Consider the following 60,948-nt stretch of genomic DNA (forward strand, 5'->3'; position numbering starts at 1 on the left):
GCCCAAAAAACTATCTTTAAACATTAAACATTAATCAATCTTTATTTCATCGAATAAGATATATTTGCTGTTTTTATCTTATAGCCTGAAGTGCCCTTTATGGTACACAATAATGGGTGTGAAAGTGTCATCCAGTAATAAATCAAATCTCAGCCTTGTGCTGAGAGCATTTTGCTGCATTGTAGACTCCACAGACTGGGAGTCAATTATCACCAAGGGAACAACAACAGCAAGATCCCATTTAATGGTGCACTCTTCTGTCCATCTTTCCTTCTCAGTCTTCTTATTAGGAAAGCAGAGAGGGTGTGAACCTGAACAGAAGAGTGTACTTTCTGATTCTGGCTTTAAAGCATTCATTTGATGGAGGCTTTATTTTCTGTCATTCCGTACAGTTTTACCGCTAGTCCAGAAACTCAACTTGCATGGTGCTGCTAGTGTGTGTGTGTGTGTGTGTGTGTGTGTGTGTGTGTGTGTGTGTGTGTGTGTGTGTGTGTGTGTGTGTGTGTGTGTGTGTGTGTGTGTGTGTGTTTGTATGTGACTGATTATGTATTAGAAAATAGAAAAGCATTATTTGGGGCATATTTTTTGGTTAGAAATAGTACTAGATTTCATGTGGCTAGAACACAAATTGAATTGTTTTGATGTTTCAGAAATAGGGTTAGGTCTCATATGCTTGGTACAAAAATATATTACCCACTACTAGCACACAAGTCACCAAGAACTCCTAGTTAATTTCCCATGGACTAGGCAGGTTATGCTCATTCAAATACTGCATAAATGAAATGGCAGAGATATTTTTTCTAAAGCTATTTTACCGTACAGGTGAAACACTTTTTTTTGTAATATTTGGTAGAAAATACTCTAGATGCTCAAAACCAGAATAAATAGAAAAACCCACAAAATGTTATGGCCAATCAGACTAAGGACTCATGACTACCAACCAGTCAATTATTTCTCAGCAAGTTCTGGATCTAGCACTAGTTTTCAGGTGTTCTACTGAGCCATATGTTAAGTTTCAAAGCAGCTAGCTTCAATTAACATCCACCAAAAGTGTAACTGACGTCAGCAGAGTTGGCCATTTAAGTCAGCAACTTAAGGCCAAAAGTTCCATCAATATTTATGTTGGGAAAGGTGAGTATATTCAGAGATGGGTTGATTTTCTGGGTTCATCATTTAGATCGTCTGTAGCTCAGACCTCCATGGTTTCCAGTTTTCGTCTCCTCTAATTTTTCATGAGGAAAAAATGGTTTGTGAACTTTTAAAAACTGATACCAATAATTAATTAATGAATGTAATTTTTATGTATTTAATATTGGCCTCGGGGCATGGTGGCTTAATGGTTAGCATGTTTGCCTCGCACCCCCAGGGATGGGGGTTCGATTGCCCTGCATGTCTTGGGTGTACATGTTCTCCCAGTGCTTCGGGGGTTTCCTTCGGTTTCCTTCCCCAGTCCAAAGACATGCATTGTAGGCTGATTGGCATCTCTAAATTATCTGTATTGTGTAGGTGTGTGTGTGTGTGTGAGTGTGTGCAATTGTGTCCTGCAATGGGTTGACACCCCATCCAGGGTCCCCCTACGCCTTGTGCCCCAAGTCCCTTGGGATAGGCTCCAGGCTCCCTGTGACCCTGTGTAGGATAGGTGGTACAGAAAAATGATGGAATATTGGCCTCAAAAAGCATTCCATCATTCATTTTTTATGTATTCAGAAGAAGACATCTTTATTTGTCACACATACATCACAACACAGTGAAATTCTTTTTTTTCTTTTTTTTTTTGGCATATTTCAGTCTGTAAGGAAGTTGGGGTCAGAGCACTGAGTCAGCCATGATATGACAGCCTTGGAGCAGAAGGGGCAAAGAGCCTTGCTCAAGGGCCCAAAAATGGCAGTTTGGCAGTACTAGGGCTTGAATCCCTGACCTAATGATGAGTAACCCAGAGCCTTAACCATTGAGCCATCACGTCCCACAGACCAAAGCATGGACTACATATAGTGTAAGAATATATAGTGCAAGCTAAATGGGTGAGAGACAACTCTGTTTTCACCAAGCTTTGTCCTGAATGGTTAACTCTCACAGAGTTTCTGAAAACTGCTTAAGTGTATAATTATAAATGATGTTTCAATACCAATTTCAGTTTTAAATTATAACTACACCCATGTAACTCAGCTCTGAATATGGACCTATACATTGAAGTACAAATGGTATATCGGTTCTCATTTGCACAGGGAAGGGACTCAACGTGAGCGTTTATCGATCCTTTTAGCCATTTATCTTCTGTTTTAGCAAATCAACAAAATCATTGAATCTATGCTGAAAATAAAGTTATAAATAACAGTGCTAACCCAATAAGCAATATCAATTTTCAAGCTTATTCCACTTGCAAATTGCTTGATAATGATGTGAACCTATTTTCATGTGGGCTCGAATCTGTGTGAGTTTTGGACACTGAAATAAGGTGTAATTTTGTTATTATATAAGTTCAAAAAACAATCAAAGCCTCAGCTTTTCTAAAACACCTTGTCCTTTTTTGGCCTGGCTAATGATCTTTTCATAGAATGCAAAATATTGGGACTTTAATTAAAGTGTATGTCTCAGTGAAATGTCCTGCACTCATGCATGCCCCCCCCCCCCTCCCCACTCATATTTGTTAATGATTTATAGCATCAAAAATCATATTTTAGTTGACATCCAGGTGCAATGGGCTACTAACTCTCATAATGAGATCAGTGGAGAAACTAATTAGTGTTTCTATCACTGAAAATGCATTTAATGAAGTTTCCATGTATTCCAATTTTTCAAGGTTGAGAATTGCCAGCATCATTAGTGCTCAAAGTGGTTTTATCGTTGTGGCAAAAATGGCTAAAAGTTGACTGTCATGTTCAGATTATGAATTCATTTGTCAAAACAGTGTAACGAAAATACTCATCAATTTTGTAGAATGCATATAGTATGCAGTAAGTTGTAGCATTGCAGTACTTCTGTGAGCCAGTGCTAATTTCCATACCAATGAGCCTCTGTAGTCACATTAATTTCATTTCAAAGTGACACAGAATGACCTTCAAAAAGCCTGTAGCTAAGCCTGTTTTACACTGAGAGATTTCAGAAGTCTTTTAAGATTAGTACTTGTCACACTGTATGAGATCCCTATAAAATATTGGCCAAATTCTACAGTGATAGAGTGATAGCGTGCTCTCTATATCAGCTTGTACAATAAAGATACTCTAACGATAGACCTGTGATTAAGGAAAATCACTATGTCCTACTTATGTAATCGGTCAGTGTGTCATCGGTAGGCTCATGCAGAAAACAGGCTCTCATAAACACAATGCAAACAATTTTTTCTACAACCATATTTGTAGCTGTCTTGTGAGTTTAATGGTATTTTCCTTTTGGTGGTTTTTAGATGAGTGTCATAGTACTAGCAGAACTTTGTCGTTGGCTGTCTTTGGTCGCTGTGGCATTAAATCAGTTGCCAGTGAGCGCATCACATTATGTGTTCAACTCAGTTCCAAAGCATGATTTTATGCTGTGCGATTTTTGTCTGCAAATGCCAAATTGTATGATGTAGAAACGTCTTTTCACATTGTGCGCAGGTTTAAAAACCGTAATATTAAACATCAAGGCAAAACACCACACAACCCACGTGTTGTAAGTAAAAATGTGTTTATTTTGCGTTGACACCTGTGTTTGTTTGCTAAAACACCGTTAAAGGAAAAATTCACTCTGAACAACTTGCATAATTAATGTTTATTAGCATGTGATCCTCAATGGTGTCGGATTTTGAGCTTCATTTTTTGTTTTTTCACTTATGTTCATCGACATATTGGTCTACTTTACCCACAATGCCATTTGAATACCTGCTGATATTGATGCAGTAGAATTTAGCCCTCGATATATATCTGCCGCTACACTTTATCCAAAGCTTCAACTTTCATACTAACACCAGCGTCATTTCATTAATCACTAATTAGCTGCATTGCATTCTGTAATTTTGAGTCCAGGGTTTGCTGTCTCCAGTACTTCTGTTAGATTTTACATTAATATGATGTTGAATGTTCTTTTGGAGCTAACAGCAAATTCTGAGTGTTATCCCTTATGTCTGAGATCACTTCAATTGTTTCGTGTAATAAACGTCATTACAACTGCGCCAGCAATAGTACCGTCCTCATATGTGCTGAATATATCACAAATATTTCTACATAAATATATTTAATGTATTTCAGGGTGGAGTTTTCCTTTAATGAACTTTAATGGTGTGCTAATGTGACTGCATGCTGCTTTGTCCCGTTTCTCTACCTGCCCCCTCTATAAAAGAGGCCATTACACCGCTCTCACATCCTGTTCTATTCCTGTAATATATTCAATTATTTTCAGCACTTTGTGCAAAAGTAAACAGTCTGCTTTTGCCTTTTAATATTTTAGACTACAACTACTAGAGTCAGGTCTGTGTTAAAAATGTTCTAGACTACTAGAGTCAGTCTCTTACAAGTGTTCTAGAAGTACATGTGAGGTCTGTGTTACAAGTATTCTAGAACTACTAGAGTCAGTTTGTGTTTCAAGTGTTCTAGAACTACTAGAGTCAGGTCTGAGTTACAATTGTTCAAGACTACTAGAGTCAGTCTGTTACAAGTGTTCTAGAAGTACTTGAGTCAGGTCTGTGTTACAAGTGTTCTAGAACTACTAGAGTCAGTTTGTGTTTCAAGTGTTCTAGAACTACTAGAGTCAGTTTGTGTTACAAATGTTCTAGAACATTTTGAGTCAGGTTTGTGTTACAAATGTTCTAGAACTACTCTAGTCTGGTCTGTGTTACAAATGATCTAGAGCTAATAGAGTCGGTCTGTGTTACAAGGGATCTAGAACTACTAGACTCGGTCTGTGTTACAAATGTTCTAGAACTACTAGAGTTGGTCTGTGTTACAAATGTTCTAGAACTACTAGAGTCTGTCTGTGTTACAAATGATCTAGAACTACTCAAGTCAGGTCTGTGTTACAAGTGTTCTAATACTACTAGAGTCAGTCTGTGTTGCAAATGATCAAGAGCTGCACGAATCAGGTCTGTGTTGCAAATGATCGAGAACTACTCGAGTCAGGTCTGTGTTGCAAATGATCTAGAACTACTAGAGTCGGTCTGTGTTACAAATGTTCTAGAACTACTCGAGTCAGGTCTGTGTTACAAGTGTTCTAGAACTACTCGAGTCGGTCTGTGTTACAAATGATCTAGAACTACTAGAGTCAGTCTGTGTTACAAATGTTCATTAACTACTAGAGTCAGTCTGTGTTACAAATGTTCTAGAGCTACTAGAGTCAGTCTGTGTTACAAATGATCTAGAACTACCATAGTTAGTCTGTGTTACAAATGTTCTAGCACTACTAGAGTCAGTCTGTGTTACAAATGATCTAGAACTACCATAGTTAGTCTGTGTTACAAGTGTTCTAATACTACTAGAGTCAGTTTGTGTTTCAAGTGTTCTAATACTACTAGAGTCTGTTTGTGTTACAAGTGTTCTAGAACTACTAGAGTCAGTCTGTGTTACAAATGATCTAGAACTACTAGAGTCGGTCTGTGTTACAAATGTTCTAGAACTACACGAATCAGGTCTGTTACAAGTGTTCTAGAACTACTAGAGTCGGTCTGTGTTCTAAAGTCAACTGTTGTTTATTTTATTAAATGTATAATATCTATTATACATTATGAGATTTAAAATCTATCTATCTGTTATTTATAAATTTGTAATAACTAAACATCATTTTCGTACCATTGTGAAAGAACTATTCAGAGAATTTCATCTTCATTTTAACACTGCTGGTCAATTAGGTTGTACCGATCTGGCAACCTTGGTCATAGCACATACATTAGAACGTTCCAAAGAACCGAAAGAAATTCAAAACATTAATCACAACTTTGTGACTGCAAATTTCCCAAATGCGCTACAATTGTCCAGTAATGCAGCTCGGCCAGTGCAGTGCATCACCTACTACAGACACAGTCTAACTTTTCCAACCTTTCATAGGATGCCAATACTTTTGTCCTAAATCAGTGGCAATTACTTTCTTTCAAGTCATCAGTTGAGTTTCACATTAGCAGGTCTCCTTATACGTACATTTACACAAATTCATTTACGTTTACATTTACATTTATTCATTTTGCAGACGCTTTTATCCAAAGCGACTTACAAATGAGGAGCTAGTATTAATATTTGTACAAACGAACTGGATTTTCATGAATAATACATTCCTCGCTAAAAATTCCTTCATATCCAGCTTTATAAATGAGGTGAAATATCAGGCATACCGTGAGCACATTTTGTCCATCACTGTTCTAGAAGTTGGTCAGAGTTCTACAGCTACTACATAACGATTTGCCTGAGCAGAAAAGTTGAAATATCATCAGGATTAACAAGGTCTTCCTACACTGTGAAACTGATGTCACACTGTGCCTCAGGGAAGCACCATTTGTCAGGGAGATTTTCATCTATCACACCTCATGCAGCTTTTCTTGACAGCTAGCCTGTGAGCCCAATAATCAGTTTGTTAAACTTTGACAATGAGCTGTGACACAATTAACTCAAAGCAATTGTAAACGCTTGCCTTGTTTATTAAAAAAAATGATCTATAAAGTTCACTGGACTCTTTTTTTTGTGAGAACATTACAAAATGATTGTTGTGAATAATCAATGACTCAACAATGTTTTCATCTTTCACATGTACTGTGTGTTTCCATGTTTCCTGTTAAAGTGCTCTAATTAAAGGTCTAACTAAAATGACGGAGGTCAGAGTAGGTCAGTGCTGCAGGAGCTGGGTTGGAAGCCTGGTGAACGTGGCAGCAGTCATTCATGATGAACACCTAAGTGCTCCCACCATTCACCGACTGTCCTCTCATGAGTCATGTTCGGAGGTGTGTAAATGCTTCTGAGGAGTTTCCAAGGACACTGAGAGAGAAAAAAAAATTCTTTCCAGTGTTCACCGGAAATCCGGTCTAATATTTGATTAGTAAGAGTTCTAGTATTGAGGGACAATTTGATAACATTATATTAATGCAGATGCTGGTATACACTCACTGGGCACTTTAAAAAAAAAAAAACTACATACGAATACCAGGTAGGACCCCGCTTTCCTTTGCTCGCAGAACAGCCTCAGTTTTGCTGTCAGACATGATGCATCACACAGTATTTGCTGCAGATTTGTCAGCTGCACACTCATGCAGCGAACCTCTATTTGTACCACATCCCAAAGGTTTTCCAACCTTCAACTGTCCAGTTATGGTGATCCATGTGTAGCCTCAGATTCTTGTTCTTGCCTCACAGGAATGGAACTGCTGTTGCAGCCCATGAGAATTCAGTTTTGTGATGTTTTTCTGCTCACCACAGTTGTAAAGAGTGGTTATTTGAGCTACCATATCCTTCAGCTCAAAATGGCCTGGCCATTATCCTATGATCTCTCTCATCACCAAGGTATTTCCGCCTGCAGAATCACCACTCACTGGATTTTTTTGTTTTTTCATCATTTGTCTGGTACCGTCAACCATGAAATAGTCACTGAGATCACATTTTCCCCATTCTAATTTTTTACCTGAACATGAACTGATGCACTTAAAATGTATTTGCATGGTTTTATGCATTGTGCTGCCGCCACATGATTGGTGGATAATTGCATGAATGTACCGCTGTATTAATTATGTGGAAGGCTGCATTGATCTGTAAATACAGTAAATGATCCATCCATTTTCCATACCACTTATCCTACAAAGAGTGGCAGGGTGCATGGAGCCTATCCCAGGGAATTCAGGGTACAACGCAGGGGACACCCTGGACGGGGTGCCAACCCATCACAGGGTACAATCACACACACTTTCACACACTATGGACAAGTTGGAAATGCCAATCAGCCTAAAACATGTCTTTGGTCTGGGGAGAAAGCCATAGTACCCAGATGAAACCCCAAAACAAGGGGAGAACGTGCGAACTCTGCACACACAGGGTAGAAGTGGAATTCAAACACCCAATCCTAGAGGGGCGAGGTGAACGTGCTAACCATTAAACCACCATGCCCCCACAGTAAATTATTAAAATGAATTGGTTGATTCATATTGGGCCATTGAGAATATTCGTTATCTCTCAGAAGCTCAGCTTTGTGCTTGTATTGTCTTCACTTTGTGTAAAAAAGCATCTGCCAAAGAATAAAAGTACCTGCATTTCATTTACATCTCTCTCAGTATATAAATAATTTTATGTTATTCTCCTAGTTGATTAAGACATGATGCATCAAGTTAACAAAAGGAATACAAAACGTGAAACATTTAAGAAGATTTCTAAAGACAGTCGCATTAATTCCCCAATTATCTCAGAGCTTCTAATGATACAGACACATAATTGGGTGCAGTGATTTAATTTTGTTGTGATTATTTTTTCATGTTTGTCATTTATGCAAAGCAATTAGCCTTGGGACATCACTCGGTCTCTGTATGTCCTGTCTTTTGAAATCCACAGTGTAGCAATAGCTGAATTTTCTGAATTTGACTTTTTTTTTACAGCAACATTCAGCATCATGTTAATGCAAAATCCAACATAGTGGAGACTCGGGTCAGCTAGTTACTATCTACAAGATGAGGAGCATGATGAAGTTGACGACGGTGGTATTAGCATAAAAGTTGAAGCAGCAGAAGCTGGTCTGGTCTGTGCAGAGTGTGCAGATGAAGACGTGAGAAAGCTGAACAGACTAAATCACTCTCTTTAGTGTAGACATGAAGAGAGAGCTGAATCCCAGTGCAAAACTATCAGCAGGTAGTCAAACAGCATTGTGGGAAATGTAGGAAACTGTTAATCAAATTTGTCAATGAAAGCATAAACTAAAGTTTAAAGGTTTAAACAAAAACAAAAAAATTAACTGAAACCAAAAACTTCGTTATGGAATAAATCTTAGACACCACTGATGATCACATGATAGATCATTAAGTTGTTCAGGGTGGAATTTCCCTTTAAGAGAAATATTGTAAAAAATAAATAAATAAATAAATAAATAAATAAATAAATAAATAAATAAATATTATTATTATTGTTGTTGTTGTTGTTGTTGTTGTTGTTATTATTATTAACACAATATTTAAGTGGTATTATGTGGCTATATGCACAAAAAAAAAAGAAGAAGAGGGCAAAATTATTACCTCGAGCCACAGTGTTTGTTTACAAACACAATTCCCTCTGCAACTGCTTTTTTTGTAGCAAATTGTTGTCTCTTTATGGAGTCTTCACAGTTTAAGAGGCATACTTATCCGTAAGGAGCTGGGTTTTTGTCCGGGACTTTCAGGGATGCCAGCGGGTTTATTGATCACGAGCTCTTTTTCGCAAAAGATGCATGGTGTAATCTTGGGCTTTGCCAGTGAATGTTTGATAGGGCTGATTCAGAAATATGATCAAAAACATTAACGCTGCTTGTTCAGAAGCAGAAGAGGCATCCAAAAAAACATATCATTTTATTCTTTAATCATCACATCCCATACACTGCTAGTCAAATGCTTTTATGTTTTTGTAACAGTTTAATCACTATTAATGCCACAGAAAAAAAAAACATGAAGGAACTGAAATTCCAATTAAATAAGGAAAAATATTATGTTACTTGTTATATTACTTACTTATTATATTACTTGAATTTGTGTAATTAAGGATTTGTGACCTTAGTATTGTATACTAAGGCTCTATGTGGATTAATAACAAATGGGAGTTAGAACCTTATACTATAAGATCAGTATATATGGTATACAAACATTGCTCACAAACATTTCTCAGTTCACTTACCCAGTGTATGAAGTGGTACAGTATTCAATGGTATACAGTGCCGCCAATTTTACAGCACGTAGGACATTTGATTGTGTGATTTAACCCTTTCCTGCATAGTCTCCACATGTATAGACAGTCAATATAAAGTTCTTTTTTCTATTTTCGTTTTCAGAAAATATAAATTAGCATAAACCTCTGTCGTTCTCAATTCTTACTAAAGTTCTACATAATGTTTTTTTTTTTAAATAACAAAAGATTAAAAGTCAAATGTTTTGTCTGCTTGTTTGTTTTGTAAATTAGTTTGGGATTTATTTATTTTATTTTATTTTTACCTCCACGAGTCATTCAACAGACCTAAACTGTGAAAATTTTGTGTGGTCAGAAATGATATTTTCTAAAAATGTTTGTCTTCAACCTAATTGTTAAAAAAAAAAAAACTTTGGACGTTGTAAGATTTAATGTTTTATTATTATTTCAGGCATCCATCAATATTCTGTACTGCTTATCCTACACAGGGTTGCAGGGAGTCTGGAACCTATCCAAGGGGACTTGGGGCACAAGGCGGAGGACACCCTGGACGGGGTACAAACCTATCGCAGTATTTCAGGCATATTGTTTTTATAACTTATATAAGTACAATGGACATGCAGTGATGACAACATAACTAATAATGCTACAATGCACTGGTGGAGCAGAACACTGCAGCATCTTATCCAATTAGTATCTGCAGCTCATTTTCCCCTAAGCCATTACACTCCATTACATTACAGCTGACCAGTTTCTCATGCGTGCTGCAATTTGCGCTTGAAAGTGGGCCTTTTGCAACATTGCAATCTTGTCCATTACTACATTTGTTCCACACTGTAGCTGCCTTGACATTTTTGCCTTGCTTGTTTGAATGAACTGACTAGTTTGATGCACCTTTAAGCAGAAGTAAGTGTATTTCTGAGATTCTCTGTACTGCAATACTGGACTTTGAAAGCTTTGAGCAAAAGTGTCTTGTGAATGAACAAATGGATATGAAAACGTCGTGTTGAGTGGAATTCACACGTAATGGAGGCACAGACGGAAGCAAGTGCAGGTATGGCAGTTTAATAAAACTGCAAGTCCAAAAGATCATGCAGAAATCAATAAACATGGACAGGCAGAGGTCAGGCGATCCGGCAAGACACAGAGACATGGTCATAAACGTGAACAAAGTAAATAAACAAACACAGTATCAAGGCTTGGTAACGACAGAGACAAAAGGCAACTGAGTGTATATTTCGCAAGGCAACTGTGAACAGTCTCTATAAAGGAGTGGTGTGAGTGGAAGTGTAATTGGTAGCAGGTGTGTCTAATGGGAACTCTGGAGCTGGAGAATGTGTCTGTGTGTGTGTGTGTGTGTGTGTGTGTGTGTGTGTGTGTGTGTGTGTGTGTGTGTGTGTGTGTGTGTGTGTGTGTGTTTGGGAGTTGTAGTCGTTTTCGGCCATGTTTGTAGTGTGTGGTGCATTCTGAAATGGAGTCGCTGGTTTGCGACTCCATTTCAGAATGACACACGTCTTTCTCCTTTTCCATCTGTCTGATTGGACTTCCTCATGTCTGGCAGCATATATAGTAAACAGACATATGAAATATGGAACATGGTAGAAAGATACTGCATATGAATCACTGTACACATACATAGACAGATTTACATATACAGTCCCCTCTGAAAGTACTGGAACAGCAATTATTTAGTTTTTGCTATACACTGAAGACATTTGGGTTTGAGATCAAAAGATGAATGAGCAATTTTTCGGTGAGCAAAAGTGTTGGAATAGATAGTGTTAAAGTACCACAGCTTCTTAATGCTGTTTTGGGGGTTTCTCCCTTCAGTTGCCTCTTCAGGAGGTGAAATGGATTGACTTGACCAGTCTAAAAACTTCGACGTTTTCCCCCAATGAATCCTTGGTTGTGTTAGCAGTGTGTTTTGGGTCATTGTCTTGCTGCATAGTAAAGTTCCTCCTAATTAGATCAGATGCATTTCTCTGTAAACTGGCAGACAAAATCTTCCTGTAAACTTCTGAATTCGTTCTGCTGCTACCATCATGAGTTCCATCATCAGTAAAGATTAGTGAGCCTGTACCAGAAGCAGCAATGCAAGCCCAAGCCATGACACTATCTCCACCATGTTTGACTGATGAGCTCATATGTTTAGGATCATAAGCATCATAGACCCTTTCTTTCTCCAGATTTTGGCATTTCCATCTTGGTTGCATCTCTGTATTTATTTGTGAATCTGTGAAATCTGGCCTTCCTTTTCCTACTGCTCATGAGTGGCTTTCATCTTGTAGTATGGCCTATATTTCTGCTCTTGAAATATTCTTCAAACGGTGGATTGTGATAACTTTCCCCCTGACCTGTGGAAGCTTTTGGTGATGTCACTGATGTTGTTTTCCCTCGCTGACCTGTTCAGTGTCTGGTTATTAGTACACCAGTGGTTTCTTTCTTTTTTAGGATGTTCCAAATTGGCAACGCCCAATCCTTGTGCAATGGCTCTGATCAAGCTTTCCTGTTTACTTAGGATCAAAATGGCTTGCTTTTCACCTATAGACAGCTCTCTGGTCTTCATGTTGGTTTATCCTTTTTAACAACAAATGCAGACCCAAACCAACAAAACCCAGGGCTACAATGGAAAAAAAAGAGAAAAAATGAAGGAAAAAACCTTCCACTTTAGGTCACGCCCACTTCGGGGTTGAAATCTGGATACAGATACAGATACTAATATTTGGAGCTCTAAACAGATTCAATTACAGATGCAATATGTTGCTCAAGCAGATTATTTGGGTGGTGCATCTCCGCACAGTGTCTCTGCTGCACTGAGAATGTACTCCACCCAAAAAATATCTGGTGGTCCTTTTTGCATTGATGCATGGCGTAGACGGAGAAGGATAAATTGTGCATAGCAACAAATGGACCACTGTCACTGTCAGAGATTTGAAATAATGCCTAATAAAGATGCACAAAATACCCAGTACTTTGCAGCAAGTCTAGTATATGTTTCACACACACACACACACACATACACAGCCCTCCGCACACATCCAAAGCGCTGAAGAAAATGGGCTTCCTGACAGTCCAAATATGGGCAAAGGCAAAGGATGAGGTGTGCATAGATGAGTCAGCACAGCTCTCCCCACACACTCACACCTTATATCTGGCTGAGTGTGTGTTTGTGTGTGAGTGTGTGTTTATGTGTGCTGTAGCCTCACAGGGAACAAGAGAATACAGGCAGAGATGAATAGACTGTCATAAAACATAGACAGACAAGAGGTTAAATGGTTGACACTGCCGATGATCCGCTAAAGCAACAGGTGGACTTGGTCAATATGCAGGTCACACACACACACACACACACACACACACACACACACACACATGCACATAAAGAGGAATCAGTCATGGGAACTTGGAAGTATTATGAATGCAGAACACGATGCACATCAAGTGCAGCTGTCTGCTCAGGTCTAGTGTGTGTGTGAGAGAGAGAGAGAGAGAGAGAGAGAGAGAGAGAGAGAGAGAGAGAGAGTGCTTTAGCATGCATGTCTTGCAAAGCGGAAACAAATTCCATTAAAGGCACATTGTGTGTGTATGTGTCTGTCTATTATATGTGTGTCAGTTTTAATACACTGCAAAAGCAATGCAACAGAGAACTCCCTGCAGCCTTTATCGCATGCGCCAAGCTGCGGAACTGAGGGGGCAAAAAGAAAGGGGCTAATTTTATTTTTTATGCACTTGGCCTCCTACTTCTCCCTGATTTTGGGGTAGAAGGACAGGCATTGCAGTGCAAAAGAGATGAATATTCACTGACTCATCTCCAAATTTAGCATCACACACACCAGATAAAAAAATGTCATTTAAAATAAGCTATACAATTACAGCGTCATCACCATAACCTTACTCATAAGAGTCAGAATCATGCAGGCATGGAAAATTGATCAGCGCCTTCTGACCAATCAGAAACAAGAATTCAATAGCACTGGAATGGGAATATATATATATATATATATATATATATATATATATATATATATATATATATATATATATATATATATATATATATATATAATGGATAACATTACCTCTGCTTCCCATTACAGCACTTCCCAATGGGTTTATGATGAGAATTTGCCAACAAAATTTGACCTTTATTTAATTAAAAAAATGATACATAATAAATTTTATCCATTTACGGTTACATTTACAGTTCATGTTGTGGAATGGCTGTGAAAGATGCTGAGCAAGTCAACCCTAACCTTTCCAGTCACTCCCTTGATTACATCCATTTCAGTTTCAGTGAAGTAAACACACTGCAGGTAAGCATGGAACTTAACATCTCCACACATCCTTACATTACATTTTCTCCATTTAAAAACAAAAACAAAAACTAAAAGAACCAAGAGGTTTCCTTCTAGTTACTGAAGTTAACGTTAGGGTTAGATTTAGGTATATCAAAGCATTAATTAGCTGCATTAAAATCATTGTGTCAATAGAAGGTCCTCACAAGAATAGTAGGACTTGTGTGTGTGTGTGTGTGTGTGTGTGTGCGTGCGTGCGTGCGTGCGTGCGTAAACTGTTGCTTATGAGACTGGAAACCTAAGGTTTTATCCACCTACTGTTCCATCACTGATAATAGAAAAATAATTAAGATCAGATGAGATTGCGGTTTAATTAAAAATTACATCATCATTGCACTCTTTGCCAAATGCACAACAGCATAGACAACGAGGGCTACTCACATCAGAAGTGTGCACAATTACGGAGAGTACGCTATACATACAGAGAGAGAGAGAGAGAGAGAGAGAGGGGTCAGTATGAAACTCTCAGCTCTCTCGTTTCATTCATCACAGAGCAAGTAAATAACACTTTTTAATGAAAAGTTGGTTAAAGCTAGTAAGAGCGCTGGAGTTATGCTGGTTGTAGATTTTGCTTATTTACCTTTGGTTCCTTTGGCTCTGTAGTTTCTGTGTAATTTGGTTTATTTATTAATAAATTAATAAATAGAAAATATGGTGGATTGGTTGCAATCATTACATCATTTATGAAATATTAAATGTCCTTAATGAGCTTACCTTCAAAACCCTCCCTGGGTGCTTGGAGTTTGCATGTTCTCCCCATGCTTTGTGGGTTTCTTCCGGATACTCCAGTTTCCTCCCCAGTCAAAAGACATGTGTTGTAGGATGATTGGCTTTTCCAAATTGTCCATAGTGTGTGAATGCGTGTGCAATCATGCCCAGTGTAACAGAACTTGATATTTATTTGGAAATAATGGTTGTTGGAATCAGTTTCATATAACTGTGAATAAATGCCACTAATCAAGCTTGAAAACAACCAGTCATTACAGTTTAAATCAATAATGAGTGCTGCAGGCAGTGTGTTGGCACAGCAGGGAGTGGTGCTGCCTCAGAGCTGCAGGAACTGGGGGTCGATCCTGAGGTCTGGTCTGTGCTGAGTTCCACATGTTCTTCCTTTGTGGGTCTCCAACCTCCTAAAAACACTCTGGTTAGTTTGTTGTCTGTCTGTGTGTGTGTGTGTGTGTGTGTGTGTGTGTGTGTCTGTATGTGAAGTGCCTTGTAATGGACTGGGATCCCATAGAGAGTATATTCCCAACTGGGTTAGGCTACGGATTCACCGAGAGCCTGACTAAGATAAAGTGATTATTGAAGATGAATGAATCAATCAATTAATGCTATGCTCGACTTTTACAACAACAACTGCTTCTTCCACCCAACATTTTCAACTAATAGTGCAACCAGCACTCATATTTCATTTGATATTGGCTCAAAATCAGCTTGAGATAGTTGAAGGTTAATATTTATGTGAAGGAAGTAAAAGAACAGTGTTTACAAACTTCTGCGTGGTATTAATCTGACACTTGGGGAGGATTCTGAGAGCTTTTCAGAGGTTTGTTCACTGGCAGATGGAGAAAGAACCATTTTCTTTCTCTTCCTGTCTCATTTATATTCACGCTCCAACTCAACCCTGATCTTATGAAAACATCTTTTTGAACAAGTGTGAGTAAGATTTTATTCAGTTTAGTACATGCGTTCTTTGAATAGTTAAGAGTTCTTAGTGTCCTAAAATCATTAGTAAGAATTAATGGAACCACAGCCACCCCAATGATGGAGTAAGTAGATTTATTTTTCTAAAGCACATTAAAACAAAGTGCTGTACCTACTATTACAACAAGATTTCCCACTTAAGAGGTCTAAATCTAACCTTTTTCTAAAAGTTCAGGAATTAAGTCATGAGAAAAGGTACGAATGCTAAAAATGACACTAACAAGACACTAAACCTAACCTCTTCTACATTTTTATGTAAACTTCATGTTCATCCAAACTCCCAATACATGGACTGAGTATGCTAAATTGCTTATAGTTGTCATTGAGTGGTGTCCTGCATTGGAACATGGTGCCATCCAGGTGTATTTATAGCTTGCGACCACTGGATCCACCATGACCCTGACCACGATAAAGCGGTGAATGGAGATGAATAAATGAATGAATGATCTATACCTTCACAAAGTGTTCCATTGGCACTAGAATCCACCTCTAATTTAAAAGGCTGACTAAAGTGAGGAGCAGCAAGCACATGAAAGCTGAATGCTGGAAATCAGAAGACCATTGACAATCTTGAGAAGGACAAAGTGGATCAGTAAGAAGAACAGTAGCTTTTACAAAAACTTTGTTAGATCCAGTCATCCCAAGAAACTTGGGCAAATAGCTCACACTTTCTGTTCTGATGGACACACTTGGCCTCGTCCTACTTCTACACCAGTTAGAATAGCTTTTGCAAGTTCACCTTCTAAGAAATGAGTAACAAAACATTTATTCAACCATTGAAACGACCCATGGACTGTGGACAGATGCTCTGGCTGATTCTTTTCACATGAGGGCAATCACATGCCACATATTTTCAAACTGCTGCTCATGCTGTATCACAGGGTAACTGAACACACTCAGTTGAGAGTGCTATCTGCCCTCTTCAAAATTCATGAGCTTACAGACACCCACAATTGACTTGTGTCACACTGATTAAAAGCAGAATGAGAGAATTCCATTCCATGTCCCTCACATTGCCCATAGGGCAAGCACTTATCTGTTGCACCACTTTGGAGTCATTTTGGCCAATTCTGAGCAACACTAACTACATCATCCCAATATACTTTCCAACCCTCATCTCCAAGCAAGACTTAATAAGTCAGACGCAGAAAGACAGGTGGTACAGTTTTCATTCCAGATCACAGCATTGTATATTGTAGGATGTTGTAACAAAGACAAAAGAAATGTCGAAAGAATGATCATAATGGGGCTCCGCAATAACTGTTGAGAACTGTTCTAACCTGCTAATGTATTCGGATGAACCTATGCCATCAACACAGTCTTCAATATGAGGCAGAGGGTAAGAATCAGTTGTGAGTGAGTGATGGAATTTACTTTTCTAAAAATGGACTGTTCTATCAGCCTTGAGAACTAAAAAACTTGAACTCCAGCCACTGAACTAGGAACAGTGAAATTGCTGTCTAGTACATACTGAACCTAATGGATGAATTAATATTATATGAAAACTACATAGTCGGTTTCACTGAGACTTGAGTCAATTGAGCTTGCAAAGACACGCCAGAAAGATGAAGTGAAACTAATCATTACCAGACCTGAATGATCGATGCATTGCCTTCATCTTTGACTGAACAGCTGATAGGAGGTCTTAGCAATATTTCAGTTTGTAGTTCAAGTGCTCTCTGGCCTGACTGACATAAACAAATTGGGACGTTTGTGGGCTGATTCAACTGCCATCAATTTCTCTCATATTTTGCAGCCAGGAACCACTTTAATGATTAAAGAAAAAAAAATCTGTCCCTCTATGCAGATTTATTACATGAACAGAACACACCTATTTAAATATTAGACATTGGACATTACTTAAATAGGTAAGAAACTGCCTAGTTATTGGAGCCCCAGAACTCCAATATTCCTGAAATTTTATTGCACCACTGTAACAAAATTTTCAAATCCTGAACCTCCTGGCTATGCTTCACAGTCCCCACTTTGAGAACTATGGGGTTATACTATTGTCACGTAATGGAGGCTGTGATGGACGCAAGTGCAGGTTAGGTATCTTAATACAATAGTCCAAGGGTACAGGCAGAAATCAATAAACAAAGACAGGTAGAGGTCAGGCGATCAAACAAACAGTCCAAACAAGGCAAGGCAAAGAGACAAGGTCATAAACTTGAACAAGGTTAAAGCCAGAATAAACAAAACACTGTATCAAGGCTTGGTAACGACAGAGACAGAAGGCAACTGAGCACATACTTTGCAAAGAGTGAATGCATAGAAAGTCCTTTTAACCCGTGATTGTGTTGTGAACTGGATGCAGCTGTGTGTGATTAGAATAAAGGTGAGTGTTCTGTGAATTGCTGTGCGTGGTGGCCGTGTTTGTAGGCCGCAGTGCAGGATGAGAAACTAAAACTTCCTCAGCCATAGCTTTTGTTTTGAGAGGGTAAAAACCCAGATCACTGAAGCAAGGAAGAGCAAGGAAGAGCACTGAAGGCAGCTATTAGAGGTTGATTGTAGTGGAGAAACATCCATTTTTTTCCTCTCCATCTTTTTCATCCATCTCTGGTGATGCACACCTTTTGCATCTTTTTTGTGTGAAAGTAGAAAAAATATATGGTTCTGTAGAGAAAAAAAAAGAAACCACATCAATGCTATTTTATAAGTGTTGTTATTTTTGCCATGCTTTCATTGAGAAGTTACACCATAGTAACATAGCAGGCTACTTTAAGCACAATTATTGCAATCAACAGTGTCTTGTTTTGCACTGGACTCTTCTGTGCTAAGCCCTGGTGTCATCCAATACTTTCATTAGAATAGGGTTAAATTCCTCCAATGGACTATTCCAGTTCCTAACAGTTTTGCAATTTCCTCTCATGTTCTCAGTGAACCTTCTTGAACCTTCTTGTTCTAATGGACACACGACACCTTAGTAAAGAAGTTGAGAAAGTATTGCATTTACGAAAAATCTCTATTCCCATCATATACAGTATTTTTTTCAAATACTTGTTCTATATGTTCCTTTCCATTCCCCAAAAGGTTCAAACAAATAAATACACCAAAGAAACAATGTTGCTTCATAAGGTACAGTTATGTAGTAATGTTATATGAAGGTCCACAATTCTTCTGACTTTGTAGTTGTAGGGACCTGATAGCATGTGTAGGAAGTCCAACCAGACATACATTGCAGTAATCTACTCTTGAGACTATGGTACACTAAACAAGTACCTGAGCGGCCTCCTTGGAGAGAAATGACCAAATGAAAAGCCTGCATGCCTGAGTAAGGTTTGCAACATGTGCAGAGATAAGTGACTTACTACAGAGAAGTTTCATGCATTTTATATTTGGAGTGATCTGTGGGGGAACATATGAGTTTGTTGTTTCAAGAGCAAGGCGTGAATGTACATTTCCTGGAATATACAGAATCTCAGTCTTGCTGGGATTCAGCTTTAATTTGTGTACTGCCATCCATGATGAGATGTGTGATGAGATAATGACAAGATACAGTTTTCAACATGGCTGTCTAATGATGGGAGGAAAAGGAGTAGATTAGTTGAGTGTCATCGGCATAATTATGGTATGCGAAGCCATATGACAGAATGGCATCATCGTGGGCAGTGGTGGCTCAACCGGTTTAGGCTCTGGGTTACTGGTCAGAAGGTCGAGGGTTCAAGCCCCAGCACCACCAAGCTGCCACTGCAAGACCCTTAACCCTCTCTGCCGTATCATGGCTGACCCTGCACTCTGACCCCAACTTCCTAACAAGCTGGGATATGCGAAGAACAGAATCCCAGTGTGATGTAATGTATATGTGACAAATAATCTATTCTTCTAAAAATGACTATAGAGGGGAAAAGAGGACTGCAATCTGAGCCTAGGTGGACATCATTGGAAAGTCTTCATGTCACTTGATATGAGTTCCTCCCATGTTGGTTACAAGTCACTTATACACAATAATCATATCAAAACCAAACTATCTGGTATCATTCAGATTCTCTTTGTAGTCTGGCTCCTCTCTAGGTGCCTACTACTCTATCTCTTTCCTATTGTTGTCTGAAAGGATACAACATACAGACAAAATTCAGACAGGGATACAGATGTTTATGCTATATAACTTTATAAAGTCTAATCACAGACTAGAATACTTTGATCGTAGAAAGCTGTAGTCTGTGTTGGGCGGAAGTTTAGGAGCAATAGCAGTGTTTAGCTTGGGCGGCCAAGTGCGAACGCACCCACACAGGCCTGCCTACTGCACTCCGTTCAACCTGGTATTTATAGTCTAGGATTTAGTAATCATGATTACGTGTTTTGGCACTAGTATTCTTGTAAGCTTGTTGGCCCTGTGCTGCCTCCATAAAAAAACAAGGTACGCAGTGCAAGGGAACTCTCCCAGAACTCTCAACAATGCGTAGGCTGGAGAGGATTGGTAGGTTTTATACTCCATGGGCACTCCTCTCCTTTCTCTCTACCACCTTATAACTCTCCCTGTCTCCCTCCCTCCCTCCTCTCTACATCTCAACTAGCTGAGTCACCAGAACCAGACCCACGCTAGTCACCTCCTTGTTAATTCACCTGTCTTTCTCTGCAGGTCTATCACCATTCCTTTGCTTCTATGTCTTTTCTTCTATGGTTTTCAAACCAATTAATTAATATATACTAAATTTCCTTGACCCCAGTTTTCCAGCTATTTAACCAGGTTGGCTCTCTGACTCGTCATTTGCGTAAAGTTTTCCCAGCCTGACCTCAGGATTCTGGTTTTGTCCCTGTGTATCACAGACCAAGGTGTTTGGACAGCACTGAATGCGTCCCTTCATCTCCCTTCTCAACATTTGTCTATGCATCTTCCTCTCTGTGGAGTCAGTCCAACGTGACCCCTGTGATCTGCGCCTCATGCAGGTGTGCTATTTCATGGTAATTGTTGTATCCGGCCAGCTGGCTGGTTGACCTGCTTTTGCCACAGACTCTGTCCCAGATTTTCACATACATCAATTAAATGGTCACCATCAATATGTGCAGATGGTCACACACACCTTCTAAATAAACTGTCAAAAGTCATGCCATCCACCAATGATAAATAGCATGACAAATGTGTACATGGGGCACAAAATGAAAGAAAATCATAAAGGTCACACATTATGTTTTCATTTTTTTTAAAAAACCTCCAATTTGAATCATTCATTTGAATTATTATTTGACCCCTAAACATATTTTAAAAGATTAACTCTTTATATGAAATAATTTACCGAAATGTTTATTCCACAATATTTATTCCAGAAATGTTCCCAGTTTTAAAAGAATCTGTGGAGGTCCTTGTGAAACAAACATCTTTTTTTTCCCTTGTAATGTGTGGTGCTAGCAGCACCCTCTAGAGGCCAGATGTGGTAATGAGCACCTTCAAAAAAGGACAGATAAAACAGTAACTCACACAAACATAACAGGGACGCTGTCAAAACAGAGACAAAACACTGATCCACAGAGACAAAACACTGACCCAATTTGTGCTCCAATCTACTGCTGAAACGTGACCGGTTCAAAAAGTGTCCACCGCATGGACCATTTTTCCCCAAAGTAAACTCTGATTCATATGAAGCTAGGGTCTTGTATATACATATATATACATCAAGTTATCTATTAGCTCAAATTGCACTTTTATACGTTACGGTACATGTTAAAATAAAACACTCTGTGCAATGCGGTCTATCTATCTATCTATCTATCTATCTATCTATCTATCTATCACTGCCAGAAGGTTATTGTATAGGTAAAATATTTATTACATTAAAAAAATAATCAATTGACCATTTATATAGCTTGACTACATCATTCAGGTCTTCTAAATGAAGGTATAAAAGGCATAAATTAGTCAACTTTTTAGTTCATGTTGATGACATTTCTTGGAAAGCATTTGTGATGAAATTACAAGCCTACAGTGGTGCTTAAAAGTGTGTGAACCCTTTAGAAATTTTCTATATATCTGCATAAATATGACCTAAAACATCATCAGATTTTCACTCAAGTCCTAAAAGTAGACAAAGAGATTCCACTTAAACAAATGAGACAAAAATATTATACCTGGTGATTTATTTATTGAGGAAAATGATCCAATATTTCATATCTGTGAGTGGCAAAAGTATATGAACCTCTACAATTAGCAGTTAATATGAAGGTGGAATTAGACTCAGGTGATTTCAATCAATGGGATGACACTCGGGTGCGAGTGAGCGCCCTGTTTTATTTAAAGAACAGGGATCTATCAAAGTCTGATCTTCACAAAACATGTTTGTGGAAGTGTATCATGGCACGAATAAAGGAGATTTTTGAGGACCTCAGAAAAAAAAGTTGTTGATGCTCTTCAGGCTGGAAAAAAAAAGTTATAAAACCATCTCTAAAGAGTTTGGACTCCACCAATCCACAGTCAGACAGATTGTGTACAAATGGAGGAAATTCAACAACATTGTTTCCCTCCCCAGGACTGGAGACCAACAAATATCACTCCAAGAGCAAAACGTGTAATAGTCTACGAAGTCACAAAGGAACCCAGGGTAAACTTCTAAGCAACTAAAGGCTATAAGACTATCCTGTATGTTGTGTGTGTGTGTGTGTGTGTGTGTGTGTCTACTTGATGTGCGTTTGCTAGACAGGCTCTGACATGCTGATGAGGTGATTGTGCTTTGTTGTGCGCTGCTGATGCTCTTATGTCCATGATGCGATTTGGAGTGGAGTGTTGTGGGTGTGCTAGTAATTTACTGAACTGACGCTGACGGCTGTGCATGTGCCTGTGGTTATGGTTATGTGTGTTTGTGTGTGTGTGTGTGTGTGTGTGTGTGTGTGTGTGTGTGTGTGTGTGTGTGTTGTTTGTGTGTGTGTTTGTGTGGGTTTGTTAATATGGTGGAGTGAGCACAAAGTGCCCGCAGCTGTTCTAGTGGCTCTCTTTTTCTAATGTATCACTGACATTTCAATAAGCTTCAGCTTGAAGCTTAAGCTTCAGCATGTGCATGTGTGTGCATGTGTGTGCGCACGCAGGTATGTGTGTGTGTGCGTGTATGTGCAGATGTGAAATATACATTAGCAGTATACAGTAACAATCATGCTGTGATTCTTTAATTACTTGTACAGTACAATACTTAACCATAGAGCAACTCCAACTATATAAATATGGTCTGTAAAGGTCAAATCATGATGATGCCTTCTGGGTCCAGGATTCCAAGAGAGCATAATTATTCCTGCTCTCCCTCTCTCTGTCTCTCTCTCTCTCTGTCTCTCTCTCTCTCTCTAGCTAGCTCATATATTCCTAATAGTGCGCTCTTTCAATCAGGTTCAGCTGCCCATGAGGAATTCAAAAGGAAGTACATGCTAGCTTTCACTCCTGCAGTGATTTTCATACAACATGGGAGACAAGACTAAATGAGGGGAGAAAATTAGGTAAAATAGCGTTGACTGTAAGATTCCAGCCATCTTGGGTCAGCCATTACCATCTGTACTAATTATGAAGCTGACCCGAGCGATTCCAATAGGTCTACCACATACAGAGAAAAATCTAGCCAGATATGGGAGATATCCACAGTCAGTTGGTTCAGTAATGTAAATATGATTGACTTGACCTTTTTAAGGAGGAGTGGCTACCTGTCCCGGTGGTGCATTCTTACAGCAGTCAAGGCCTTTAAGCATTAAATCCAGTAAAACTCCCTCAGTGTGAAGCTCTGGATCTAACATCCTATAGTCTGATTAATTACCACTGTTGATGGAAATATCCCACGTACAATGAACTGATACCAGTGTAGGCATTTCTTCTATATTAAGATCTTCTACCTCATTGTGTGTGTGTGTGTGTGTGTTAGAGTGAGTAAAAGTGGCTTTATTTAGTTCATTGATGATGCAGATAGGGTAATTGCAGTAATTAAGAATTTCCAAGCCCTCTGCCCCCTCTGGGCCTTTCTCAGCTCATCTAGGCTGGACCGTCACTGAGCTAATGATTATTATGTCTGATTATAATGATTCATTCTTTTTTTGCTAGAAGCTTAATTTTGGATGCAGGTGAGGTAGTATTACAGGGTCGTCGGAAATGGAAGATAAAACAGCTACTGAAGTGACTCAATATCAGAAAATATAATAACAGAGAAGGTGGAGCTTAAGAACGCCAAACACGTGGTGAAAGGAAGAGTTGTGTTTACCACCAGCGTGTCCGTTATTTTCTTAGATTAGAAAACTTTGACAGGTATTATCTCACTTATTGAATGCCGGCTTACCATTTAAAGTCTAATAACAATGTAGGCTTTGTATATATTTTGCTTTTTATATCCCTGCCCACACACACACACACACACACACACACACATTAATACACTGAATTCAATTGTTCGATTGTTGCTACTGTCTTGTCTCAGAGGCGTTATTGTCCTTTATTTGTCCTGCATTGTAGCCTGTACTTCCTTGATTTCTGTATCAATCAATGTTTTTATTATTATTATTATTATTATTATTATTGTTCCGTGTCGCAACAGTGAAACATAGCTTACATAACATAAACTGTTATTTCAAGGTTATATTTAAAGATGATTACACACGGGGCATTGTTTATGTCTTATTGACAATTAATAGCATTAAATGTAACTATAAATGGATAAATAGTATGGATTATTATTTCATAAACCAAACAAATCGTAGTTGTTGGTAAATTAGAGTGGTGTAAGAGGAATAAAACACTTCAGGATGTGCGTTTATTGGAAATGAATCTACTTTGGGATGGTAGTAGTAACTGGTAGCCAATCGGTAGCATGACACGTCATGTTTTATTCCTTACATAACAGTCACATGAAAGCCAATCAGACTCGAGTATTTTCGGCGTGAATATTAGTACCACTCTGGCTGTCAATTTATCAAGTTAGTGAGGACACACGTATGCAGAAGGTGGTAAGAAACTGTAAGAGCGTGTAATCTGATCATGAGGAGCACCCATTCCTCTTAATCGCACTAAATAGGTGAGAGAGGAAATGTAATTTCATGCAATGACGCACACTGTGACAAATGAAACGTTCCGCAACAGCATCTCTACATCATTTTTGGCGATGTTCAACTTCTTAGACCTTTTAACATGCTCTATGTTTGCAACAAGTGGTCGTTTCAGGGGAATTTCTTTATGTAAATGAGCGTGGCCATGCATAGAGCACTTTAGAATGGGTGGGATTTATCAGCGTCCATTGCGTACATCTGTGCGTACGCACATGTGATACGTGCCAGTGTCATTGTGAGGTTCTTACGCACAGAATCGGAACTTTTTCTACGCACGCTTGGATAATTGAGCCCGTGGGGTTCCTTCAGCTGCTGATAACATCACCTCTCTGACTCTCAGAGCTCTGCTACGACCAGTCTCTCACGTGTGTACTTGACGAAACTTACTCACACCTGGGTGAGCCTTCCACGTTATTCTTTCCCGTAACTTCTCTTTCCCGTCTTCCATTTGTTCTGCTGAGTGTTTGTAAGGGTGCCATAAAGGGAGGGAATGAATGAGTCAACGGCAGTGAGAAACAAGAGACCTGGAGTCTAACGAGCTTGGAAGCGTAGACCGTTTCTTTCTGGCAGTACCTGTCGTGTAAATTTGTGTATAATAAGCACACACAGGGGCTGTATTGCTTGCTTGTATGTATGTAGCTCAGTTTTTTTGTCTGCCATCTTTGTTAGTGATGTGATTGAGGTCACACTACAATCTTAAAAATAAAGGTTCCAATTAGAATCAAAGGTGGTTTTTCAGCTTGATGCCATGGGAGAACCCTTTTAAGTTGCACAAAGAACTTTTTACTCTCAAATTCTTTAGAGAACCATCTATTTACCGGTCCTTTATAGAACCCAAAAATGGTTCGTCACAGCAGTGCCACAAGGAACCATGTTATCATAAGTTCTAAAAACCTAAACATAAATAAATATATAACTAAATAAAAAAACTTTGTGTTTTAAGGAAGCAAAGTAAAGTTCTTAAGCATGATACCAGGAGAACCTTTTCCAGTTCCACAAAGAACCTTATAGGTTTCATATATTATCAGGTATTGGGGATGATACCTGCTCTGAAGAACCTACAGTGAAGATTAAAAACTTCTTTAGTTTCCAAAGAAACATATAGCTCAACTCAAGAACCCTGTACAATGAAATATGGTTCTTGAAAAGAAAAAGGTTCTGATATACCTCTACTTATATTATCAGCTGTCTAACAGTGATGTGTATGTTTTTATGTCAGTGGTGTAATTGGTCACATGACCACTCACATGACCAGTCCCATTTAGTTCAAAGATTCATCTGAGGAACATGATATGCATTCGAGGACTGTCGCGTCCAGTAATACAAATACTAACATTAAAAGTTATATACTTGTACTTAAGATATAATCTTTAAAGAGTCTGTTACTAAGGGTCTGTTACTATATTACTATTATTGATATTTTAATGAGATTGAATGTGCTACATTATTACGTTATTCACACGAGATGGTTGCATAAAGTTTTAAAGTTATATGAGATCAAAATTAACTGCTTTTATTTCGATCCTGAGCTCAGGTTTCTGTCTGTATTGTGTTTCTGTGCGTGTTCTCTCCTTATAATTTGTGTGGGTTTCCTCCTGTCACCTCCCACTGTACAGAAACATGCAGGTAGGTGGATTGGCGTTGCTAGATTGCCTGTAGGTGTGAACGAGTGTGTGAGCATGTGAAAGGGTGCGCAGATTGTGTCCAGAGTTCTTGGGATAAGCTCCGTATCCATCACAGGATAAATGTCCAGGATAAAGTGCTCACTGAAGATGAATGAATGAATGAATGAATGAATGGACAATGTAAAAGACTTCATTAACTTGCATGTTTTGACTCTTTATTTCCACACCAGTGCTAACCATGAGAAAGTACACACACACACACACACACACACACACACACACATATATATATATATATATATATATATATATATATATATATATATATATATATATATATATATATATATATATATATATATAAGTTCAGTTCGATGAAAACAGTAGCATACACTTAGTGCCACTGGACTGTCTGAGGAGTAAAATTCAGGTGTCATGGGACAGAATTTGTGGGTTTTTATAGCATTTTAGGAACTGATTTGTGCTGCCTATGACATCATCAGCACGTGTGTCCTGCCATCCACAGTCCTGCTGTGTGGTGACTGCAGACATGAAAGTAGATTGTAATTTATACTTGAGTCAGAGATATAGATGGATGGGCCTAACAGACTTTCCTACCTGCACTGTGGCTCCGCTGCTTCCGCCACCGATGAGTAACACCATATGAACATATTAATCATACTTTCTTTGCTTTCCCTTTTCTTCTTTGACATAACCATGGGAGGGAGAGTGAAGGGGTTGGAAGGGAACACGCGCACACACACACACACACACACACACACACACACACACACACAAATGACCACTCAGTAAAGAACTCTGCTTACTGTTTCCTTCATGGCCATCTGCTCTCTTACGTGGTCTGCTGTGTGTGGAGACCCCCACGAGCACCATCAGTCCCTCTCTCACATGACCATAACTCATGACGGAAACCAACAGGGGAAGCCTGTGCTTTTGTAGCTATTGTGTGTGTGTGTGTGTGTGTGTGTGTGTGTGTGTGTGTGTGTGTGTGTGTGTGTGTGTGGTATTTGTAAATATAGCTTGTAGATGACTATGTGGTCATCCCTGGAGCTCGGATATCTTTACGTAAGGTTGACTAACTCTGTGTGGTGAGTCTTTTGGATCTCACGCTTTCTTCTCCTGCCTCTCCTCCAGACAGAAGAGCAGGTGTAAGCCTGGATGGCTCTGAGCTCTGGCACGCCCCCGTTCGGTGCGTCCTCCGTTTGGTGCGCGTTCCCGACACGCACCCAAAGCCGCCCACGGCAACACTGTCTCCCTCACGCTCCGGCTTCGTGTGTGTGTGTGTGTGTGTGTGTGAATCTTCATCATGCTTTCATGAAGTTAATGACCCCCTTAATGACCCCTTTCTTAATCTCATGATTTCATTAATAATAATAATAATAATAATAATAATAATAATAATAATAATAATACATGTTAATTGTCTCCAAAGCCTCTTTACGCATCGCGCATCTGTCGATCCCCAGCACGTGCGCTGTGAACAGTGTGACGTTATCACATCAGGTATATTGTGCTTTTGTTTTAACACACACACACACACACACACACACACACACTGTCCTTGTTTACGCATTTTTTGTGATCAAATGACGGAACTCTTCATATTATCGTGCGCTGTGGCGGTAAATCACGGCGGTCAGCAGGTGATGTAATGCTCCACACTTCTCCGTGATGTCTTCTTTCCGGTCCCCAGCGTTCATGTGTGCGTAGTTACTCTCCGTCTTTCCACTGCTACCTCCCCTCTCAGTCTCTCTCTCTCTCTCTCTCTCTCGCTCTCTCTCAGAGAGCACATACACATACACACACGCGTACACGCACAGCTCCCCCGCTCTCCCTCCTCTCTCCATCCCTCCCTCCCTCCTCATGCTGTCTCATTCACTTCATCCACGCAAAGTCTCCGACTCTCCGCGCGGGGGGGGCGGGGGAGCATATAAGTCCTGGTAGATGAGGCCACGAGGCACACCGAGACTGAACCACTTGCAGTGCATAAAGACCCACAAGCAAGACTCCGAAGCCGGGAGTAAAAGTACCAACAAAGACGACAGGAGCTGTTAGACCGCAGAGGAAGACAAGAGAAAGAGAACGAGAAAGAGACAGAGAAGAAGCAGCGCGCGCTCTTGCATTGCTTTCTGAAAGCTGGGAATAGAAGTCTAACAGGCAAAGAGTTGGTAGTTAAACTCTCTGGAGTTTGGTCAGAGTCGCTTTATTTGCCGTTTATTGCTTTGTGGAAGTGGACTGCACTGAAACTTGGAATCGGTCTGGAAAGAAACAACAACAAAAAAATAAAAAAAATAAAAAAAGAGAAGCATAGCTGCTTCTCCGCCGCTTTTTTTTTTATTTTTTTTCCTTTTTCTTTTCCTGCCCCCAACTTTGCCTTCAACTTCACCTGACAAGGAGAAAGCGGGAGCGGACAAGATTTCTTCGCGGTGAAAAACCTGTGGATGGAGAGACTCTATCGAAGACACGCACACTTTTAAAGGTAGCTATGATTGCTCCACTGCACGTGCATGGTATGTCTTTCTGTGCTGTATTTTCTGTATTTGTATGTGGAAAGAGCACTTTCTGAAAGTTAGCGTTTGCATTGATTTGACATGATCTTCGGATGCATCGCGTCACGGTTGCAAGTTGGTGCGTTCCTACAGTACGCGCTTCCACGTGCGCAGAGCTCGCGCGCTGCCGGTCAATGACACAGAGTCGCTTTCCATGGTGCTGAAACATCGCTTAGTCCCCACTATCTAAAGTTGCACGGCATTTACGAACTCTCGTATAGCGTATTACTTTTGAAGAATGTAGTAACATTTCTGTGCATGAACAGAATGCATTTCTGCATTATTATTATTATTATTATTATTATTATTATTATTATTATTATTATTATTATTATTGTTGTTGTTAAACATTGAGTTGAAATATTCCATCTGAAAATGCGCAAAATAATTGAGAATGCACGCAACTGATGTGCACGTTTTGGTTCAACTTAAAGGCAGTGCGCAACTGTTTGGGGTAAAAAGCAATGCTTCAAACTGATCTTCCTAACAAGGCAGGTGAACAAGAGTGGAATGGATGACTGTAATTTGTTTAAACGTTTTTGGGGTTTTTTTTTTTAATGGAAATGTTATGGATCTGACTGTTCTTCTATCCGAAAGGTACATTTGGAGTTGCTTGAGATTCATTTGCATCTTTTGGCTTGGTTTCTCTGGCTTCGACTCATCACGCCTGAGAGACTCATATTCATGCGCCGATATGCACACTTAGTCAAGATTGTGCTACTCCACATTTTATGTACAAAGATATAGAAGATACAGATATATGAAAGAAGGGGAAAAAAACACAGCACGGATGTAGCCTTCATGAAATCAGTATTCTGACATAACAGTATTTAGTGAATACTAAGAATTAGGATAAGGTGCATTTATAAAATAACCATTATATGACATGTTCTTAAATCTGTAAGCTCTAAAGCTTTTGACTGAGAGTGTTTGAGCATTTGTTCCATACAAAGTGAAGTAAACACAATTGCATCGATGTATATGGTCAAAACTTGCTGACTTCCTGTCCGTCATAGCCTGCATACACAAATACGTCTGTGTGTGCACACTTCCATCTCCATAGCAACCCGACTGATTCAAACAGTCTCTCTCTGTTGAGTATCTCAAACGACTTTTTGTTCGTGTGTGTGTTTGTGTGTGTCTGTGCTGAGTGGACACTGTGGGAACCTGCATGATCAAAGTGTTTGTGCATGCATTTGATAAGAATTCATTAGCCGTTTCCACGTCTATCTAACTAAACCTCAAACACAGTCGCACACACACACACACCTTTCACAGTGAAATACTGCAAGGACATTACTGCCTGTTTCACAGTGTTGCCTGATTCCTATTAAAGTGTTTAGGCAAATGTTTGCAGCTTGTTTGTTTGTGCGTATGTGTGTGTGCACGTGTGCGTATGTGTGTGCATGCATGTGTCTGCACAGTCACGTCGTGCTTCAGTCTAAAACCCTACAGTGTGTGTTATTTTGCTCACACAAGTGCCTGGAGGAAACAGAAAGCTATTTGTGTTAGTAGAAGAAAAAGAGAGACGTCGGACAAAGCATCAATGCCTTCATGTGCCTTCATCTCTCTTAAATCATATATGAAGCCATATATGAAGACATAATTCTTCTCCTGTTCAGCAACAGGAGTGTTGCATATAATAACCAAAACAAAAGTCTAATATTTGTGATTATTCTCTTAAACACTTGCTTTAGGAATTAATGATATTGTGAACATTTAGGAATAAATCATTCAGTCTTGCTTAAATCCAAAGATCAGACATTACAAGTGTTCTGCTAGTTCGAAAAATGTAACACGAGGTCTTGCTGCACGCATGGCAAGAGCTTTGTAGTTTCTATGGAAACGCCTGAATCATCTTCTCCAAGTGAGTCAGAAAAAGCCCTTGGCACCTATGTGTGTGTGTGTGTGTGTGTTAGGACAGCCTCAATACCACAATAGTCCAGCTGCACAGAACAGATCTCCAGACCTGTGACTGGTCTGAAAGTCCACGTGACTGCAGATTAAGTATATAGAAATGCTGGTGCTGAGGTGGTTACATGAACGAGACGCATCCGAGATAATCAGACTTGAGCTGCATAAGTGGCACTCGAACGACGAGCAGATCCGCATAAATTATCTTCCGGCATCGCATCCGTATAGCTCCACTTTCTGTCCATGTTTTTTTTTTTTTCCTGTCATTCTGCCTGTACTTAAATCCAACAAAAAAAAATCTACAGATGAAACAGCTAATTGCAGTCTGCCTTTCAGTATTGCAGCAGGGAGGAGGAGGGAGGGAGGGAGGGAGGGAGGGAGAGGAATTGGGGGATAGAGAGACTTTTAGGGCTCTCAATTTTGTGTGCGAGATTCAATAGATGGTGAGAGCTGGCTGCAAGTGGGCAACATAACCATTAGAACAGTTGGAGCAATTAAATGGAACAGAAAGAGAAATGAGATACTAACACTGTTACACATCTAATACATGGATGGGAAAAAGGTAAGTAGAGATAAAAAAGAAAATTAAAAATTGTGGGGATGAGGAAAATATTAAGCAAAAGTCATCTGAATGACCTGTTGATCAGGTCACACCAAGCACACAACTTTCCCTCCAAGGGGAATTTGACTACGAAGCATGTGCTGTCTTATACTTCTTTCATTCCTCCAACCAGTCTTCTTTCCTCACTCAGTTGGGCACAAATGCATCCCTTTCTGCTCTTTATGCCAGCAAGAAAGCACAAAAGAAAACTTTTGGCAACTTCGAAGAAGCCCTGAGGGAGATCACCCCTCCCATATCTCACGCTTCACTCCTCCTACTTTTGCATAGGAGCGAGGGATGGTTGGGAAGAGAAGATGGTTGACCTTCAGAAAAGATTAGGCTGATCACTTCTGGAGTCTCCATGACAACTAGAGAACCGGAAGAAAGGTGTCACTGATGGCACCTCGACCGTTTTCCTTATAAGTTAATATTATTTCGACGCAGCCATGGAAACAAGTCTTACATTTAGAAACATGTTATTTTCTTCCGATGCTGTTTTGACATCTTTCATCTCTGCCAGATAAAAGTGTGTAGAGCATATTTTGACTGCAAAGTCAGCCTTGCAACTTTTTGTGCACTTGCTACTTGCAAGTACAAGACTGACTCCCTGTTTTCATTTTATTTTAGAGTTGAGGGTGAGAGTTCCTGCTGGTTTTATCAAAACTGCACAAAGCTAGATGTATCCAGGCGACGCCAGCCTAACGTGGACATAAACAGAATCTTAGTGCACGTCAGTTTGACGCAAGCGGCCAGACCATGTGTTGGCGCGTGGGCAGGAGTGCGAGATTGAGAGAAAACAAGGGAAAGGGAGCGCAAGAAAAGCATGCTGTGAAGGCGCTGTAATTAGAGTCACAGTGTAATTGCTGTCTGTTTTTTAGCCATGGTGATTTGAATAAGGCCATGCTGACAATGTGTGCCTGTGTGAACACACACTAATACTAATCATGAGCCTGTGGCTTCCCAGCAGGTTGTATAATTATTGAGTGGCTAATTATATTTCTAAAAATCCCAATAACATAGAGACCTCCAGTCATGAATCCCACTTGATGCTGTTTGTGTGAAAGCCAGTTTGAATTGCATTGTATCAGTGACCTCTAATGTTGGTTTTGTTGTTTGTGTTTTTGTGCTTTTGTGCAGATCTGCTACAGACAGATATGGCCCCCTTATTCTAGTGAAGTTTTTAACCCTCCATCCAAACTAGTGCACAAAAAGAAACAATCAACAAAAAGAAACCCAGAAAATAAAACATCAAGTAAGAAAATCCCTCACACAAGCAGTACAATCGAAGAGAGAGCTAAAAAGGTCTAGATCAACCCAGTGCACCAACCCATCCATCCTCTACAAGAGAGAAGATGGAGTGGAAACCCATCTTGTTCACCGGCCTCTCTCTGGCCTTATGTGTGTTTCTCGACCTGACTTTCGCCACCCCATCTGGACCCGCCTCGGCCACCTGTGCTACACTCGAGCAAAGCCGCTTTTTTGGTGTCTTCTCATCCAAAACAGCACTTCCTGCATCCCCCTGCTCGTGGACCCTGCAGAACCCTGACCCTCGTCGCTACACTGTCTACATGAAGATCACCAAGCCAGCCGAATCCTGCACACCACGCCAGATCAAGACCTTCCAGTTCGACTCATTCCTGGAGACTTCACGCACCTACCTGGGCATGGAAAGCTTTGACGAGGTAGTGCGCCTGTGTGATGCTACATCTGCAGTGGCCTACCTTGAGTCCAGCAAGCAGTTCCTGCAGCTCAGGAAGGTGGTGCCCCGCATTGGGACAGAGCTCCTAGTGGAAGAGGATGGAAATGATGATGAGGGCAGCCAGTTCGGTGCCGAGTTCCTGGTCGTGGGTAAGAGGAACCCTAGCGTGCCTGCCTGTGAGATGCTCTGCAAGTGGCTGGAAGATTGTCTGACAACCAGTTCCCAAGGCAATCCCTGTGGAATCATGGCCACACCATGCCAGTGCTGGGAGCCACCAAAGAGGAGGCCAGGAGGGTGCTACAGGGGTGGAGTCTACATGGACAAATGCACACCCACTATTAGAGAAAACAACAGGGATGCTGAGATCATGAGTAAGTGTCAGTGTGTTTGTGAGTGCCTTATTGGCATAACTGTTTGTTTGTACTCTGTAACTCTGTAAAAAAAAAAAAAAAAAAAAAAACAATTACGCACAGATTCCAGGAACATTGATATGGGTTTTCAATATTGCCACCTGCTGGAGAAAACAACAAATTACACTCAGACACACTTTTGCTTGCATGAAAGTTTTGATTTTAAACACTAATGTTCCCAACTTGTACAAACTGAGAGACCTTCTTGCAGAACACTCTGTGCTCAGGGATCATAAACAGCTAATTTAGCCAGAGCCAGTGTCATACACCCTCCCAACATCTCACCAGGCTTCAAACCTGCTATTGAAGTGGTGTTGAGAGTCATTTAGACCTGACTTGGAGCCAAACAGGTGTGTGTGAGACTGGGGAAAATTGAGGCGTTAGTGAGATGAGGCAAAGAGGCAATGTTCACACAATGCCTCGCCACCAGGGAGGGGAAGGCAATCGATGCATCTCACTTGTGGTTGCCTTAGTAACCCGCCGGTCTCCAGCAATACAGCATGCATACAACGCTGCAGGTGCTAAAACCCTTTCAATCTGTTTTCTCACGCGGCGCGCTGGCATTTTGTACTCAAAGCGTTCTGTTTTGCAATCACCGTCTACAGGAAAGTTTAACTTTAACTATAAGGTCTGTGCTGTTTAGATTTATTGACTCCTCGGCTGAATTCATGATACATTTTGTTTTCGGGGGATAAATGCCAGACCAGCTGCTGAAACCTCGTACCCACTGTGAAAAACTGAATAACTGAAAAACTGAAAAACAGCAGTGTGGCATGTTGCTGTTCATAATGTCATCCACCAGGTGGCAGCCTTGTCAGTCATTTATTTAGACTTCTGTCAAACATTTATAACACTTTCATGCACAGGTTCTTAAACCTGCTCATTAAACTCCCTGTCCTGTACATTTTAAACTTTTCACTGTTCTAACCCACCTGATTTAGCTAATTAACAACACTTCCTGGGATGAAGTGGGTGTATCAAAGCAGGGAAAACACTAAGATGCACAGGACAGGATTGGGACCCTGTGCCTTAATTAGTAAGATTCTTCTTAATGACCTGTTCACCAACTTTCTGAAGAGTGAAAATGTCTTGTCTAATTGCAGAAGGTTGGTCTGGTTGGGCCCGCTGGTCTGAGTGCAGCAACGAGTGTGGAGGCGGTGTCCAGGTGCGCAGCAGAGCATGCCAACCTGAAGATGGCATCTGTGAGGGTGTGGTTGAGGAGGCCAAAGCTTGTAACCCACAACCCTGCATTGGTGAGCATGACTGTCCATTAAAAAATAGACATTTTAAATGGAAAATGGAGTAGTGGCTAATGGAGATTATGTATCTACCTGAGCAGGTAAAATGCGCCAGCGTAGCCAGGCTCTGCGTTCCATCATTGGCCTGAGGAGAGACAATGGAGAGGAGATAACAGTTCCTCAAGCTGGTAACCAGATTGAACCTATATTATCTTACAGCTTTTTAAAGTTGCAGCATCTGTCCAGAACATTGTCTTAATCAACATCTTGGTTGTAGATGGAGTTCAGGATCAGTGGTCCTCATGGAGCTCCTGTTCTGTTAGCTGTGGTGAGGGCTGGCAGAGTCGCACACGCAACTGCATGACATCTGGAAACAGCGTGATGTGTATCGGCCCTTTGAGAGAGAACAGACCCTGCAACAACTCTGTGGTCTGCCCAGGTACACACACATACACATATCCACATGCATGCATTAATATTAGTTCCCTAATAATGAGTACCTTTGGTCCTTATATAATCTGTATATAATGTTAAGATCACTGTTTCTCCCATAATTAAGTGAATGGAGCCTGGGATGAGTGGGCACCATGGAGTCTGTGTTCATCTACCTGTGGTCGCGGCTATCGTGACCGTGTCCGTGTCTGCAAGCCACCCAATAACGGAGGACAACCATGCACTGGTCCCAGAAAACAGACCAAATTCTGCAACATTGCTGTCTGCCCTGGTTAGTAGCTTCAGCACGGTACACGCACCATATAAAAGAAATATTCAAGGAGTAAAAAAGAATGGGATGCTTTTGAATACATTGAAATACATTCTTCTGTAATTCGGTCAGGTTTATAGGATCTCAGGTGTAATTTACAGTTTCAGCACCAGATGGCAATGTAGTCCACCGTCTGTTCATGTATTGCAACATAAAATGGCAGGACACTAGGGTTTTTTTCTTTCTTTCTTTCTTTAATAAAACATGGGTTGGGTGGTTTTAGTCATTTTATTTTAACATGGAACAGGTACTAAGATATTACAGACATAGGAAAGCATATGTGAGGGTTAAGTGATAATAAGTAGTGGGTAATTAAAAAGATTCTTAATGAGGTGATGCTTGGGGAACCGTTGTTGTTCTCTTGAGATTCTGTTAAGCAATACATTCGCTTATGTCTCTCACACACAAGTCTAACAATCCTTGACACAATTAATGCTATGCTACACCTAAGTCTATCTCTAAACTTAACCTCAATCCCAATAACCAAATGTAAACCTTTTAGCTTTTTTAGGGTTTTTTTTTTTCTTTTTCTTTTGTAAAAGAGCAGTTTTCTTTGTGGGGACCAACCAAATGGGCCTACCAAAATATGAAAACATGCCAAAGACACTCTTCACATGGCTCTTAATTTGGATTTTGATGTTGACTATTCCTGTCACCTCTCTGTAGTTGATGGTTCCTGGAACGAATGGTCTGCCTGGACTCCCTGCTCTGCCTCTTGCTCTAATGGAACAATGCAGCGCACACGAGAGTGTAACGGCCCATCATACGGAGGCTCAGACTGCCGTGGAGACTGGCGTGAATCCAGCAACTGCTTCCTTAGAGACTGCCCAGGTATGTCCATACAGTGTAGAAGTGGACATTTTAGGGAGATCCTAGTGATATAATGTCTAATTAACATGAGTAACATATAGAGTAGTTTTTGTCTTACAAAGATGTCTTTGTTTTGACCCCGTAGTGGACGGGAGATGGCTCTCCTGGAGCTCTTGGGGCAGCTGCAGTAAGACATGTGGAGGGGGCAACCAGCAGAGGCAGAGAGTGTGCGAGGGACCATTCTTTGGTGGAGAGCCCTGTATCGGTGACAAAGCTGACCTTAGGCGCTGCAATGAGAAGAGATGCCCAGGTAAAATGGAAAAAAAAACAAGCAAAAAAAAAAAACAAACATGAGCTAATATATAGTAAAAATATATTTGTACTCTCATACTATGCAGTACATGTGTCTTGTTTTTTAATGATAATATTGCAAAACTAAATTGGTCTGAACACTGTACCCTGCAGAACCCCATGAGATCTGTGGTGAGGAGAGCTACGGAAATGCTGTGTGGAAGAGAACTCCAGCTGGTGACACTGTAGCTGTTCCATGCCCCTCTGACGCAACAGGTACTGAGTAGAACTTTGACACCCAAAAATGATATGATTCAAAGTAGATCTACTACTACTACATTTGCCATTGGTCTTCCTTGACCTTCTGAATGTCCCACATGGATCATTAGAACACTGATTTGCTCTTTTCCAGGCTTTGTCCTCCGCCGATGCACCCTGGACGCTATCGGTTTGGCCTTGTGGGGAAACCCCAGCTACATCAAATGCGTCTCCAAAGAATACCAATACATCCAAGCCCTGGTGAGACTCCATATTTCTACAGATAATCATATTTACTGATATAGAAATCAAAAGTGGAACTTTTTTCACCATGCCTGATAGTATATAACTATGATGTCTCCTTCTATCCTCAGACCCAAGAGCAGTTCTCTAAGTCCCAGGCAGGAGTGCAGGTGGATGGCGTGTCTGAAATGCTGTCCAGGCTTAGGATGACCTCAAACGATGCAACAAAGTACAGTGGGGACTTGCTGGCGGTCATGGAAATGCTGAGGAACACTTCACAGATCTTCAGAAGTGCTGGTTACAGTCTTGTCGATGTAGAGGTAAACACCACTTCAGATAACCAAGGCTTGTCTTTAGAAGCGTCAAGAACATTGCTTAATTTGATGCCAAATGTCATTTCTCTTTAATTAGAACTATGTCCAGACAATCAGCAATTTACTGAAAGAGGAACACCATGGGAAATGGCAAGAAGCACAGTTGGTGAGTCTTTGTGTGTGTGTGTGTGTGTGTGTGTGTGTGTGTGTGTGTGTATGTTCCCTGATACTTTTGGCATTCTCATTATTGTTCAGAGTCAATTTTCTTATGTACTGTTAGCGAATATAGAAACTGACTCATTACCAGAATAGCCCTGTGGTGTGGGCTGTAAAAGGTGTTGCACGTGAAGTAGATTCACAGCTCTCCCTCTTAGGCAGCGAGAGCCATTAGTCAACATTAAGAAGCCATTTTGAATGAGTTGTACCTAAGAGAGGAGGCTGATTCACTAGCTTCCCATGCTGGCATCCCATATGGAGTGATTAAGCCTGTGCACCAACAATAAAAAAAAGCCTCCAGACTGTTAGGGTTGTCAATTTAAGTTACACGTTTGATGGAGATCCAATTCGACATGCTTGAGACACTTAGACAAGATCTTTAACGCTGTGCAGATCTAAAGGTTCAGCTCGATGCTTGCACTGTGTCTCAACTGTAGGTCACGTTAAATTAGTTACATGTCAAGGGAACTTTCACTGTTCCCTTATGATTCCCTTATGCAGACTTTACCAGCTACATCTCATCAATATGAACTGAGCTACCATTTGTCAGTTCAGAAGCAAGGTCTGACACAGTATATAGACCTTTTTCAGACTTGTCCAGTCTCTTATGAAACGTCTTGGATTTCCACAGAAATTTTAATGCACTGGACTGGCACAGTGAGTTTAATAGAAAAAGAATCACTCCGCCTACACAGCAATCTGTGTGTTGTCATGGCAGCTCATGAGGGAACAGAAGCAGTATAGGCCACGAAATGAAGGGCACCTCGCGCCTACACACATGCGTACATATGCGTCAGAGAGACGTACAAATTCCCTCACACCCACAAATGAATCAGCCGTGGCACCATTTATGGAACTCAGGAAGTGTTTGCGTTGCTGAGTTATATACATGGATAGCATTATTGAAAAGTTTAAAGGTGCTGCGAGTTGCGAAAAAGATATTTTGCGAGATCTTGTACGGTGATGTGAAAATGATGAATCATCTTCGTTTCCTTCTCATAGATGGGGGTGAACATTAGGGAGCTGTTCAGCTTGATCGAAGACTTCATTGACATCATTGGCAAGCAGATGAGAGATTTCCAAGATATTTATGAGATGACTGAGAACTTTGGTGAGTTGGCAGGGCAAACATGGAGGTTTTGTGACTTTCCTGTTCTATTCAAACGACCTATTTCAATTTTATTGACTATATTCTTGTTGTACCTTGACATGGACCCAAATTTGAGGCTATATTCATGACTCTTTCCTTCTTGTTGTACCTGCAGTGCTGAGCATCCAGAAGCATCCCAAAACTATGACTTCAGATGTGACCTTCCCCATGAAGGGATGGAGAGGCATGATGGAGTGGGTCCGCAATTTGGATGAGAAAATCGTAGTGTCACGCAACGCCCTCAGTCTGGATGTGCCAGGTACAGACACACACACTCTTATCAGCAAGCGCAAGAATTTAAATATATATATATATATATATATATATATATATATATATATATATATATATATATATATATTCCAAAAGTTCTTATTTCTAATGATGCAATTTCTTGCAGATGCTGAAGACCGCACTGGCTTTGTAACTGGCATTGTTCTCTACAGAAATCTGGGCCCTATCCTGTCTGTTCAGAGGTGTGCCATCATACACACACACACACACGCACACACACAATGTCCTTGCGACACTATCTTTGTCCTCTACAGTACCTTAGAGAGGTATAAGAGAACGAACACTCATGTCTAACAGAGTTATCTCTCTCCTCAGTAACAGCACCTTGCTGAACTCCAAGGTTGTCACGGTAACAGTGAAGCCGAACCCCGGTTTCCTGTCCACCCCAGTAGAGATCGAGTTCCCTCACCTGCACAATGTGAGTAACATCATAAAGACTGATCAATCAACTATCTTGAATCTACGGAAAATGTTCTGGACATAACGCCCAAACTCATCTTGCTTTCTTTGCAGGACACTGTCAATGAGACATGCATTGCCTGGGATGAGAGTGAAACGTAAGTGTTAATTATGTAGCTTGTGATCTCTGTGTGTGGGTGGCTTCACATGTGCATGTCTATGAATGAGTGTGAGTCTGCTCTGAGTTTAACAGGCCAGCTGGCCATCATGCTTTCACAGCAGCAAAGGGCATTCGCACTCGTCTGCCCCCAATGCCATGTGTGCAAGTCATCCACACACACACAAACACACACACACACACACACACACACACACACACACACACACACACACACACACACACACACCTCTTTGCTGGTAACTGTACCCAGATGATGAATTTAGGCCAAAAAGAGTCGACTTGGCATAATGATCAGTGGTGATTAAGTGTCTTAGCAGTCACATTTAAGGGTTTCACAGCATTTGGAATCCAACATGCGACCAAAATGAGCCTCGTTTATCAAAACTTGATATGAATGAATTTATCGTTCGCAGGAGCATTCACACAAGACATCTGGTATTCATGAAAGTCCTGTTAGTTCAGAATAATGTTTATATCTTACACGAAGCTCGTTAGTTTGCGTAAAATGATGTATAAGGATTTTCAGATTGTAATCAGAACCTTATTTGTTCAGCATCAAATCCTATAACTGGCGTGAATTACTGCACTTTTATATACGGACTTGTTCAAATCCCTTACCACGCATATAACAAATATAAAACTAGATATTCAATTAGGACAAAGGTAATGGCACCCTAGAAAATGAAGAGAGTTTGTACTATCTGAAGATTTACACCCTTAGGGGGCGCTCTTTCACCATTTAATCGTCGCTTTATCATTTTCCGTTCCGTGAGCTTTGTCTTTTCTGGAGATTTTTTTTTTTGACATCCATAAATGTAAATAAGCTGTGCTTGGTCATTTATGCGTGATCGCTATTTATCAATATACACATAAGTGCAAAGTAAATCAAAACCTTTTCTAAATCTGGAAGGAGTATAGGTTCAGTTTGGCGTACGAAAAATATTTAAACACAGCTGTACTAAAAGATTGATAAACGAGGCCCGATATACAGTGTGTGCTGCATTTCAGTTTCGAGCTGAAATTGGTCTGACTCTAAGTTCCAGTCCATATTATTGTATGGGATATGATCTCATACATGATAAGTTTAAATTGTAGCTGTTCGAGCATACAGATTGAAGCGCCACAGTAGTAAATAGGCCAGATGAAAGTAGAACATGTGGGTTAGCACTGAGCCATTACTCATTCGCTCTCTGGACAGGAAGAGTAGTAATAGAGGTCTGAAAAACACTTCCATAAAAGGCCAGAGATATTGATGGATAAAAGAAAGAAGTTCATCAATGGAGGCTACAAAGATATATATGTTATATCTTTATATATAAACGTTAAATGTGACGAGGGAATGATTTTCGACGCATACTCTTACACTCAAGACTAAGATGTACACATAGAGGAACTCGGTGAAGGAGGAGTTGTAGATCAGCATATAGAGTACTAGGCCACCTGAGAGATTTGAATTTTTGCGCATTAGGCAAGCACTGAGCAGACACTCTCATTGGCCGGTGCTGGAAATGTACACATTGCACCATCACCTCCTCCATCCAAGCTTCAGGAATATCTGTCTTTCACTGCGCCATTCCCATGGCCCACACTGCGCGGTCGTGTGAGCTACTGACATCCACTCTCCTTTGCTACCCCGCCATCTCCACTGCCAAGGATGCCATGGCAACCACATCTTCTCTCAGACAGAGAAAGAGATAGGAGACATTTTGGCTGCTAGACATTATTCATGTGCTGTGGACACAGTCACGTGACCTGGGAAACAATTCTCGTGCTGGCTTTTTATGACCTGTGACCTTATCTTTTATTTGAGTTCATTAGTGTTGTAATTATATTCCATAACTGGACCAAACAAAATAAACAAGGTATAGGATTCAGTTACAAAAAAAATAAATCTTTATTTATGATTGCATTAGGATGTACTGGATCTGTCTAGAGTTAGTAGTTCTGTGGCTCTGCCTCTTTGTCTTTTTTTTTTTTTGTCCCCTTCTTTACCACTGACATCTATTATGTAGAACACACGTACGGGGAGAGGCGGGAGAAAAAATCCCGAGGGTTCATTTTGCAGTGTGAGATCTCTCTGAAACGCTCTCTCTCTCCCTCTCGCTCTCGCCCCCTCTTCCCCTCTCTCCCTCTCTCTCAGTGAGTCGTTGCTGGGCTCGTGGTCGGCACGCGGCTGCAGAGCGCTCGCGCTCGATTCAGGCAGGACCAGGTGCGCATGTGAAGCTCTCTCCACATTCGCCATCTTAGCACGGCCGAACCCCGAATCGGTGAGTCCACTCTGTGTGCGTGATTGCTTTCATTTGCGTGGGAGATGTGTTCGTTGTTGGGCGCGTGTGTGTTTGTGTGTGCGTCAGTGTTTGTGTGTGTATGTGTGTATGTGTGCGTGGCATTGTTGGCGCGTGTTGGGGTTTTAGTAATAAACAGGCAGCAGGATGAATCTTTATAGATGGAAACAGGTTAATGCACATTCATTAATATACAGTATTCATGTAGTTATGCCTGCATGCTTCCACTCTATTCATACACAATCAATATCAGTTATTGATTAAAAGAAAGACGGCTGTTTAATCATGAATCATCTTCCAAAATTTTTATTTCAAATTAATATTCTTTCTTGAGGAGCCTTTTAAAACCTCACTATTGCTTTGTATATATATATTTGCCCCTAACATTTTGTTTACTCAGAGGCCTATAATGCTAATTAGTTTCATTATCGCCTGAAACATTACTGAAAAAGAAAAGGAATGGCTGTGGGGTTGGGTTTTTTTTTTTTTTTTGCGCAGAGCAGTGAAGATCTTCTCTCCTCCTCATTTGATTGGAGGCTGCCTTGCTGCGCCTAAAGCATCTTGTTCTGCTGTTGCCTTGGCAACGGCATCCGCAACGTTCGCTTCTTGTGTGATGGAGCTGTCAGAGAGAGAGAGAGAGAGAGAGAGAGAGAGAGAGAGAGAGAGAGAGAGAGAGAGAGAGAGAGAGAGAGGGAGGAGGAGGAATAACAAGAACGCTGGCCTTCAAAAGACTAATGCACGCACGTCTCATTTTGCAGCCAAGCTTATGGGATGTGATGTGTGCATTGTGTCACTTACAGATTCACATTCAAGGCTATTTTCATAGATTAAAAAAAAAAAAAGTATATAGATGTAGATGCTTTCTGTTCTTCATCATCTTCGTTGTTGCGTTCAATCGATATGATTTCATTTGAAACAAAAGCCACTACCAGTAACACCCCTCTCGTTATTATATAAACGCAACATTCCAATAGAATGCCTATCAGCACAGACTATCAACAGAGTGACTACCCACTAATACTCATCGTCTAGCTTACTGCAGACCTGCCAATCAGTCTATGATGCACAAGAGGCATTTTCATGGCTCCAGGCTGGATGATTAAAGCCTCTGACAAAGGACAGGAAGCAGAGCAATATAAGATCTTATGAGATACGCTCTACTTCCTCCCGTGTTCAAATGTCCTTAACCAGTCGGTCTCGTGTGAGTCACTGGAACAGAACAATCATTAGCATATGCGCTATTCTCTGAGGCCGCCTTGTCCTGATTTTCTGCCTATTTTTTTTTTCTTGTCTAACAGACAAACATTCCATCTTTCAAGGGCAAAAGCTGGCCGAGTCATATTTGGGTCACACTAGCTGGATTTATCTTGTTATTCCCACACTGGGATAAACAGCATGAACTAAAATCACTTTCTCAGATCCTCTGCGATCATTTACACAGTGTTCTGGTTCAGATCCGGGAGAAGGCACTGATGTGAACTGAGATTATATGAGTAACAGAAGAATTGAAGCATTCCTTATGTAGTAGTAGTAGTAGTAGTAGTAATAATAATAATAATAATAATAATAATAATAATAATAATAATAACAACATTATTTAATTTATTTGTTTGATATAGATAATTCATATATCAGCTATAAAAAAATATTATTAGTAGTATTATTATCATTATTATTCTTATTGTTGTTGTTGTTCCTTAACGTCCCACGCGTGCTATCTTCTCTTTCACATCTTTTCACACGCTACTGTGTGCCTGCTGGCACAAAATGAGCATTTAGCTTCCACTCACTAACAGCACAGATTATTGCAGAGGTGAGAATTAGTCCACCTGGCCCCTGCAGGACACACACACACACACACTCACACACACACACACCACATTCCACCTTTATTTCTCCTTCCCTCATAACTGCCCTACTTCTTCCATTCATGTTGCCTGAAGGGAATACTGTGTGTGTGTGTGTGTGATAGCTAACCATTTTGCCTCTTCTCCTGCCTAGAACATGGATAAGAACCTGTTGCCATCAGTTACGTTGATCGTGGGATGTGGCGTTTCATCCCTGACGCTGCTACTGCTCATCATCATCTATGTCTCCGTTTGGAAGTAAGAACATGAAAGACCCCACACACACACACACACACACACACACACACACACACACACACACACGTATGGATTCTGTAAGATCAGTAGTCACTGATTGATAAACTAACTGATTGGTTTCTTTCTCTCAGATATATACGCTCTGAACGTTCAGTCATCCTCATCAACTTCTGCCTGTCAATCATCTGCTCCAACGCTCTCATCCTGATTAGTCAGACCCAGGCTCGCAACAAGGTATGACATCATGCTTACCCAGAGTCCTCTGGTACATTGTGTTCTATGTCAAATGTATTTTAATAAACGGAAAATCCCGTTATAACATTAACACTTGTTTGTTTTTCCCTCTCACGCTCTCTCAGGTCATGTGCACCCTGGTGGCAGCCTTCCTCCATTTCTTTTTCCTGTCCTCTTTCTGCTGGGTTCTGACAGAGGCATGGCAGTCGTATATGGCCGTGACTGGTCGTCTGCGCAACCGCATCATCCGCAAGCGTTTCCTGTGCCTGGGCTGGGGTCTGCCCGCACTCGTCGTGGCTGTTTCTGTAGGCTTCACCAAGGCCAAGGGATACGGCACTGTCAACTAGTGAGTCCATTTCTCCATCTCTCAATCGCTCTCTCTCCATACTGCACTCTTCTGTTTTTTTGTTTTTTTTCTCAGTTACTAACATTATGTGCTTCTTTGTGTCCTGTAGCTGCTGGCTGTCTCTTGAGGGAGGGCTTCTGTACTCATTTGTTGGACCTGCAGCTGCTGTTGTGTTGGTAAATGAAACTACACACACATACACACACACACACACACAACTACCAGTACAATAGACGAATCCATTCGTGGAGTGGGTATATGGGCATGTGAAAATGCCTTTGTATTTCTCTTGACCTGACTATGTGCTTTTGTGTGTGCGTTTTAGGTGAACATGGTGATTGGTATTCTCGTCTTTAATAAGCTTGTTTCGAAGGATGGGATCACAGACGTGAAGCTGAAGGAGAGAGCAGGGTAAGAACTGCACATTCATCATTTATTTAGGGTTAAATTTTTAATATTTAAAAAAAAAATTCCGACATGTACCATTGGAAAGCAACAAAACTGGCTTTTTCTTTGATTGGACTGACGGGTGGATGGATGGATGAATTGATGAAACTCATGGCAGTCAATTATGTTAAATTAAGGAAGCCAAAGATCATAATTAAGCAGCTTTATTCATTAACTCAGAAGAAATTCTGAATACAGAGAAACGAAGAGTCACACACACACACACACACACACACACGCACAAGCACATTAGCTGTGGTTAACACATCATGCTGGTTCCTGCAGGGCGTCTCTGTGGAGCTCTTGCGTGGTTCTCCCTCTGCTGGCTCTGACCTGGATGTCGGCCGTATTGGCCATCACAGACCGGCGCTCGGCTCTCTTCCAGATCCTCTTCGCCGTCTTCGACTCGCTCGAGGGCTTCATCATTGTCATGGTGCACTGCATCCTGCGACGAGAGGTGAGCAGAGATGCAAACACTGAGTGCACATACACTCAGTGCATGGGATGGAATATATATAATGCTAATACATTGATTAAATGTGCGCATATGTCTTATAGGTACAAGAGGCTGTGAAATGTCGCGTTGTTGATCGTAAGGATGATGGGAACGGCGACTCTGGGAGCTCGCTGCAGAACGGCCACACGCAGCGCTTGGTGAGTGTCTCACACACACACACACACACACACACAGACATACACAGATCAACACATTCAGCGCTAACTCAGGAAGCAGCATTAGCATTCTCATGCATTTTACATGATGGCCTGCAGCACTCGCAAAGAGCTGTTGATTTAATTTTAATCCACTCCGTTTTCTCCTCCCTCTCTGTTTTCTCTTGCTCACAGGGTGACTTTGAAAAGGATGGTGACTCAAACAGACCAGGTGAGATTAAAAGCTTAACACTTCCTTGTATATGTATATATACATATACATGCTGTCATTTTCACGCTCCCTGAGATTGTCAGATTGCTTTGGAAATAGATTTGACAGCTGAATAAGATTGAGTCTATAATTAGACCGAGCTTTAGCATGAATCAACTTGAAACAACTCTATGCTTTGGTGTAGCACTCTGCTAAAATCTCATAATTTTTTTTTTGTCAGGTGGTATGAAGACCTCTTCAGAGGAGAAAATGCCTCTCCCCCAGCTGCCTCTTCCAATGGGTCCCAACTTCCACACACTGCCTTCAAAGCCTAGCGCCAAGACACACGTGCCTCCCATGCCCGACTACTCCAGCCACACTCTGACCCTGCGTCGCGATAAGAGCCATAGAGGTGAGCCGCCTTGCTCCAAGCCCATCTACGTGTGTGACAGCGACATCTTCACGCAGATGGACCATGAGCTGGTGCGTGTGCCGACTGAAGGTGGCGCTCCCGACGCAAGCGGCTACATGCTGATGCCCAACACCACATCCACACTACGTTCCAAGCCCAAGGACGACATCTCTTCTGCTAAGTACAACATCAGCGTTGAGCAGCTGCCTCAGGCACGCATCATGCATCTGGGGAGCGGATACGCCGAGCCACAGGCCGCCTACGCCACCAAGCCGGTAACTGCCGACCGCGCCAGCGTGTCATACTCAGAACGCGACTCACCCCTGCAGAACGTGCACAATATTTCCAGCGAGAGCCACGTCACCAGTTTGCTAGGAGACACCTTCGACTCCATGAACTCCATGATGTCGAAAAGCGAGACCATCTCTACACTGTCCATGAGCTCGCTGGAGGTCAGCGAGGGGGTGAGTGGAAATATATTGTTGCAGCAAAATATTGGTAGAAATGTTATTAGAGAGTTATATAAGGCTCAACACCTGAGCTTTTTTGGGTTCCTTTATTTTAATATAGTTTCATAATGAAGGTTTTTTTTAAATGTACATTTTGTCCCAGTTGGCTCAGAAATAGCATTTGAATAAGAATGACTAATGTTTGTTCTTTCTTCCATTTCTTCTCCTATATTGCAGAGGCAGAAATCTCGTTATGCTGAGCTCGACTTTGAGGTAATTAGATTTTCATAGCTCAGCAGTGCGGCAGCATTATTATTATGCTTAGAAACATCTATGCGTTTCTGAGGCAAAAAACTTTTGAGAAGATGTTTTTTTTTTGGCTAATGAAAAATAATTAATGAGAATTGAGCATCCAACTGAACTATTAAGTCATAACTTAGACGAGAAGAATTACAAAGTTACTTTACCTCATGAAAGATGTTACTATTAGACATTTTTCCTGTCAGTTCTAACCCTTTTTGTTCTGTCCTGTGCTCCATGTAGAAGATCATGCATACGCGAAAGCGCCATCAGAACATGTTCCAGGACCTCAACAGGAAATTACATCATGCTGAGAAGGACAGAGAATCACCTGCTTCTGACAGCAAGGTGAGATGCCAAGATCATGCTAATAAAAACCCAATAAATAGGATTGATCTGCATCAGGAACTGTGTATCTGGCATTTCACTCACATCTCAATTTCCCACCTTTGTTCTCTTTCATCTTAATTTGCTCTTGCTCGGAAGCAAAGGTGGGGAGAGAGTGGGGGAGGGGGGAACAGAAGTGTTAAAAAGTACAGGCAAAAAATAGAAATCCTGAGACCTCGGCTTACTTTCTTAACTTTCCAAAAGTGTCTTAAAGTCAGGTTGTGTAAAAGGCAGATGGAATAATTTCACTTTATTTCTCCTGTGCAGTCTGTGAGGTGGAGCGTGTCTTCTGCAGGAAGTGACAAAACAAGCCACAGCGTAAGTGTCTCTTAAGCCTTATTTGCATAATAGGAATAACAGGAATAGTCACTGCTTTAAGGGAAAATAATATTTATTCGTATTTATACAGCACTAACACAAGCCTGTTAATGTCTATATGGAAAATGTTGCATGTTCTGCAAAACGCATTAAGCTATTTTTATTGTGTTAATAGACAAATGGATGGATAATGTTAATATCCGAATGTGGGGGAAATATTCTTTCCTATCTTAGCAATCCCATGGAGGGTCGATGTTTGATTCCCTAAAGCAACTTTTACAGCCTTTAGTAGCATTTCATTGGTACCATGAAGAGATTAAGGTTCCATTAGGGGAAAAAATGGTCCAACAATACACAAGGGAGAACATTTGCTGCTGAGATTGGTGTCTTCACTCATCCTAATCCATCTGATATTTTCTCCTCCAGGATAAACAGCAAGCACTGGGTGAGCGTTCATGGGAGACCATGCCCCGATCACAGGCATCGCCACCATCGTGGGTGCGAAAGGAGCTCGAGCCTTTGGCAGCATCGCCCTTGGAGATGCCCTCTGTGGAGTGGGAGAAGCCTGGCACTGCCATCCCTCTTGTAGGCCAGGACATCATCGACCTGCAGACGGAAGTGTGAGGCCCTTACCAAAAAAAAATCCTGTTTACCCTGGCTCCTTTTGGTTTGGGAAAGAAGAGGGAGAGGGCGGAATCAGAAGGGAAAATTGGGAGGTCAAGAAAGATATATAGATCGTAGGGGTGGAGAGGGAGAGAACCAAAAACCATGTCCTGATATCCAAAGAATTAATGAGGGGAATAAATGAGAAGGTTTGCGTAGTTTGGGATTTGTGTAGCCTCAAGTAATGGTAATTAACATGCAGGAGGAAGGGGGAGGGGATCTAATGGATGGATGGATCTGATGGAGTGGCTTTGGTTCTCCTCTGGGCACAGTAAGGTTCTCGTTTTTTTCCGCCAAGAGCTTCTCCCGTAAATCTTCCGTCTGGTCCAGGAGAGGTGTGGTCTTCATGCCTGTGCCTTTTGTTCAGTTTTCGTTCGACTTCAGTATGAAAAGGGTGACCGGTTGCTCGGCTCCTTGAGCTCGACCTCTTCCAGTGTCTCTGCTCTTACCATGAGAGAAGGACTGGCACCGAGTGACTTCCCAGACTTCCCAGCCCCGTGGCTGTTTTTCAACCTGAGGTGAACGGACGCATGTTGCCAGCTGTCTGCGCTGTGGTTATCGTTTTTTATATCGCTTTTGCGTAGCGCTGCTTCTTGAGAGCTTATTACAGACTCTTCCACTGAACTCTATTCAGAGTCTAATAAGCATAACTTTCCTGGACTCAAGGCTTGAATAGGACTGTCAGAGCTGAACATTATTTTTATTGTTTAAACTGTCATTGTTATTATGTAATATTGTTCAGATTTTATGATGAAGCTATGATTTATATTTATAAGATTAATTTTCTTGTTTTGTTGTTATTTGTTTTCTGCTTGTATTTGTCTTCATTACCGTCAACTGTGGAGTTTAATTTTCCAAGTATAATATAAAACATCAACTGTTTCCCAAAACCTACATGAGGAACATAATGAGAGTACAAGTGGAGGTGTGGCTTCACAGAGATGCTCAAACCCATGTGGCCACTCGTGAGACACCACTGCTACACCTGGAGCAAGCCCAGCGCCCATTCTGGGTACCAAAGGCCGGGTGCGAGAGGCATGTGGACACATTAAGGATTGCTCAGCTGAATGCCCAGTTGGATCATCGCACTTTTTGTGTTTCCTCCATTTCCATCACCAGCTCTTTCTACAGCCTTGTGAACTTGACAACAAGGAAAAATATTTATAACCTCAAAGACCCTAGCACTGGGCCTTGAGGCACCTCGGCACGTTGACCGAGGCTGTTCTTGCCCTCTGCTGAACTCCAGCAGAACTTCCGCAGTGCCAGCTGTAAAGGCAAACAGACTCTCATATTGTGCAAAGAGAGAGCGAATAATAAAAGTGCAATATGATGATGGACGCTTGATGCTCAAGTGAGGGTGATGTCAGACCCATGGCAGATTTTTATTATTTTTGGAAATTTTGTACCATGTTTATAGAGCATATAGAGACATTTATGATAATACTGTCTAAGGACTGTATTAGCAACTATCAAAGATTCTTTCTCCATAAATTTGATTTGATGGATGAAAGCACATGACTTTGAGTCTTGTGATTACTATTTGGGAGATGAAAATAGAAATTATATATGAAGAATAATAGACTATAGAGTATGTTTCAGGTACATACCCCTGGTTTTCTACTTGATACCCCAGATTGTTGATTAACAGAACACTGGTCCTCTGTATTGTCCTGTGTTTTAAAACACTGTAACCCTGTGTGCCAATAACCTTCCCTCCTGTTGCAGTCTTAGGCGGTATGGGTTATGAAAATCCTAACTGTTTGTGTCTTTTACATTTCTATGTCCTTATTTTTCCATTGTTTTCACTTGTACAGTTTTCAGAGCACAAGATGAATATGTCTGATTTTTAATAAAAACAAAAATCTATATTATAAAATGAAATGGTTCTTCATTTCACGAAGCAGATGTTAACTTTGATGCATGAGACTCAAAGTACTAGTTTTTATGATGTTCATCAAAAGTCTGTCGCCTTGTAAATTAGCCTTAAAGACATTGACAGTGCCTTAACTCCTTGCAAGTCAAGGGCAAAAGAAAAGAAACACCAAGAGACTGCACTGTAGCCCATCCTCCTATGGTCAGCACTGAGAATCATATCACATAGTCTATGAGTTCCAGCATTTATCTAATACAGCTAATTGTTGATGATACTGTAAAAACATTGTTTTTAATTGGTTATCCAATGTAAAAATATACTGCAAGTAACTGGTAGCAGGTTTGTTATAGCCATCAGTAATTCAAGGAGAAGAAAAAAGAGACTTGCAGTCCCTGCAACAAGAGCAGGATCTTGTAGACCAAAGAATGGCAGGAGCAGGACCCAGATAGGGCAGGAGTTTTAGACCTCATGTTAAGGCCAGGAAGGTTTAAACATCAAAGCAAAGCTTATGGACCTTAGGATAGAAGCTTGAGTTTATGGACTTGAGGACAGTGGCAGGAGGTTTGTAAGCCTCAGGATGGCAACACACGCTTGTTGACCACAGGATGGTGCAGAAATTGTAGACCTCAGGATAGAACCAGGACACTTTAGAACTCGGGATGGAGGCAGTAGCTTATAGTCCTCAAGATGAGCAAATGAGCTTGTAGACCTCATGATGGAAGCAGGAGGCTGGATAACAGAATAAGAACAGGAGCTTATAGACCCGATTATGGGGTTAAGAGCAAGTCCTTGTAGACCTCATGACAGCACAGAAGCTTGCAGACCTCCATATAGAACCAGTATGCTTTACACATCAGGGAGGGAGCAGGAGCTGATAGACCTCAGGATGGATTATGGAGGCTGTAAATCTCAGGAGATGAGCAGGAGCTTGTAGATTATCAGGAGAGGGGCAGAAGCTTGTAGACCTTAATATTGGAGCAGGGGGCTGTAGACCTCAAGAACAAGGAGCCATACACCTCAAGAGTGGGGCCTTTTAGACCTCAGGAAAGTAGCAGGAAGCTGTAGACCTTCAAAATTGGCAGGAGATTGTAGACCTTAGAATTGGAGCAGGAGCTTGTACACCTCAGGATGCAATCAGAAGTTTATAGATCTCAGGATGCTAACAGAAGTTTATAGATCTCAGCAAGAGAGCAGGAAGTTTTGACCTTTACATGGCAGGGGGCTTGTGGGCCTTAGGAGGCTCAAAAGCTTGTATACACCAGGGTGAGAACTGGACCCTTGTGGGCCTCAGGATAGGTAGCTCAATGATTAGGGTAGTAAGAGAAGCATGAAAAGCAGAAACAAAACTGATTAGTGCAGTGCACAGACATACTGTAAATGATCTACCTGCAACTTTACTATCAATGTACATGTAGGCTTAGTAGTCTAGCCTAACAATAAAAGAAGGGCACATGTAGAACACCATCATAAGGGGTCCTAGAGACATCAGCAACTTTCTGTTCATTCATCATGAACAAACTCAAGCCATTGCACTTGGATACAGTGGAGACATCAATAATATCCCAATTTACCAAGATTTCTTTGCAAATGGGGAAAATGAACTGTCGGGAAATTAACTGTATATTTTAATGAACATGTAGTTGCTCTGTTGACACTCACAATCTTATTGAGCTACTACTCAATAAATGAGTACACCATAAGTAATATTTATCCCTGAGTGATTTTTAGACAAGGCTCATTGGTCTTCTATTTCCTTGCACTGACTTTTTTGTCTCTTAGAGGAAATAGACACAAATAGGCCTCTTATAGTTCTAGGAAGAATAACAACAAAAATGAGCCATTTAGCAACTTCATAACACTCTTGTTTTTAAACAAATATAGTAACAACACAAAATTAGAACCACAACATGAATGTCCCAGATGCAATCTAAGTGATAACCTGTGGAGAATAGAAAACAAGCACATTATCTACAGGCCAGACATTTTAATTTTATTTTCCAGGAATGGTTATCTATTTGATATCTAAACCATTAAAAAGCTGGATATGTATTACACAGAACCTCCATTTCTGTTATCGGTATTGGTACATTGGTGAAAGCCTCCAGCTTCACCTTTTATATAATGCCATTTTTATTTAAAAGAATACAGTTTCACATGGAAGGCTTAAAATTGAGGCTAAGGTGTATGGGGGCAAAGAAAGCTTTCAAATTATTTCAAATATGACCATTCTAACCCAGCAGAAAAATAAATTGCTAAAAACTAATTACTTATCCAGTAACATTCTTTCTAAACCAGTGTATGAACTGATTATCATTCAGTCTACAGTCTCTAGCTGGAAATGGATAATACAGTCGAATATTTGCTTATTTGGTAAAAAGCAAAGGCTAGCATGGTAGTTTGTTTTAGCATCAGAAGTAAGCTTCAGTTAAATAAGCTAGTCAACTGGCTAACAGTAACCTCCTATGATAATGTCATTGAGCTAGTCATTAGGAAGCTTACCAAAAATGTACTAAGGCAAGGATGCCTCATCTGTCAAGCACTTGTATTATCAGTCAGTCCGAATTCTGTTCAAAATATTTCATCACACTTCGTCATTTACAGATTTACAGATCATTATTATAATTTTGAAATTAATGAGTCAATTTTCTTCTTCTTTGTCATTACTCATGACTAGTGCCATGCTATTTTCTGTATTTTCCTTGAGAACAAAGCCTGAGACAATGATGTAACCATGGAATTGAAGTTATGCAACTCACATATGAGTCAGTGACTCGCATAAATCTAATTGGCATGTTTGTCCTTCTACTGCCAGTACCTACAGAATCCTCTAATTGATCTGGTCTTCAACTACGTGTTGTAATCTAGCTTTGATTTCCAAACTAAGTCTGCAAACCTTACATTGGTTTCTAGTAGTTGGAGTCAATAGTGTATGTATCTCTTTTACCTCACCTGTGATATAAAGAAATGGCAGATGTCTGTAACGAAAGTGTATTAAGGTCTTTTCGTTTATATGCATTGGCATATGCTGCATTCATGTCATTTAGAATAAACCAAAATTTCCACGTTCTAACTAGAAAACATGGTTCGCATTGACTTCCAAGTGGGTCATTTTTGACATTTCCTCTTTGGCGCTTTCTAACAGGTAGAGTTTCTCTGACTAGACCCAGGAATGAAGGTACCAAGAACATGCTGGGCATCCAATAAAAAAGGTTTAAGATTGGAATTTTAGTTTGTGTTTCATTTTATAATAATTGTATTAGGAAGAGAAATGATAAGGTTTAATGTAAACATTTTTGCTAATAAACAGATTCACAATGAATGAATGCTTTAAGTCAAAATAATGGCGTTTTCTCATCTTCCTCTGTTCTCCCACAGGAAATAAATGTGGTATCACAGCTATATTTGGCCTTTCCAATATAACACAGGCACTGTGCTTATAATGGTTAATGTGGCATCTGCTGGCTCTATACCAGCATATACCAGTTATACACTCCCTGCCTGAAATACTGTGTTTAACACAGTATTCAAATGCGTGCTTATGTAACGAAAACACAACAAAAGTATATTGTCCAAGTGCAGGACCATATACATTTTTTTAATGAACTAGCATAGATTGTAATTTGATACAACAGTCCAGGTCACAAACAAAAAAATAAATGAACATGAGCAAAGAAATACAAAGGAACAGACCAAATACAATGAGCACATAACCATTCCAAGATATCAAATACAAGGAGATCCAACATGTGAAATAAACAGCTCAGAATTGCAAACAGAAATGATGGCAAGACTTCACGAAGTGTGAGTGGAAAAATTACAGTCTCTGTAGTGTCTCTGAATGTTATGTTTTTAAAATATATTTATTAATCTTAGCTATAGCATATGCTGTAACACTTAAACAGCAGTAATCTATCTTACTCTGTGGGTCTTCTTTTACTCCGTAGCTCTAATCTTGGGGAAGGACAGAGAAAGAGAGTGTGAGAGAGTGTGTGTGAGAGAGAGAGAGACATGATGGGATGGGATGGCACTCTCAGAGTTTCCAGTGTGTGATTAGGACTTCTCATCTTTACAGTATCATGCTGCAGCAGAACCCTTTGTATCACAGACCGAAATATTTTGTGAAATGGCAATTGTAGCTTGTATGGACTAAACTTTCTCTAAAGCAGGATTTATGCTCAACTATGTACATCTATTAAACAGAGCTAACAGAAACCATATTAGACATGAGTAAAACTAAACTGGACTGACTTACAAGGAAAGTGAGGAATATACTTATAACTGTGGAAATTACATGTAAGAATGTATTTCTGCTCCCCCCCCCCCCCCAGGGTTCAATTCAAATGCTATTTGTATAGCATCCTAAATGAGCAAACCAAGAGGCAGGAAGGTAGAGTATTATCTGAGGAAGAAACATTGAAAAAAAGGATGGATATCAGAAGGTTACATACTGTATGTAACCATGGTTACACAGTATTGAGTGTGTAAAATCGATGAGCTCCATGTCCAAGTTTTACAAAGGTGTGCAAGTGACGCTCCTCTGAGAGCCAGCTAAGAAGTAGCCATTGTGTGCATCAAATGGTATTTAATTGAAGAAGGAGTCCTTTGATCTGCATTCAAGTATGGTTTTGCTATCACTTGCTTTACCCAATGGGACTAAACGAATGTCACTTTATATTCATGTCTGACATTGGTTCAATTGGTTCAACTGGGAAGTTGCACAAAGTCAACTGCTTTGAATGGGGGTTAGAGATGCTCCACACCTATTCCGTCCCTGCCGCAACAAATCAGCAAGGTTAAATTTACTTTATTCTTCCTAAAGGGATCTGCAGCCATGTCAGTTTGCTCCCTGCAGCTTCAAAGGAAGGATAATGAACAGTCAACAATATGTACATAAGGGCAAGGCTCTGTAAGTGCCTTCAGTTCCAAATTATTTGAGCACTGATCATGTCCATCATCACCCTCCACTGAAATACAAGATGTTGGGAAAGTTAGGATGTTGCTTAGGGCCATTAACAGCTCTGGACGTGAGTCATTCTAAGACCTACTGTGCGCAACAGCTGTCATGTATATACAGTGCTGTGAAAAAGTATTTGCTGATTTCTTCTGTATTTTTTTGTGTATAGGTCATACTAAACTGTTTCAGAAATGAAAACTAAATCTGAGATAAAACAAAGACAACCTGAGTAAACACAAAATACAGTTTTTAAATGATAATGTTATTTATTGAAGCAAAAATGTTATACGATAAAAACTGGGCCTGCATGAAAATGTATTTGACCCTGTAGACACTAATTCCCCAAGTCTATGAAACTGCATTCATAATGGGGTTCAGCTGGACGAGACGCAACCAGGCCTGATTACTGTAAACCTTGTTCAGTCAAATCAACACTTAAACAGAACTTTTTCAACAGCATGAAGTTGGTTAAAAGGTCTTACCCAGTAACACACTGCCAAAGTTGAAAGAAATTCCAGAAATGATGAGGAAGAAGGTGATTGAAATACATCAGTCTGGGAAGGGTTACAAAGCTATTTCAAAGGCTCTGGGACTCCAAAAAACCACAGTGAGAGCCGTTATCTCCAAATGGAAAAATTCAGTAATGAACCTTCCCAGAAGTGGCCGACCTTCCAAAATTCCTCCAAGAGCAGAGCAATGATGCATCCAGCAAGTCACAAAAGAGCCAAAGACAACATCAAAGGATCTACAGGCCTCTCTTGCATCAATAAAGGTCACTGTTCATGACTCCACTATCAGAAAGACACTGGTCAAAAATGGCCTCCATGGAAGACAGGTGAGGTGAAAACCACTGCTAACCCAGAAGAACTTTAAAGCTCAAATTTTGCCAAAACACACCTTGATGATCCTCAAACCTTTTGAGAGAATGTTCTGTGGATCGATGAGACAAAAGTGGAGCTGTTTGGAAGACAGGGGTCCCATTTCATCTGGCATAAACCAAACACAGAATTCCATAAAAAGAACATCATACCTATGGTCAATCATGGTGGAGGAAGTGTGATGGTGTGTGGATGCTTTGCTGCCTGAAGTGTTTACCTGAAGTGTTTGGTTGCAGTTATTGCTGCTAAAAGTGGCACGACCAGATTTGAAGTTTAAGGGGGCAATTACAACCCCAATTCCAAAAATGTTGGGACAGTATGGAAATTGCTAATAAAAACAAAGAGGAGTGATTTGTAAATGTACACTGACTTGTATTTAAGTAATATATATATATATATATATATATATATATATATATATATATATATATATATATATATATATATATATATATATATATTATAACGTATTATAAATACATGGTATTTGATGTTTTCCCTAATCAACTGTATAGTTTTGTAACATTTATTTTAATATTAATGCAACATGTTCCAAAAAAGTTGGGACAGGGGCAAATAAGAAATAAAAAATGTGTGAAGAATAAGAAATAAAAAAAAGGTGAAGTGAAACAGACAATCACCTAATCATAGTATATAAGGAGCCTCAAAAAAAGGCCTAGTCCTTCAAGTGCAAGGATGGGTCAAGGCTCACCAATGTGCCAACAGATGTGTGAGCAAATAATCCAACACTTTGAGAACAACATTCCCCAAAGACAAATCGGTAGGATTTTGGGCATTTCACCTTCTTCAGTGCACAATATAATTAAAATATTCAAGGAATCCGGTCAAATCTCGAAGCGTAAAGGGCAAGGCCAAAAACCACTTCTGAATGTGCGTGATCTGAAATAAGTGTATGTTTTCAGAAATAAATTCAATTCACAATTTAAAACATCAAATAATGTGTTAATAATGTTTTGCAATATAGTAGAGGGTGAATTGAATTTTCAAACGATTCTTTTTGTTTTTTGTTGTTTTTTTTTGCATTTACCATACTGTCCCAACTTTTTCAGAATTGGGGTTGTAGTTTTTCAGATTGGTGATATGTGTTGATAACTTTTTTTTTGCTCCAATAAAAAAAATAAATAAATAGAAACTGTATTGTGTGTTTACTCGGGTTGCCTTTGTTTTATGTTGTATTTCATTTGAAGATCTAAAACTATTTAGTATGAGATATACACTAAAACACGAAATAAATCAGGATGGGGCAAATACTTTTTCACAGCACTGTATTGGAAAAAAAGGATCTTAAAAAAAGATCCTTGGAAAATTATTTCCTAAAAACACTGAGAACCCTGTCACTGGAGACGTACAACATCTAATGACATGGATAATAAAAAACAGTTACTTTGGGATTAATTTGGTTGCCATTTTGAATATGAATATAGTATGGGTTGGCTTGTTTTGTATCCCTGCTCCATATTTGGTGAAGGGAAGGTCTGTGAGATGTGAAAACATTCATTGTTAAGAACTACTTTTGGATATGTACAGGATGTAAGAGATATGAGAAAGTCCATGTGCTATTTGTCTTCAAATGAAACCCATTGTAAGTGTCTTAGTGAGCCTTTTGTGGAAATCATTCCCCAGGTCTTTTGCTAATCATATTTAGAAAGGATTAAAGCAAAAAAAAAAAAGTCAATATTGATGGTTCTTTTAGGTATATCGGGATATTACTTACAATTTCCCTAATCATCACCAAACAGCAGTTTGCCTTACCAGCAATTTCCACTTCAGTTACTCCCAATCAATTACCTCTTTCTCTTTAAATCCTACTTATAGGCTAAGCATCACCCACACACATTAATGGATCACCTGAGCCCTAGCTTCCGCTCCTTTCATATGTCACTCTATTAGTCGCTAAAACAGTGCAACTTGAGTGGCAGTAATGTCATAGAAAATTGAGGAGTCCAGTCATTCCGTCACTTCAGAAACTTAGAGAGTATGTGTTTTATTTCATTCTGCATGGCAGGCTGAATTGGAGCACTCAAGCCTCAGTGGTTGGGCTTTTTGTCTCACTGGCTCTGATTGAGGGAAACTAATTGCACTGTTTGAAAAGCACCTCTCATGCAATCCTTTAGCTATGAATGATAAAGTGTCTCTGTTCTCCTGGATTACAGCTGTGCATGTGCGTCATCGTCAAATGCCAATGGTCACCAGAGCGCAATTCCTCTGTGGGGGCTGAGCTATTGCGCCACTCACATACCCCGAGAGGTGCCCTGTTTAGCAAAGGTGAGTGGAAAGGGTCTTTGTGTGTGTCTGAATGGCTAGGGAAATGGTAATCACCAGCTATAGCTTTTAACAGTAGATTGAAATGGTTATTCATACAGAAATAGAACAATAGAACATACAACATTCATTCATTTATTCTTCTTCATTGGATGCTTTATGCTAGTCAGGGTTGAGGTGGATCTGAAGCTTATCTCGGGCAGACTGGTCAGAAGGCAGGAATACACCCTGGCTGAGACAACAGTCACACACTCATTAGGACATTCGGTAGAAGAATACTTGGTCCAAGTATTAGTGTGGTCATGAGTTTGGCAATGACAGGGTGTAGTTTTAGCAAGTAAAACATTTCTGTAGACTAAATGCTGAAAAGAGAAAACGCTGTATTATATGCACATTAACACTATAAGTATACCATTTCCCTGGTTCAAAAAAATAAAAAATGTGCTATCCTAACATATCTATGCCAGAATTTCTTCATGTCAAGACATTAGCGAATTGAACTGCACACTTTTGATTGTTATTGCAATGTCTAACTCTGCAAGAGAGAGAAGATAGTTTGTATATATTGTAACCCTAGTTTTGACAGGTATAGGTCAAAGGTCAAAAAGATGCACATTCTAACTCTCTATATCTAGATCAAAGGTCATGATCATAAAAATATGAATAGTTATGTTAAATCTGGATCACATCCATTCGTGACCATATATGGTGCTGCCATGTGTGTTTTTCCGCCCCACACGTTGCGCACACCTGGTACATCTTTTCACATAGAATATGAAACTCTCTGTGGTAGGACATAAAAATATATATAGTTTTGTTAAATCTGGTTCACATCCAAATCGTGACCATACCTGGTACGACCATTTGTCCCCCCCCCCCCCCCACACACACACACACAAAAGTTGCATAGTCATGTTTTTCCTCTTCACATAGAATATGAAGCTCTCTGTGGTAGGTCATAAGAATATATATAGTTTTGTTAAATCTGGTTCACATCCAAATCGTGACCATACCTGGTACGACCATTTGTTCCCCCGCACCCCCCCACCCCACCCCAACCCCTCCCCAACCCCTCCCCACAGAGACAAAAGTTGCATAGTCATGATTTTCCTCTTCACATAGAATATGAAGCTCTCTGTGGTAGGTCATAAGAATATATATAGTTTTGTTAAATCTGGTTCACATCCAATTCGTGACCATACCTGGTACGACCATTTGTTCCCCCCCCCCCCCCCCCCACACACACACAGACAGACACAAATTGCATAGTCATGTTTTCTCACACTCTGTGGTAGGTCATCAACCATGTGTCGTCGTCCCCCCCCCCTAAACACACACACACACACACACAAAAGTTGCATAGTCATGTTTTTCCTCTTCACATAGAATATGAAGCTCTCTGTGGTAGGTCATAAGAATATATATAGTTTTGTTAAATCTGGTTCACATCCAAATCGTGACCATACCTGGTACGACCATTTGTTCCCCCGCACCCCCCCCCCCCCCCCCCCCCCACACACACACACACACACACACACAGAGACAAAAGTTGCATAGTCATGATTTTCCTCTTCACATAGAATATGAAGCTCTCTGTGGTAGGTCATAAGAATATATATAGTTTTGTTAAATCTGGTTCACATCCAAATCGTGACCATACCTGGTACGGCCATGTGTATCCCACATTCAAACAAAAATATCACACACACACACCCACACACACACACACACACACACACACAAACACACACACACACAAACACACACGTGCATGTACAGACAAACGCATGCATACGAACCTGCTTATAAAAGTCGAGCATCCCTCTAGGCTTTATAATACTCTGTACTTAGAACAACGTGTGCGATCTTACAACATGGCTGATGTTTGTCCTAACGCGCCGAAAAAAGCTCACCCTTTTTTGGGAAGAATAGAAAAAATGTTAGAACATGAAAAGATTCAATATTGGGTAATGTCAAACGAATGTACAGCCGGGTTTTTTTTCGATGCAGAAAAAGGAACCGTTTTGCTTTTCAAGTTCTCGGTCCCGGGACACATCCACTGGAGCCGTGCTACAGAGAACGTAACTTTTAACAAAGGTGACTGGAAAAAGTTCAGAAAATGGTGCAAGGATTTTGACTACATTGTTAGAATGGATTTCTTTTCCCCGGATGCGTACAGACGTAAATGGAACAGTACGGATCTTCAATGCAAATACTGTATCAGAGCAACAAATTTCTCCAAGAACCAAGTTTCACTGCACTGTGCTGCTGTATTAACCGGTGACAACGCCCCTGATAACAAAGAGAATTGTGA

General features: G+C 40.4%; 1 protein-coding gene across 1 annotated transcript; it reads left to right on the forward strand.

The window, feature by feature from the left end:
• The first annotated feature begins 28,237 nt into the window (after positions 1–28,237).
• LOC108274509 (adhesion G protein-coupled receptor B1) lies at positions 28,238–50,511 on the forward strand. The gene is made up of 31 exons (XM_017484714.3): positions 28,238–28,987; positions 32,710–33,642; positions 34,785–34,934; positions 35,021–35,107; positions 35,197–35,358; positions 35,479–35,643; positions 36,349–36,513; positions 36,638–36,802; positions 36,958–37,059; positions 37,196–37,302; positions 37,416–37,604; positions 37,696–37,764; positions 38,817–38,925; positions 39,080–39,223; positions 39,365–39,440; positions 39,574–39,676; positions 39,772–39,815; positions 41,979–42,105; positions 44,125–44,228; positions 44,360–44,462; positions 44,588–44,808; positions 44,918–44,984; positions 45,134–45,219; positions 45,541–45,712; positions 45,814–45,909; positions 46,102–46,138; positions 46,359–46,993; positions 47,216–47,251; positions 47,522–47,626; positions 47,933–47,983; positions 48,410–50,511. The coding sequence occupies exons 2-31, from the start codon at positions 32,925–32,927 to the stop codon at positions 48,605–48,607; spliced, it is 4,593 nt and encodes a 1,530-aa protein (XP_017340203.1). The 5' UTR covers positions 28,238–28,987; positions 32,710–32,924; the 3' UTR covers positions 48,608–50,511.
• The last annotated feature ends 10,437 nt before the right edge of the window (positions 50,512–60,948 follow it).

Source organism: Ictalurus punctatus, chromosome 14, assembly GCF_001660625.3.
Source record: "Ictalurus punctatus breed USDA103 chromosome 14, Coco_2.0, whole genome shotgun sequence".
NCBI lineage: Eukaryota > Metazoa > Chordata > Actinopteri > Siluriformes > Ictaluridae > Ictalurus > Ictalurus punctatus.

Bases quoted from the DNA above. Each gene is read 5' to 3' on its own strand.
- LOC108274509 (XM_017484714.3), top strand. From the start codon at position 32,925: ATGGAGTGGAAACCCATCTTGTTCACCGGCCTCTCTCTGGCCTTATGT. The intron at 42,106-44,124 runs GTGAGTCCACTC...TCTCCTGCCTAG, and splicing joins CACGGCCGAACCCCGAATCG to AACATGGATAAGAACCTGTT. The intron at 46,994-47,215 runs GTGAGTGGAAAT...CCTATATTGCAG, and splicing joins CGCTGGAGGTCAGCGAGGGG to AGGCAGAAATCTCGTTATGC.